This window comes from Lactuca serriola, chromosome 6 (genome assembly GCF_051521515.1).
Source record: "Lactuca serriola cultivar US96UC23 chromosome 6, Lser_US96UC23_V15, whole genome shotgun sequence".
Lineage (NCBI taxonomy): Eukaryota > Viridiplantae > Streptophyta > Magnoliopsida > Asterales > Asteraceae > Lactuca > Lactuca serriola.
In genome coordinates this window covers 135,970,895-136,042,150 of record NC_136413.1, presented here as the reverse complement: position 1 = coordinate 136,042,150, position 71,256 = coordinate 135,970,895, and the positions used below count along the sequence as shown (strand labels likewise).

Sequence of the window (71,256 nt, the reverse complement as noted above, 5' to 3'; positions counted from 1 at the left end):
AGTGTCTGAATATTTTTTCTATTTCCACACACAAGATTTTTCTTAGCAAAAACAATCCAAAAATTAATGTTTAATTTAAGTATCAAAAAATACATATATTAATTATAAATCTATTTTTAATTAAAGCTTACCTTTATCGAGACCAATTCTGAAAGCTTTTGTAGATGGTTTATAATCTCTCTATCCATAAAACCAACTTTTTAGCATCATCCACACAAATTGATAAGGGCACCTTCAAACGTACTAGTTCTGATTTAGAACTAATCGGGTGGTATTAGTTTAATGAAAATCAATATTTATAGGCCCTATAAAAACATTTTGGACAAACCAAAGTAGTTCTTTGTATTTTGGATGTTCTAAAGTAGTTCTTCGTATTTTAGACTCTTAATTCACATTCTGGAATCAAAGTAAATACATAGCCTACATTTCATTACTCTCTATGTACTATTACTAAGATTTATGCTAGTTATATGGTACCAATGACTAATGTAACGATGTCACTATATGCAACATGGTTTTCTGAAGATGTTCAGCTAATTCTAAACTTGTTCTATGCATTCCACACTACATAAAATTGTTTATTGACTAAAATGCAAGTAAATTAATCGGTAAACTAATATGGTTTATTGAATCAATTGTAGAAAAAAACACAATATCTTCAATGATTCGGTCAAAAGAATTTTAGAATCACCACCGTCCAGAATGCTTTGTCTGATATCTTCATGGGTGAGTTGTGCGTATATATATATATATATATATATATATATATATATATATATATATATATATATATATATATATATAACGAGAGAGAGAGAGAGAGAGAGAGTTAGGTTCAAATGTTTTTAACAACTATTGTGTGCCTAAATGCACCAATGAGAATTCAAGAAATAATAAATTATTAAATAAATCATTAAAGGGTATTTTGGACTTTTTATGCTTTTAATTAAAGGAAATAATTTAATTGGAATCCTATAATTAAGGAAATAATAGAATATCACGTATCTGATCCCTTAAATCATGGTTCCTTCATCTTCATAACCCTAATTCTATATCGGAGTATAGAATTATCTTCTTTACCCACCATAGTCGAAATGTACAACCACGAGATAGCCACCTCCACCACATACAAATACCTACCAACAGATCACACCACCGGCGACATCATTGTTTTTCCCCTTCCAGCATTGAAACCCTAAATCTGAAACCGTAACCACTATCCTAGTTTTGGTCAATTAAGAAACCGGTGTTCGATTTTGGTTCCAATTTCCCTATGAACTGATCGTTGTTCATCGTGTCATGCAAATAATCGAAGATGGTGTTGGCGGAGTTAGGGGAGCATTTCACGTGCTCTCCTGCAGATGAGCAATGCCACGATCATAGATGAGAAGGTCCTTAATGATTGTTTAAACGAGATCACGCGCACTCTTCTTCAATCCGATGTTCAGTTCAAGCTCGTTCGAAGATCGTCAATCTCGATGATCTCGCTGCAGGTCATAACAAGCGGAGAATCATCCAGCCGATGCATATTGTTGTTGTAGTAGTAGTTTTTTTTCCTCATATTTGTTGATCCGGTGTAATCTAAGCATATATTGAATTAGTTAATTTGTATTGCTAGTCATTGATTGGATTATATGTGGCTGCTACAAGAAATTTGAAATACTAAAATAAGGCAATGAAATGTGAATATAGTGGAACAAATTACAAACATGGTGTGATTCAAGAAGTCCGGTTCCAATGATTGAAACTGTACTTCAGCAAAATGTATAAAATCGATTCAGATTGAATTTCAATTCCAAACTACAAACATTCTAGCTGATAATAGTCGTTTACATAATGGAAGAGACATCTATTTTCTATATTTTTCTAGTGTTGAGTGTTTGCTTATGATGTAGACGCTCATGATACTATGGCATATATTGGACCAATGTTGTTAGGTTCACTTTGTGCTGTTTAACAATGATTTATCTATTTCTTCTAGGCTATATTTACCGTGCTCTACAAGATGTTAGATCCTGGGAAGCCATCTTTCACACCCAAGAAAAGGAAACCACATGTTGTCATGTTTGTGGGTTTATAAGGTATTCTGTTCATGTAACTTTTGTTGTTTGTAAACTGTAAATTGTCATCATACATTTATTTGTATTATTTTATGTATTTGGATCCTTGATGACATGTGCTACTGAATGTGAATGACTCAGGGTCTGGAAAAACTACTACACATAAAAAATATGCCCATTACCACCAAAAGAAGGGCTGGAAACCAGCTTTGGTATGTGCAAATACATTCAGAGCCGGTGCCTTTGATCAACTGAAGCATAATGCAAATGCTAAATCACATGATTAATTCTTTATAGTGGCATGTAAAGTTATAACTACCAGAGTTTATTCTCTATGTTCTGAGAGAATGTATTCTATGTATTATGCAAGATTGTATTCTAATTATTCTACCAGAATGTATTCTATGTATTCTGTCAGAATGTGTAAATTGACAGGAATTGCAGGTAACATACTTTTAACCATTCTTAGTTTTTGTTGCATTTGTGACAGGAATAGTCAGAAGAAGTGCTTGAAGACCTGATATGAATGACTTGAAGAATGAGTCAATGTTTGATCACGCTCACAGTTTAAGAATCTTCTTATTTTTTAAGAATTACACTTGTTGTTATTAATGAATTGTATATTTAAGAATACTGATTTTTTTGTGATATTCTTTTAGAATATGTATAAATATATTAAAATGTATAAGGTTATTAGTATGTAAGAATATGTATGAATTTGTATTTAAGTTCGAATGTATATGAAAATATAAAAATGTTGTTATTCTTCAACAGGTAGTTTAACAATTCTGTTATTCTTCATTAATATTCTAATAGAATATAACGTTGAAAGAAAATTATTCTAACAAAAAAATATTCTGACGGAATAAAATCGATAATGTTTAAAAATTATGTTTAGAATTAAATTGAATCAATTTAAAAAAATCAGATTATTAAAATTAGGAGAATTAATTATCCCTAAAATTCTGAAAATTTCCTTTTTTAAATATAGTTAATTGTCTAGAATACCCTTATGCTGAATTTTGTGTGATTATGTGGTACATGTTACCCTATTGTAATATCATAGACTCTCAGATCATGATCATTGATTCTATTCCATCCATGGTCCAGAACTGTGCATTCTGGCACACAATAGTTACTAGAAACAAAATAACCTAACTCTCTCTCTCTCTCTATATATATATATATATATATATATATATATATATATATATATATATACACACACACACACATTTGGACTAGGGCTTGACCCATTTTCCCCTACTAAAAAATGCCCAGTTCAAAGTGGTTATTATAAAAAAAATGATTATTTTATTGCAAAATTCCTTGAAAACTTGGTTAGATTACTCAATATCCCTTATATATAAATAACAACATAAATCGGATCAATTTAAATCATGGGCCGAAACTAAACTTAAGGCCGAAAAATGTCTACAATTTAATACATACATATAGACATATACTAACAACCCACAACTTGAATGGGAGATCAATTCTGAACGGTCAAACTGGATCTAAAATCAAGAAAACTTTAGCATTGTTACATTATACCATGATGGTGTTGGTGGACTATTGTTGTAGCGTGCAAACTAAATTGCAAATCCAACATGTTTCAACGTTTCTCGTTTCGATTAATACAAGATTTCTTTTTCAAAGTTATTTGTGCTCATACTTTATTATCGATTTGCTATTGTTTATTGCATATATTAGTTGATTACTTTTTTCGTATTATTAGTATTGGGAAATTATTTATATCATTGGTATTAAAGAATAAGCGGTTGTTTTACATTCAAACTCTCTTATTATACTTGTAAGAAACCTTGGTTAATTTCTTGTACTTTTGTGAATCTAAGAATGAACTTTCAATATATACCATTGTCCCCTAAAATCCTTTAAAAAATGACTAGTCGGAATTTACAATTCATGTATTCAATCAATGTCTATGACAATATATGATGCTCTTTTATAACTCTTATAGTGATATCGGAAGAGTACGAAGACTAGAAACCGATCAAGAGTCGTATCACCCATCATCTGTTCATCTTCACCAACTTGGAGTTGTCAGAGTTACAAAGAGAAAAGGCAAGAGAGACAAAGAGAACGATATGGATTTGTGGTCGACATTAAGGAGGCAGGTGGACAACATTGGCCTCGTTGTTGGGGTTGTCATGTCGGCGGCATTAGCCATGACTTCTGGAACTTCTGGAACATCTGGACGACTGATGACAAACCACCATGATTTCTAGCACAACATCGAACAACCCCCATCATGATTAATGCATCTGTCCGGAGTTGGGATTTCAAGATTTGTAAATGAGTTATGGAATGTTAAAGGAGGATGTAGGATCTTTATTATCTGTTAACGATTTCTATAACTTAAGTGCTTGAAAATGAGTTTTGGGGATTTTGTTCAATCGATTTTTTGCTATTGGGAAATTTTGACTATTAAATGGAAAGTCATTGGCAATTTTGGCTAGATTAGTAATTTTCTCATAATAAAATGTATGAATTTTGAGAGTAAAGCTATAAATATCATCATTCCTATTGTCTTCTATATCTATAAAGAAAGAATATTATTTTAATTAAATTTATGTTTAAGTTTCTTAGAGGTGCGAACTTATGTGTCGATTGTCACATTATATTTAATTAGGGATGATAAATTAGACAGTTGTGTCGTGTTTTCAATTGATACAACAATTTTTATGATTCAAACACAACATGATGTCATATTTTGCTTTAATAACACAAAAATGATCAAATTAAAACACGATAAAAACGACCAACACAACAAACACGGAAAAGATCTTCTTGCAAAGCTTGGAAAGAAAACAAGCACCAAAGAGGAAGAAGTGTTTAACAACCTCTATAGACTTTGAATCCTCAAGGGGAGGCTTGGAAGTTGTGACATCCCCATTTTCACGGCCAGAAAAGACCGATTTTGTTTATGCTTTATAAAAATCAGAGTACCTCTTTTAATAGAAATGTTGCGGAATTTGTTCCCAGTAAAATATGATAAATACGTTATCAAAGCATTTCCAAAGAAAAGTATTTTTTTAATTCATTTTAAAACATTTGGGATGTCATCGTCAATACAGAAACATAAGCACAAATAGAACTTACATTCATTATCACTAGTGATTTATATCTCCTTAATCTCTCCGTGTAATGTGACTTCATAACTTCTACATACGAACTTCGTTTTCGTCTGTCTTTTTGTTGGATTAGTGTCTAAGTCCATAACTATTTTGGTATGTACTTGACCCGATTGTGCATGGCCCTTTTGGGTTGCCTTCACTAAAGCAACTTGATAGGATGAATTATGGAGAGAGATGATTAATTATGATTTATTAATATATTATGAGAATAATATATTAAAGGGGAAATCATATTGTTTAATTAATATTAGTCAAGAATTAATTTTGTGGCTAAAAGACATTAATTAAATAAAAGGGACTAGAACTGTCAATTGTGTGATAGTTGAATATTAGGCTAATGGACTCCATAGAAGATGGAGTGGACGAATTCTATGGGGAAACCCATTAGAAATCGCCCAAGGCCTCTAAGGAGGGAGTTCATGGGTTGCTTAGGGCCTAAGCAATCAAATTAGGGTTTCCTTGTTAGATAACCCTAATAGCCTCACTATTTAAGGACCCCTAGGGCACCAAAAACGTGGCCAACTAATTCCTTAGGGTTTCTACATGTTTTTTGGGTGCCTCCTCTCTTATCATTCTTCATCATCTTGCTCTTGGTGTTTGTGAGCCATTAAAGGAGTGACACTTGTGACTCTAAGCTTTCTAAAGCCATTACAAGGAGGATTTGAGATTGTTATTGCTACATAACAATCAAGGTAAGATCTAAACCCCATTCTTATGTTAATATGATTAATTGTATGCTAGATCTAGGGTTTATAGCTTTGGATATTCAATTGCATGTTCATTAGACAAACTAGATCCAAAAGCTATTAGGGTTTGCATGTACACCATAGGAATGATGTTTTGCTCAAAACCCATCAGTGGTATCAGAGCCATGGCTGTTTGTTTGATGTATTTGATGCTATTGTGAATTATCCTTGCTTAAAGATCGAAATTTAGGGTTTCTGGGGGCTGAACTTGCGGAGTCCATGTCTGACTCGACTAGGTAGTTGGTCAGAAAGAGGGAAAATCGGGATTTTGTGCTCTTTTGGCTGTGGGATAGTTACCAAAACGTTTTTTATTGATATAGATCAGATTTTTATGATATTGGGTGATTATCTTTGCCAAAATTGAGGATAACTTCATATTAGTTAAATAATTATATCCTTATATGATTAGATTTAATTATTTGAATTATTTGGTGAATTATCTTGCGATCTACAATATTCTTGATAAAGTTTGGAACAGTTTCAAATTAATCCCTTTAGGTTTTATAGTTTAAATTTGAACTTAAAAGTTTTGTTTTTGAAATTTAAATAAGTTAAACCCTAATGTTTTGAAATGTTTCAAAACTTGCCTCAAGTTTTGGAATTTAAAAGTTGATTAAAAGTTTAATTTAGAAATGTTAAATTCTAAAACCCTAGCATTGTTTTGAAAAGTTCAAATCACACCCTTATGGTTTTATTAATTAATTGAAGTGTATAATTAAAGGAGATTTAATAAACCCATAAAGTGTTGGTTTACATTTAATTAAATTAAAGGTATAATTTATTAAATTAGACCACCTAGTATTTTAAAAGTGTAAAATACACCCTATACTATATATAACATTAAAAGTCTAGTATTATATATGTATGAGTAAACGGTCAGTCTTACCGTTAGTAGGCCTCATTCACAAAGCTGGTCTATAAGGGGTGTTTAAGGAAATTGTCTATAAAATGGCGATTGAATGGGTATCCACTCTTACCCACCGTACTCTTGACTAGTGGAGGATCGTTAGCCGAACGGGTAGGATAGGACAGAAACCTTCCATTATAAGTATAATGAAGTACAAAAGTAACTAAATGCTTTTACAAAATTCCCAATCTTAGTTACTTTAGGCAAAAGTGAATTGATGCAATTCCATGAAATTACACTTTGTGCCCTTGCGAAGACGTTAGTGGAGCGTGTGTGGTTAACCGGCACATTAAATGGTTCTAAGCAAAGGTAGCAAAGGGTGACTCATTGTTTGTCATAGTTCGGTGGAGCATGTGTGGTTAACCGGCACATCGAATAGCTGACTGTAACATTGGGGGCACCATGTAAGTTTGCATGGTTATTCACACCCTGTTTTGTGATCCTCAGCATCCCAGTCACAAATCGAAGGGGCATATCGAGCTTTAAACATGCCATTAAAAAGTTCAATGAATCTCAAAGGATCTAGGAATTTTCAATAGATTTAAAACATAAATTTCTTTTTCGTTTTTCATGGTGGAAATTGGTAAATCGTCATTTACCTACCTTTAAATATTTTGCAACTGGATTACGGCATCCCTCTTCTAGGTTGTAGAGTATTGTGTTGGATCCTATCCTCGATGTTTCATTTGGGTGTCACATCGAGGATCCTAATCAACTTAACTTGAATTTTCTCTCGTTTTGTAGATGTCAAAGTATGACAACTATGGTCCTCCCAAATCCCGTGGGACAAGCTTTCCACATGAAGATGATATTCCATGATTCGATCGGGGAACAAGAGATCATGCTTCACTTCCTCCACCTCCTCCGATTATTCTCCCTAACCCACAAGTTCGAAGGCTTGAAAATTTCAAGCTCACTCAAGCCCTTTTTGCAAGTAAACATGGGAAACCTGTGTGTGTACACGTCTTAGAGACGAAGTCACACATTGATAGGTTAAGGATGTTGGGTGTCGAGATTTCAAGTAAGTTGGCTATTGACTGGGTTCTTCAGTCGCTTCCTGAATCATATAGTGAGTTCGTTAGAGAGTACTATATGATGGATCATGACGTGACCCTCATTGATTTGACCTATTTGCTTATAGCTGCTGAATCAGCAATGATTTGGCGAGCTGGTCGAGCAAATTTGTCTGGTGAATCAAACTCCCAAACTTCAATGGACATTGAAAAGGGTGACATTGGAGATCCAGGAAAGGTAAATTCTGATATAGTTCCTTGTGCCATTCCAATAGAGTCCATTTGCTTCTATTGCCAAGAGAAAGGGCATTAGAGACGAAGCTGCCCTATTTACCTAAGAGATCTAAGAGATGGGAGAGTCAAAACGTATGGCTCTACTTTAGGTAAAATCCATTTGCTAACTCTTTTAAGTTCATATTCTAGATTCTTAATACATCATGTGATAAGATTACATTTTAATGTTTTGTAGGTTCGAAGAAAAGAAAGGAAGCTTAAGGGAAGAAGTGAGCTGAATCTAATCATGAAGAAATGGACTTCGATCGCATTGCTTGAAGATTAGATTCTTAAGCTACTACTTGGAGTTAGAATAGATTGCTTAAGAATATGTAACAACATAGTTTTTCAGTTGAATTGCATTGTAAGGACAAATTTTTCCGCAATAAAATAAATTTTGATTTTATATTATTTATTTATCCTTGCAATGGCGTTTGTAAGTTTCTATTATTAGCAATAATGGATTTGATTCTTAATTATGTTATTTGTGGAAAGGTCAAGAGTTTACCAAATAGGGAAAGTTTCTCATCGCCCAAGTTTCAATTGGACAGAAACTTAGAATCATACAACTTGGTTGCATGATGAATGAGAAATTTCATATTTGGAAATTAGACTAATTTGTTGACAAAGTGTCAAGTGAAGGACTAGGAGATCGAGTGCACAAGGTTGTGTGTTGATCAAGTCCACCACAAGAGTAACAAAGATATTCGTCATAATTTACTAAGGTTAAGTAAATATGATTATACTTATGAGATTAAGTGTAATTCTCAGTTGATTGAAAGAGTTTCAATAAATAGCAGAACGAATAAAGAAGAATCAAGTAGGCAGAAAGATAAAAGTTTCTCTATTCTAAGAAGAAGGGAGTGTACATTTTATTATGTTTTATGATAGGTCATAATGATTAAGAACCATATCTCAATTGATCCTCTAAGTGAGTCTTAGTGAATTGTATGTCTGAGAAGAGGAATCAAGAATTGAAGAAATGGATAAATCAAGAAGTCAATCATACTTCGCTCCAATATCAAGTCTTAGAGTTAAGATTGTGAATTGAGTGAAAAGTCTTAAGAAGGTTTATAACATTCATCAAATGTGGAATTTGAAAAAGGTTTTATTATTCTTGCACATTTGAAATTGGAAAGTTGTGATGTATTGGATAAGACAAAGACCAACTAGGACCAATTTTGTGTAGTGTTTTGTCTTGATAAAAGCTACACTAACTCTTGAATAATTGTTTGTCGAGAAATGTTTATTGACAAAAGAATCTTATATGTCAAGGAGTCAGTGGGAGTCTTAATGGTCTTGAAAAGTTTCAAGAACTAATCAAGAATAAACCTTATCGATCATCACTAGCACACGACTAGAGGTTTACAACCTATCGTGTTGACATTATTTTGTTTCTGTGCCATTCCAATTAAGTTAATTATGCATGTGAGTTCTATGAGTTCTCATTTGAACGCATAAAAGGAAAGCACCTTGATCAATGAAAAGTACATTGATAGGAAAGGGTGAGCTGCTTAACTACTTGGAAAACATGGTGGGCACTCATGTTACCATAAGGCAAGAAATCAAGATTGAGAAAGTTCGGTCCATATGAGTTTGGATTTGTCGCAAACTTTGGTTTTGACAAATTCACGTGGATAGGAACACATACACCATAAAATCTAAGTGTCATAAGATTCCCTCCTTCACGAAAATGACTGTGAGGAAATGCTTTCACTAAGAGAGATTTTAAGAAGATAGTGATTGTGAAAATTGTATTCTCGAATTCGATTATGGTTACGGCATCCCTTTCTATAATTCGAATTGTGAGATTTGGCAATTAGTCTGAATTGTTTAGACACGCATATGAGCTATCTAAGGCAAAGGTGTATAAGTTTAAGAAGCTTACATAAAGGATTATCAAAGCATTAGGTATTAGAAATATGAACTTCACAAATTCAATAAGTATTGTTTTCTGAAGTTCAGTTAAAACATGTCAAAGCTAGTGGGAACATAAGTGTTATGCTTATATGATAATAATCATCATGATAATGGGAGCATAAATGTTGTGCTTGTATGATTATTAAGGCAAGTATTGCAAGTTAGCAATATTAATTATAGAAAACAAGAGTTATACTTTGCAAAGTCGTAAAGGTTGAAAAGTTGTTTTGCTATAATTAAGGGAGAGAATATTGTACTTCGTTTCAAAATCTAAAGCTTAGATTGAGAAATTTTAATAAATTTAGTCAGAGGATACATAGTGTGACTGTATTCCTTTTCATAGTTCAAATTATGAGAACGTGACACATAAAATATTATGGCAGAAGATTGATAGAGTATTGTATCTTTATGTAAGACATTATGCATAGTGTTCCATACACTTCGGGTATAGGATCGATTGCAAGTGCTATAATATTTAACCATTCTAAAATTTTCCAAATGTCTAGCGCATTAAGAGGGAAAAAGGACAAGAATCGGTTTTGACTAAGATAATTAAACAACTATCAAAGGACGATCCAAAGTTTGCTGAGGATTGGTCGCTTGTTAGTATTTGGAAGTATGGTATTGGATGGATCATATCGACATTATTATGAATAGATGAATAGATAAGATTCTATTAAGAATGAGTTGTCGTATGGCAAATATGGAAATGTTTCCATATTGGGAGTTGGATATTTAGAATCTATGTCTAGATTAGAAACTTTTATGCAAGAAGGATGTTCAAAGGAATGTACTTTGAGTGAGAGACATCATATCTATAGAATTGTTTCTGATAGAGATTGGCCAAGTCTTGATGATTTTGAGCTATGACTTTACGAAAGAATCATTGCATAAAATGTTAGAATCTAGCATAAGTAACAAAAATTTAATATTCTTATACTTATGATAAGGATTGGGAGTTGTGAAATGAGTATGATTGGAAATGTGTTCATTTGATCTATTTCACAAAGTAAGGACCGTAGGTAAACATTGTGTGCATGCTGAGAGCATGGGACAAGTGTAGTAATAATTCAAATAATAAGTTAATTATCCGAAACTACAAATAATGAGTAATCAATATGGTGATTAAATAAAATGTTTTATTTATACCTAGAGTTTGGGGCCATATGAAATTAGTATTATTCTTGTGTTTCACTTTGCATGTTTTGACTTCCTGAATAATTAAATTGGTTCAGAACAATCAAATTATTCAAACGGACCACAGTCGTTCATATGTTGGAAGTAGGTATGAATGAAGACTGTCGTGAATTGGTGTGTGGATTGTGTAAAGTGTATTAGACATAAGCAAATGTTTGTTGCAACGTTCATGAGTGCTTATGAATATGATTTGAGCATTGGATTAAACCCACGCTCACTTGGATCACTTCATGGGTTTTATCACGAGTGATTGGTGAGACGATAATATCTTATATTCTTGAAACCGAGATGTGTGAGTTGTATCTTGCGAGTCGGTTACACATTGATAATATGTAAACCCATCAGTAACTTGGTGTCATAAAACATATTGTTGTGTGTGATTCGGTGAGTGAGTGCAAACAAGCATTGAATCAAAGTTTATCCGTTCCTTTTGTCCAAAGTGGGATGAAAGCGATATATGTTGGCCCCTCGATGATTTAGTGATGACACCTAACTGCTTGTCCAAGCCGAGACTAATTTGATGTGTTCAATTGTGGTCTGTTGTTAGTTGTCATAAATCGGAAATCGGGAAAAAGTATAGAGAGAATGATTGAAATCCATGTCTCAAGTTTATATGATATCTAGAATGGATGAATATATGATCCCTTATCTAAAGGACGCGTATCTGATAAGATCAGAATTGACAGCGGCTTTTGAAAGCTACGATTACGGATCAGGATCTGAAGTCATATGCATAATAGTTATTAGACTTATCCAAGTGGGAGACTGTTGGATTAGTGTCTAAGTCCATGACTATTTTGGTATGTACTTGACTCGATTGTGCATGGTCCTTTTGGGTTGCCTTCACCAAAGCAACTTGATAGGATGAATTATGGAGAGAGATGATTAATTATGATTTATTAATATATTATGAGAATAATATATTAAAGGGGAAATCATATTGTTTAATTAATATTAGTCAAGAATTAATTTTGTGGCTAAAAGACATTAATTAAATAAAAGGGACTAGAACTGTCAATTGTGTGATAGTTGAATATTGGGCTAATGGACTCCATAGAGGATGGAGTGGACGTATTCTACGGGGAAACCCATTAGAAATCGTCCAAGGCCGCTGAGGAGGGAGTCCATGGGTTGCTTAGGGCCTAAGCAATCAAATTAGGGTTTCCTTGTTAGATAACCCTAATAGCCTCACTATTTAAGGACCCCTAGGGCACCAAAAACGTGGCCAACTAATTCCTTAGGGTTTCTACACGTTTTTTGGGTGCCTCCTCTCTTATCATTCTTCATCCTCTTGCTCTTGGTGTTTGTGAGCCATTAAAGGAGTGACACTTGTGACTCTAAGCTTTCTAAAGCCATTACAAGGAGGATTTGAGATTGTTATTGCTACATAACAATCAAGGTAAGATCTAAACCCCATTCTTATGTTAATATGATTAATTGTATGCTAGATCTAGGGTTTATAGCTTTGGATATTCAATTGCATGTTCATTAGACAAACTAGATCCAAAAGCTATTAGGGTTTGCATGTACACCATAGGAATGATGTTTTGCTCAAAACCCATCACTTTTTACTGTTGAGTTCCTACTAATGAGATCTTCAATTCTCATTTAGGTCATGTAGGCCAGAAACTGCTCGATCTAAAATTCGAGTTTCGGAGCGTGCACTATTATGCCAATTCTTAGAAAATTCATAACTTCCTCATACGAATTCAGATTTTGGCGTTCTTTTTTTGTATGTTCTTGGTCTAATGTATACCAAAAATTTTGTTTATATTTCTAAGGCTAAAAAGTCTTCCATCGTAAATTCACTATTTACGTCTCCCGGTGTTGTGCCGGTTTTGCCGTAATACTTCGACGGACCATAACTTCTTCGTTATAACTTAGATTTCGGTGTTCTTTATATGTACGGAACCCTTGAGAAGTATTCTACAACTTGGTTAAGATTATTTATTCTAAATAATCTTTTGTCGAAAATTCATTTCCGACCCCTATTATCTCTAAATTGACTAGCCCGGATCTACATGTGTTAAAGAAGTTGATGGAGAATGTGGAACCTTTGAGATACCAATGAGGTGTCAACTTGATTTAAGATGTTAGTCTTGTAAGAAAACTCTTAAATCTTAAGCTTGAAGTTCATAACCAAATTATGAAATTCAAGAGAGTATAAAAGCAAGTAATATCTTCAAGAGGATGAACAAAATGGAGAGAGTATGCATACTCTCTCCAACTCACGGTTTTGTGTCCAAAAATAAGAGCAAGAATGAAAATCTCATGAAGCTAGTATTTAAAGTATGAAGAAAAAGTCCATAATTCGTTAACCATTCCACATTTTAGACAAACATGCCTCCCATGATTGTAAGACTAGCCATGTTTTCATTTTTTTTATTAAACAGTCATGAAAGCCATGCTTTTATTTAAATAATTAAAAGACATGTCTTTTTTTTGTAATACTTTAATCACATACTTCTAAAGTATGTTCCCTAGATTAAAATAAGATACAAACCATACCTCTCTTTCTTCTTCCTTAATCTCAAAATTAAGAAGTCAAAAGATGACAAAAACTCTATATTTTGTAAACCAAGTTCATAAAATATAAACTTTAACTTTTTGGTTAAAGACAAAAGAATTTATGTAGTCCAAAATGTTGTGCATGACTTATTAATTCATACCAAGTGAATTATTGTTGGGTCAAAAATATGGTTTATACTTTGCTTTTCTAAGCATACACAAGAAGATTTCTGAGCCAAGGCTTCATCTGTGATCTCAAATCACTCTTAAAGTGAGATATCATTTTTATTTTTGTTAAATTTGTTCATAGTTTTCTTCTAATTTAAATATCATGGGAGAATTTAAAATTTTAAAAACCAAACAAAAATCCAAAAATTAAAAATCCAAAAAAAAAAATAGTGTTATTTATGTTTTATTTCTTGTTCAAGAAAATCAAAAATCCAAAAATATTTTTGTTTTTGTGCTAAGTTTTCTTTTAGTTTTGTTTTGTCTTGAAAAGTGATTTCAGGTATAGATAAGACTCATGAAGTTTGTGTCGAAGATTTCTGAGCCAAGACTTCATCTGTGAGCATCGAAGAATTCGCATTCAAAGGAGCAAGAAATGAAGATTATTCTTTCGACATTCAATCTTTCAACCCCAGAAGCAAGGTGAAGCTGAAATTGAAGAATATGTGACGGATTGCATTGAAGCCACCTCAATCAGTCTGCTGCTATCTTAAACCTACTGAAGTGATCCAGAATATTTGTTCTCTCTGATGTTCTCTCTGAAGATTCTTAAGCTGAAAGCGCTATCTTTCAAGAATCAGTACATCAAGCCTTCTCACCCGACGTGCGTTCAATGCCAAATTCTGAAGAAAAGCCCAACTGCTCAAGATGAAGTCATTCATTGAAAATAAATGTTGAAGCCAAGCTCTCAATGAAGATTAACAAGAAAAGTCAGCTACTTTTTAGGGGGAGCTTGTTGGGTCATTTAAGAAAAGAAAAGAAAGCTATAAACCAAGGGGGAGATTGTTGGGTCAAAAATATGGTTTATACTTTGCTTTTCTAAGCATTTATTGTTTTTATTTTTTGGGCCAAAAATAGTATAGGATTAATTGTAGTTTGGACCGAGCATTGGATTATTTGTATTTTGGGCTTGGCCTTTGGTCCATATATATATATATATATATATATATATATATATATATATATATATATATATATATATATATATATATATATATATATATATATATATATGGTGAGGAGTGCATGTGAGGGTAAGAACCAAGGAGCTTAAGTGTGTCTATTCTAAGGTGTGAGAGAAACTAGAGAGAAGAGTGTGTGTGAACTATGTGTATGGAGCTTCAATCATTTCATTGAATACATCATATATTCATCATCTTCTTCTTCTCCTTCTCTTCTATTTGATCTGACATCATCCGTTTGATTGGGATTCCGCACCATCAAACGGATCTGATTGATACACAAGCAGATTAGGGATTTACAATTATGTAATGTTACTTGGTAATGAAAATTATTATTTCCTAGAAATAAATAATTTCCAATCTAATTATAAGAGTTTATTGAATATTTATTAAAATCAATTTTTAATAAATAATCAATTATATCAAATTGTTGTTAGTGTGACTCACTAGTATCATATGTTAATTAGCAGTATCACTTTAATATGATTCTTGAGAATACTAGATCTTTCAACCTCCCACTTGTGCAAGATTTATATTAGACTGATATAGACAGTGGTGAATGTCTAGCAACATTTCACTGTCCCCATCAACATACCACTTTGTGCCATTCTATAAATGCCCAATTCCCAAAAGGCTCCAAGCTATAATTGGTGTATAAGGTAAGTTTATCAGTTATCCATTTGTCATGGACATCATGTTGAACATGAGATACGGATCATAATCAATCTCATATGGTGTTCATCTTTTGGTAAGACGACTTAGATGTCTAACTATGAACACATAAGAGGAATAATTCTTATCTTGACTACATAAGCCTCTTGCATAGTTTATACCATACCTAAAGATGGCTTTTATAACCGTCCGGTTAAGCACCAGCGTTTGACTATATCTCAGGAGTTAAGGATACAAAGATAGTACCTTTTAATCAAGTATCATTCATGATAGCTATCCATGAGATGATTTTTATGCATGTCAGTTCAATACTAATTCTCTGACAAGTACCTATGAAACTTGGTTACAACCCATTGCCTACCTTCATCTAGTGAAAGTCAACCAATCCAATTTATATTAGTCTTATTTCATAATTGCTCCCACAATTATAACCCACTATGAACTTTTAGAATAATAAGATTATTCAAGGATTAAACATGTTAATAGAGAACACAACAAGTATTGATGTTATGATCATATCCCAATATATCAAAACATTATATAATAGTTGTTGTTACAATGTTCTAATATCCAAATACTAAATCCAAATCAAAATCCCATTTCTAGAATAATAAAGTCTCATAGTTGAAGAGTGACCATTCATATTTAGCTCAAAAGAAGAACTTTATTAATGGGTTCGACTAAACTTAATTTGTGTGAATTCTGCGAATACTATCATCTCCATATTTGACTTTATTCTAGGTATAGTTAAATATCTTAGAGTATATGATTGGTGTTTTTTCATGACATAGAGTCTCTTAGCTCGATTAAGTATACTCTTAAAGTCACAAAAATTTCTATGTGATCCTTGAATGGCATAGATCAACATAGTTTTTCAATGAACTCATTCATCCAATCATATTAGATTTAAACTTCTAAAGTAGTGTACTCTTATTTTGTAGTATATTGTGTCATTTTGTTTTGGTTGGATCTCATTCCAACTAAACTTACTCTTCATCCCTTAATGAAGTCATAATTCAATTATAATTCATAATTATATACATTTGTTTATAAATTCGAATCTTATGTAGCTCTTTACATGAAGATTTTATTCTAAACTATGTCTCATATACATTTTCCTAGTTCTTCCAAAGTACTCTTAGAGTGTTTCTTTAGTCATCCGGTGACTTAACCATGTATTCAATTAGTGCATTATGATATGCTCATAGCATGATCATATACAAGGTCTTATGTATAATATGGCATAAATGATGGATTCATTTGCCAAGTAAATCGAATATAAATCATTTCAACTAGTTCAAACCTATAAGCTTAGGTCCTTTTGAGACCGGCTCAAACTTAGTGCCATGTGACCATGCTAAGCTTCCTCCAAATGAATCTTCTATCTTGATCTCTTTTAAGAAATTGTCAATATATGCATATGTATATAAAACTTTTAACATTTATGTTATCTATATCTATAGATTTTACATTCCAAGAATGTATCTTGTTCTTCCTAAGTCTTTCATTTTAGAAACACATAACCGGGTCAAGGTGAAAACCTTTGGCATGGTCAGAATGTAATTTCTCATGATTAAGTATGTCTCACTCATACAATATTAGGAATGTTACTATGCTCCCACTAGTTCTTAGTAAACATACATGTTCCATTCATTTTGATATAAAAGCATACATTATGGTTTCATATTACAATGATGATTGCAACATTGAGATGTTTTCTTTATATCCACAAGTGGATCTCAAGATTTACACATTTTTTTAGGATAGCATGGATTAAGAAAACCTCTAGGCTAATCTATATAGATATATTCTAATAGATGTATATTAAGAAAATCGGTCTTTCTTGAAATCTATTAGCTATATTTCATATTAATAATATGAATTTACAAAATCCTTGTTGATCTAATCATAGCTACTTGTGAAAAAGGTTTGATCATAGTCAATGTCATGAATATGACAATAACCATAGTTAATGACATGAGTATGAGAAAATCCTTTTATAACAAGTCTTGCTTTAAATGTGTATGATCATCCATGTAATGTATTATTTCTAGAAGAATTACTTACTCTTTCAAGCCTTGCTATAGATAGGAAGTTCAATCAAGACCATACTTGATTATCATACATGGATTACATCTCATGTTCACGACTCTAAGTCATTAATCAGAATCGAGATTTGACATAGCATCTTAGTATTTGATGGATTTGCTAGAAACCATCAAGAAAAGCTCATCAATGAGAGATTCCACATTTCTCAAGTCATAGATGATTTCTACCAATAGTGCGAAAAATTTTTGTTTGAGAATAACTATTATTTAATTTTAACAATCCTTTGTTAAAACTAGTGCCAACTTGTAACATCCATAAAATATGGTCCAAAAGTTTCATTTTAAATTAAACAATTATAAAACCATTTGTCTGAAAACCTCATAGTAATAGTACATATCAAAGCCAATGTATCCATAGTCAAAACATGTCATAACAAAATCATATCAGGGTATAAATCCCATAGATCTCCCGTGCCGAAAATGTGGTGTGATGCGCTGCAATCATGCCTACTTCTTTCCCCTCGAAGAGGAAGTACTTGAAACCAAAATTGAAAACCGTAAGCACAAAGCTTAGGGAGTTCCCCCATCATACCACATATCATACAATAAAGATACGTCCAGGCATATCTGGGTCCCCGGCCTACCCTGCTGAGCATATCTGGGTGCTTAACCTACACTTGTCAGGCATACCGGGGTGCCCGACCTACCCTTGTCAAGCATATATGGGTGCTCGACCTACCCTGCTCTGCTAGGCATATTTGGGTGCCCGACCTACCCTACGGTTTATTTCAACTGGCTACGGGGACTATTTCACCCCTACCACTACCACATAATAACATAGCATAACATACCGTCAGGCATATATGGGTGCCCGACCTACTTTACCGGTTTATCTCAACCGTATCTGGGCACTAGTCCCCTACCTACCACTATCACATAATATCATAGCATACTAGCACATATAGCATAACAGATAGCGGCATACCAGACAATTATCATGAATACAATCATCTCTACTATAATCAACTACTAGTAGGCCGGCTTTGGTGCCTTAGACCCACTTCTACTGGAAGGTAACTCACCTCGACAACTGGAAATTACCGCAAGAACTCCTGCTCTGAAATCGACCCCTCTCCGACTCCTACACATAAACATTTCCTTTAATTATCCTTCCATACTCATAACCCCCTACGGGTCAACTTGGGTCAAATTCAAAGTTAAAGGTCAACACTCTGGTCAAAGGCAATCTTCTGGTGACTCAACTCGCCGAGTTGGTCCATCAAATCGTTGAGTTCCATGGTCCATAAAACCCTGGAAATCATGATCCAACTCATCAAGTTCTTTCATGAACTCATCGAGTTCCTCCTTACAACAGAGTCAGGACTTTTCGCTCATAATTCGCCGAGTTTCTCTTTGAACTCGTCGAGTTCTTTAATCTTTAAAACCCAAAAACCATGGCCAACTCGTTGAGTCATCTCCTAGACTCGACGAGTTTGCTCAGTAACAGAAAAGGTCGGGGGACCACGACCCAACTCGCCGAGTTGGATAAACAACTTGTCGGGTCCCCTTTGTCTAAATCCATTCACTCACTTCCAATCGAGTTCAATGCTTCCAAACCATAGATCTGGTCCCCTAGGACTAAGTTACCACATAAAGTTGCTAACTTTACATCCATGTATGGTTTCATGAAGCTAGAAACACCAAAATGAAGCTATATAAGAGATCTAGGGCATAAGGAAGGGCCAAGGCTTGATAAATCTGGCAACTTTAAGCATTATAAGCTCATGAGTGCCTAGATCTGAAGTCACAACTTCATGATACACTCAAATCATGAAAATGACTTCAATATGGCCCAAATGTGACAACATACTACCCTAAATGAAGATTTAAGTAATAGAAAGCCAAGGTATCAACTTTATACCTCATATGAGTCAGAAATGCAGCTCAAGCTCCAGATCTACTAGCTTCCTCTTCAATCCCCAAGCTTCTCCTTCCTTCTCAAGCTTCAAAATCACAAAGAATGCATAAAATGGCTCAAAACTCTCCAAAAGTGGATTAGGGTTTCTTGGCTAGGGTTTGGGACGATGGAGGCTGCAAATGAGGCCAGCCTTTGGAGGTTAAGTTGTTTAAATAGAGTGCTACACCATGAAAATTAGGGTTTCATTCTGGCAGCCCTAATCGTCGAGTTGAGGCTCTTAACTTGTCGAATAGGCTTCAAGTCCCTTGTCCAAATTACATTCCTAATCGACGAGTTTGGGGCCTCCAAATCGTCTAGTCCCTTTGCAAAAATGAATAATTCTTATTTAAAATACATACCAGGAACCAGGTGTTACAAATCTCCCCCACTCATTTTATACTTCATCGTCGAAGTCTGTTGCGTCTGGAAATGGCTCTGGGTAGTGGTCCATCATCTCCTCCTCCAACTCCCAATTCCATTCCAAGCCCTTGCAGTGCTGCCATTGCACCTTCACTAACTCAACCCTCTTGTTCCTCAGATCCTTTGTCTTCCTGTAGAGGATGGCTATCGGTCGCTAGATGTAGTTCAAGTTGTAATCCACCTGAGTATCCTCTAGAGGTACCATTGCGGAGTCATCTACCAAGCATTTCCGCAGCTGGGAGACATGAAAGGTGCTATGGATTTGACTAAGCTAGACTGGCAGATCCAGCCTATACGCCACCTTGCCTAATAGGGCTATAACCCTGAAAGGTCCGATATACCTGGGGCCCATCTTGCCCTGTTTTCATAAGTGGATGACACCTTTCCAAGGTGACACCTTTAGAAGGACCATATCCCCGACCTGGAACTCCAGGTCCGATCGGCATCTATCGGCGTAGCTCTTTTGCTGACTCTCGGCCATCTGGAGGCTACTCTAAACCTGTTGGATCCTCTCTGTTGTCTTGAGTACCACTTCGATACTCCCCATGACCCTCTGTCCAACCTCACCCCAACATATCGGGGTTCTGCACTTCCTCCCATAAAGCATCTCAAAGGGAGGGCAGTCGATGCTGACGTGGTAGCTATTATTATAGGAAAACTTTGCCAGGGGAAGGTAGGTATCCCAGCTACCACCGAAATCTAAGACACACGCCCGCAGCATCTCCTCCAAAGTATGGATGGTCCGCTCACTCTGACCATCTGTCTGCGGGTGAAAAGTTGTGCTAAAGTGCATATGAGTACCCAAATCGTCGTGAAATCTCTTCCAGAATCTGGAAGTGAACCATACATCTCGGTCAGAAATCACGGAAACTGGCACTCTATGTCGAGCTACTACCTCCCTGGTGTAGATGTCGGCCAACTTCTCGGCCAAAATGCTCTCCTAGATCGGGATGAAATGGGCACTCTTGGTCAACCGATCCACGATGACCCAAATTGAATCCACTCCCTGTGCGGTCCTGGGAAGCTTCATGATGAAATCCATGGTAATATCCTCCCATTTCCACACAGGGATATCCAGTGGCTGCGTCTTGCCGTGAGGCCTCTAGTGCTCTATCTTGACCTTCCTGCACGCCATGCATCTCTCGACGTACCAGGCTACATCCCGCTTCATGCAGGGCCACTAATAATCAAGGCGAAGATCTTTGTACATCTTCGTTGCCTTGGGATGGATGGAAAATATGGACTTGTGCGCCTCCTCCATCAGGATCTGACGCACAATGCCTGCGTACGGAACCCACACTCTGCAGCGAAGTGTCAATAGCCCACTATACGCTCACTCTTCCGGTGTTCCTCCTTCATAGCCTCCTGCTGGGCCCCCCTTATCTTTTCCAGAAGCAAAGTCACTATTGTCATCCTCAGACAAATGTCTCTGATCGGGGCTATGAATGCCTTGCGGCTAGGTGCATAGGCCACTACATTGGCCTTCCCCGGGTGGTAGAGGATCTCACAGTCGTAATCCTTCACCACATATAACCACCGATGCTGCCTCATGTTCAAATTCGGCTGATCCATAAGGTACCTCAAGCTCTTATGGTCTGTGTAAATGGTACAATAGACCCCATAGAGGTAGTGTCGCCAAATCTTGAGGGTGAAAACAACCGCCCCCAACTCCAAGTCGTGCATCAGGTAGTTCGTCTCGTGAAGCTTCAGCTGCCTCAAGGCGTAGGCGATGACATGCCCTATCTGCATCAACACTGTGACCAAACCCGAGATGGACGCATAACGGTATACTACAAAATCCTCAATGCCCTCTGGCAGGGCTAAAATTGGCGCCTCGCACAACCTCTGTCTCAACGTATCGAACGCTGCCTGCTGCTCAGGCCCCCGGCGAAATACAACGACCTTCTTCGCCAGCTGGGTCAAGGGTACAACTATCTTTGAAAAGTCTTATATGAATCTCCGATAATAGCCTGCTAACCCAAGGAAACTCTGAATCTCAGATGGAGACTTCGGAACCTCCCATCTCATCACGACCTCCACTTTGGCCGGGTCGACCAAAATACCAATCTGGTTGACAAGGTGCCCGAGAAACTATACCTTGTTCAACCAGAACTCGGACTTGGAGAACTGGGTGTACAAGCTCTCCTTCCTCAGGGTATTCAACACCTCCCGCAAGTGCTCCTCGTGTTGCTCCTGCGTCTTGGAGTAAACCAAGATGTCATCAATACAGACTATCACAGACCGATCCAACATCAGTCTACATATGCGGTTCATGAGGCCCATGAATGCGGCAAGGGCATTGGTGAGCCCTAAGGGCATCACCACGAACTTGTAGTGGCCATAGCGAGTCCGGAAAGCAGTCTTCTGTACATCCTTATCTCTGATTCGCATATGGTGGTAGCCTGAATGCAAATCTATCTTGGAAAACCAAGATGCCCTCCATAGCTGGTCGAAGAGATCATCAATCCTCGGGAGTGGGTAACGGTTCTTCATCGTTACCTTGTTCATCTCTCGGTAATCTATACACATTCGATGCGACCTATCCTACTTCTTCACAAACAGGATCAGGGCTCCCCAAGGAGAACTTCTTGGCCTAATGAATCCCTTGTCTAACAGCTCCTGCAGCTGTGTAGACAACTCCTACATCTCAGGAGGAGCCAACTGATAGGGTGCTTTGGCTATTAGAGCCGCACCAGAGACTAGGTTGATCCTGAACTCCACCTGTCTCTCTGGAGGCATTCCAGGAAACTCTTCTGGATATACGTTCAGGTACTCTCGCACCATTGGCACATCACTCACGGTCGCCTTACCCGCCTCCCGGGTATCCATAACGTAGGCGACATACCCTACTGAAGGTAGCGCCTAGCCCTCGTTGTTGAGCACAAAGTTGGTCCATGTTGCGGCCTCTCGCCCTGAATCACCAACTCTCCCCCACTTGGGGTCCTAACACGGACCAACTGTTGCGCACAATCAATCACCGCCCCATTAGGGCTCAACCAATCCATGCCAATGATGACCTTTTTCACACGCAATGGAATGGGAATCAAATCCACAAGGTAACGCTCGTCGTACATCCTCAAAACACAGTCCTTGTAGACCTCTAATGCACGGACAGATCGGTCATCAACAATCTCGACCTCTAAAGGACAATCCAACATGCCTGAAGACTCAAAAAACCTCTTGCTAATTGCAAGAGAGACAAATGATCGGGTAGCCCCGGGTCAAATAACACTTGTACTAGGATACCATTCACATGGAACGATCCTAAACAAAACATAGGAAACATAGAACATAAATATCATAACTGACATGTAATAAGAGTTAGGGAGCAGAAAACATATCTGTCAAAACATCTGATGCGGCACGCGCCTCCTCGGCGGTTAGCTAGAAGGCTCGACTCCTCACCACTGGAGCCTCTATCTTGCCCTATCGGCCATCTGTGATCCGCAGGGCCGTTGGCGCTGGCGCCCCACGGGCGCTCCTGATGTCAGTCTAGGGTAGTTGGCCTTTTTATGGCCCCTCTAATTTCAATGAAAGCAAATCATGTTTGATGTCTGAATAGTGGGGGTAGGGGTTGTACAATCCTTGCTAAAGTGCCCAGTCGTTCCGCACTTATAGCAGCCCGATCCCCCATCCCTGCATACTCCCTCATGTGGCCTGTTTCATTTCCCACAACGGCTCTGGCCCTGCTAGCCCTTCGACCTCAAGTCGAATCCCTTGGGTTTCCTCCCAGAAACCCCAGTCGCTTGCCCAGCCTCCGCCTTCCTCTTCCAGATGTCAATCTCCCTCTCTCTCACCCTAACTATCATATCCTCCAACGTCGGACATGCTGAGTAGCTGACATGTTTCTGAATGTCAGCTCTCAACATGTCATGGTATCGAGTCTTCCTCATCTCCTCATCACCCGCATACTGAGGCACCAGTAAGGCCCTCTCCCTGAACTTGGCGTTAATCTCCACCACTAACTTAACCGTCTGCCTCATATCAAGAAACTCCCTGGCTTGCTGCTGAAGCTCCACGGCCGGCGCAAACTCAGCCCTAAACCTGGTCACAAAGTCCGACCAGGTTATAGCCTCATGGCTACGGCTCCCAACGAATCACTGACTGTCTCCCACAAGTCTCTAGCTCTGTCCCTCAAACAACCCGCAGCATACCAGACCTTCGACCCCTCAGGGCAGAAACTCGTCAATTGTGCAGACTCAATGTCTGGAATCCATCTCCTGGCCATAATGGGGTCCTTCACCCCGTGAAAGTCTGGTGCACCACATCCCCTGAAGTCCTTGAAGGAGAGTGTGTGCGTCCTTGACTAGCTAGACGCCATGTCACTACATAATGCCCTAAGGCAATCCTCCATCATCTCAATGATCCCTTCCTTGATCGAGAAAATCACCAGGGTCGCCTCAAGGATGCCTCTCGTAATCTCAGATGCGATGAACTCATGTAATCTGTCATCAACCGGCTCGGAACCTGCACCCGAACCTAAACCTTAACCTGACCCGGACCCTAAACCTCCTGCTCCGTGACATGTCACCACCATTCTGAAACAAAACACATAATCTTCAGGGTCATACATAACCTTGAGAGGTCGCACACACTCTACAAGTCCCCTGGTTCTATCTCAGCCCTCCTTGATTCGAGTACAAATCCTCTACTTTCAGTAGTACAGGCCCATACTACCTTCCACATCTATCTATACTTTCCTCAAGGATTCCCTTGACTTAATCAAGTCCCTTTCACTACTACTGCTCGCTTCACTAATCTCATCCTAGGCTTACCATAGGGTAACTCTTCGACCTACTCTCTATCATCGTCTGCATAAGAAATCCCTACTACCTTTACCTAACTAGCTTGCGAATACCATTACATATCACTAAGACCAGATAATTCTTCAAATGAGAAGTCCTACCCTACAACAGTTGGACTCAGACAAGAGTTGCGAAGTACGCCTAGACCTAACCTTCTGAAATTATTTAGTCCTCGCGATATGTAACTTAACGTATTCACTTACTAGTTAATTAAAGATAACTAGAACTCTTAAAAGCACAAAGCACGCATCATTCGGGCATTGAGTAACCCAAACCAAGCATATCCTGATCAGGCTATCATATCTCTGACTAGTCAGTACTATTATGCAGTTCAATAAGCACATAAAGCAGGCACATAAGGCATCTTCCTAGATCCTTAGCCCTAATCTAGCATGTAGTTCTCATATTCATACAGTAGGCATATAAGGCATCCTTCATAGATCCTTAGCCCTAATCTAGCATGCAGTTCTCATAATCATATCATATATCTCAGCAAATTTGTATGGGTATCTTGGGGAAAACTTACTTGAGCTTGGCCGATTGCATGCATCACACACCTTGTTCTTTCTCAAAACTCTTTATTTTAATTTTTACAAAAATTATTTTCTTATAAAAATATTTCAAACCCTCGGTTTGAGTCCAGACACCCCCGAAGGTGTGTCCGAATCCCTTAAACTAAGGCTCTGATACCAACTTGTAACATCCATAAAATATGGTCCAAAAATTTTATTTTAAATTAAACAATTATAAAACCATTTGTCTGAAAACCTCATAGTAATAGTACATATCAAAACCAATGTATCCATAGTCAAAACATGTCATACAAAAATCATATCAGAGTATAAATCCCATAGATCTCTTGTGCGGAAAATGTGGTGTGATGCGCTGCAATCATGCCGACTCCTATCCCTTCGAAGAGGAAGTACCTGAAACCAAAACTGAAAATCGTAAGCACAAAGCTTAGTGAGTTCCCCCATCATACCACATACCATACAATAAACATATTTTCAGGCATAAGCATATCTGGGTGCTCAACCTATCCTTGTCAGGCATATCGGGGTGCCCGAGCTACCCTTGTGAAGCGTATATGGGTCCTCGACCTACCCTGCCAGGCATATCTAGGTGCCTGACCTACCCTCCGGTTTATTTCAACCGGCTACGTGGACTATTTCACCCCTACCATTACCACATAATAGCATAGCATAACATACTGCCAGGCATATTTGGGTGCCTGACCTACCCTATCGGTTTATCTGAACCGTATCTGGGGACTATTCCCTACCTACCACTATCACATAATATCATAGCATACTAGCAAATATAGCATAACAGATAATGGTATACTAGACAATTATCACGAAGACAATCATCTCTACTATAATCAACTACTAGTGGGCCAGTATTGGTTCCTTAGACCCACTTCTATTGGAAGGTAACTCACCTCGACAACTGGAAATAGTTGCAAGAACTCCTGCTATGAAATTGACCCCTCTCATACTCCTACACATAAACATTTCCTTTAATTATCCTTCCATACTCATAACCCCATATGGGTCAACTTGGGTCAAAGTCAAAGGTCAACACTCTGGTCAAAGTCAATCTTCTGGTTGACTCAACTCGTTGAGTTGGTCCATCAACTCGTTGAGTTCCATGGTCCATAAAACCCTGGAAATCATGACCCAACTCGTCGTGTTCCTCCTTACAACAGAGTCAGGACTTTTCGTTCATAACTCGCCGAGTTCCTCCTTGAACTCGTCGAGTTCTTCAATCTTCAAAACCCAAAAACCATGGCCAACTCGTTGAGTCATCTCCTAGACTCGACGAGTTTGCTTAGTAACAGAAAAGGTCGGGGGACCACGACCCAACTTGCCAAGTTGGATGAACAACTCATCGGGTCCCCTTAGTCTAAATCCATTCAGTCACTTCCAATTGAGTTCAATGCTTCTAAACTATAGATCCGGTCCCCTAGGACTAAGTTACCACGTTAAGGTTCTAACATTACGTCCATGCATGGTTTCATGAAGCTAGAAACACCAAAACTAAGCTATATTAGAGATCTAGGGCATGTGGAAGGGGCAAGGCTTGATAAAGCTAGCAACTTTAAGCCTTATAAGCTCATGAGTGCCTAGATCTGAAGTCACAACTTCATGATACACTCAAATCACGAAAATGACTTCAATATGGCCCAAATGTGACAACATACTACCCTAAATGAAGATTTAAGTAATAGAAAGCCAAGGTATCAACTTTATACCGCAATTGAGTCAGAAATGCATCTCAAACTCCAGATCTACTAGCTTCCTCTTGAATGCCCAAGCTTCTCCTTCCTTCTCAAGCTTCAAAATCACAAAGAATGCACAAAATGGCTCAAAACTCTCCAAAAGTGGACCAGGGTTTCTTGGCTAGGGTTTGGGACGATGGAGGCTGAAAATAAGGCCATCCATTGGAGGTTAAGGTGTTTAAATAGGGTGCTAAACCCTAAAAATTAGGGTTTCATTCTGGCAGCCCTAATCGTCGAGTTGAGGCTCTCAACTCGTCGAGTAAGCTTCAAGTCCCGCGTCCAAATTACATTCCTACTCGACGAGTTTAGGGCCTCCAACTTGTCGAGTCCCTTTTCAAAAATGAATAATTCTTATTTAAAATGCATACAGGAATCGGGCATTACACAACTATTACTACATCAAGTTATGGTTCTACAGTTGCTTCAAGTTCCATGTACCTCCCACTTGCTTTGTCATTAGAAGCTTGCTTTCTGCTAACTCAGCTATCATAGGAATAAGAAAAACTTATTCTTGGTGGGTTTGCTTATAATAATATAAGCCACATTTAGAGTATTATATACAAATATGTATTTACTAGATTTTGGGTTTAAAAGCTTTAGTCCAACATAGACTTTAAATCCATAAAACATTTAATAAGATAGGGATGGAGCCTTTCCATACAAAATCTTATGAAGAAAATGTTATATCTACTAGTTAGTTGGTGTTTGTAATTAAGGTACAATTGATAGTGTTCTGGGGGTTATCCCAAGGAAATAAAAGGAGTACATTTCTACCGATTAGAAAGTAAATTATTCCAAGTAAGATTTTATTCATCCTATATTATTATTAAGGCCTTAGATAGTTCTTACCGGTTTGTATCTCAACTTTATATTTGAAACCTTCAACAAAGATTTCACAAATATCTTTTAACATGTAAAACATAATTTATAACTACTATAGTTGTTAATAAAGTTGATTTGGTATCTTATGATAAATCTTAGATATTCATTAGAAAGGAAGTCATACACCATTGTGTGTACTTCCTTAATATTTATTTTTCTCTACTACTTAGTGAAAATATCATTAGGAATCTTATATATATATATATATATATATATATATATATATATATATATATATATATATATACAGGATTTACATAGGTCAAATAAACTACATTATTTGCCTTCAATGACCCCTTTCATGAAGTTGGAATATGTGAATGTCCTTTATATAATAAAGATAACAATGTCAAAGATGAGTTTGATTTAAAACAAGTTTAAGTCAAAAGTCTTTTCATATAGAACTTTTTATTTATAAAATATTGATATTTACTTTTTAATTCGTATTAAGAGATCTAGTCTCATAAAAAAAATTAATCATTTTCGAATATGATGGTGATCGTTACGAAAAACGATTTAAGTAAATAGTCACTCATTCATAAATTAACTGAAACATATATTTAGACAATCTAAATTAAAACATACATTGTTCCAAAACAAACATTGTTTCATAATACAAGTGCATTATGTTCCTATCATAATTAATAAACTAAACTCCAAGAGTGTAGTCCCAACTTGATTGTGCTTAGCTGGTTACTCTTCTGTAAATATATGTAATCCATTTACAAATATTAGATTAACATTTAAGTAGCAAGTACCTAAGTGCTATATGAAAAGTATAAGTTTTATCTAGTAGGTACATGAAGTACTAGTCTCTTCAAGACTTACTTTCCGGAGAAGAGAAGTAGATCCTCTTCCGGTGTCCAGTTTCTCCACAAAAGAAACAAGATCCATCTATATGGGCCTTATTGGATTTCTTGGGCTTAAAAGTGTTCAGTCCATAAAACATGGGTCTCCTAGATCACACAAGGTGACTCTTTTGGGCTTGAATTATTCCTAGCTTGATGTTAGCAACATCTTTTTAGCATCACAGTGATGCCTTTACTAGGTATCATGTTCAGGCGTATTGCCCAAAGCAAATAGTTTAGGACTTGTTAAGTGTATAAAATTTCAAATCTCTCACGAGATTGTCTCTTAAGACATAAACCCATTCATTGAAGTTGTATTTATTGAATGTTATTGTTTCATTAAGTCATTAAAGAAAATGACAATTCATGATAATGAGAATGGATTATTTAACTACAAAATTCATTTAGTATTTTCAATATTTAAACTCTTTAATAATTAATACCCTTTTAGTTTCCAAAAACGTTAATTATCAAAGTCTAGGATCCAAGTTGCAAAACAAATAAATGGTTAGGTATCCTTTATCCCATCCACTTGAATTCAACCTGATAGATTTATGGGATCGCTAATAGCAAATTTAATTAGACATGTTTGATCTCATCTATACCTCGGAACTCTTGCTTAGGTATCCTTTATCACAAAAGATTTCCTATCAAATCATCCCATTTGAAAAACTTGTGTAATCGGCCTATAACTTGGTTATGGAAATCGTAAATACACCCCGGTCATCAAAAGATAACACTAAGCAGTTAGGTATCCTTTATCCCCACTAGTGCATACAAGAGATGTACGCGTGCTCTTCAAAATAGATTGCATAGATTTGAGGTTTGTAAAAAGGGTCTTTTATATGTTTATAATTCTAGTTTTAAAAACATATGATATCATGGTTATTAGATGCATATAATAAACCATGGTACCAATTTTAAAAAGAAAATCACATTTAAAATGTTATATATAAAAAACTAGTTTTTATATAATTTTAACGTGATTCAATTTTAATAACTGGTATTAATTTTGAGTGTATTTGAACCAAGTTTATACCCATCAAGGATCTTCTTACAAAGTTTGGAAAGAAAACAAGCACCAAAGAAGAAGAAGTGTTTAACAACCTTTGTAGACTTTGAATCCTCAAGGGGAGGCTTGGAAGTTGATGGAGAATGTGGAACCTTTGAGACATCAACAAGGTGTCAACTTGATTTAAGATGCGAGTCTTGTAAGAAAACTCTTAACTCTTAAGCTTGAAGTTCATAACCAAATTATGAACTTCAAGAGAGTATAAAAGCAAGTAATATCTTCAAGATGATGAACAAAATTGAGAGAGTATGCATACTCTCTCCAACTCACGGTTTTGTGTCTAAAAAAGAGCAAGAATGAAAGTCTCATGAAGCTAGTATTTATAGCATGAAGAAAAAGTCCATAAATCCTTAACCATTTAGCACTTTAGAAAAACATGTTTCCCATGATTGTAAGACTAGTCATGCTTTCATTTCTTTTTATTAAACAATCATGAAAGCCATGTTTTTATTTAAATAATCAAAAGGCATGTCTTCTTTTTGTAATACTTTAATCTCATACTTGTTCCTTAGATTAAAATAAGCTACAAACCATGCCTCTCTTTCTTCTTCCTCAATTTCGAAATTAAGAAGTCAAAAGATGAAAAAACTTGATATTTTATAAACCAAGTTTATAAAATATAAATTTTAATCTTTTGGTAAAAGAAAAAAAAATTATCTAGTCCAAAATGTTGTGTATGAGTTATTAATTCATACCATATGAATTATGTAATGTTATTTGCTAATGAAAATTATTATTTCATAGAAATAATAATTTCCAATTTAATTATAAGAGTTTATTGAATATTTATTAAAATCAATTTCTAATAAATAATCAATTATATCAAATTGTTGTTAGTTTGACTCATTAGTATCATATGTTAATTAACAATATCACTTTAATATGAATCTTGAACATACTAGATCTTTCAAATATCATACTGAATTTTGAAGACGAACACGACTAGTGTTTTAAATTTGACATGAACTAGACATGAACATAAATTTAAGTTTACTTTTATCAATTTTATTTTATGTTGTTTATTTTTATCGTATCATGTTATTGAATGTCACCCTATATTTAATACACATCCAAACTTCACATCTTGATAAGATCTTAAACGCGATATTGTTTCATAAGTGGTATACACATGTCAAAGATGATTAGCTTCGTCTAAAGTCATTTAATTATATTTGCGTCTAAAGCCAAATAAAGCAACCCAAATTGAAATTTTGATAGGTAGATTTTTTGAAAAATTTTACGGTTTTGGTCTTTGAACTATGGAATTTTGGTCATTAAGAACTTGAATTCGTTAAAGTGTCGCATTCAACTATCGTATTCAAAAATTGTAGGACAAAAGGTCCAAGCTTGGCAATAAATTCATAAAAAAGACAAACAATTTTTGCCAAACTTTATTATGGTTAAATAATATTGTTTATGTTATGATCCTCGATCTTGGATTTACTTATAATCGATTTTTCTTAAGCCTAAACCACAATTGAAAAACTCTAAATATTATATCTTTTTACATATTTGATATGAATTATTTTATAAAATTTCAACTTTTTTTTACAGCATAAAATTTTTTAATTTAGGTTTTTATTTTAATTTTTTTACAAATTCTTTTAAAATAACTTTTACAATTCTTGTTATATATTTTTACCAAATGTTATTTTTTACGAATTAATCTAAACATTATTTACAAATTTTACACAACTTTTTTTTTTTAATTTGCTTAATTTTTTGTTAATCGGACAACTTCTTTTACATCTTCTTTTACAATTTTGCTTTTTGAGAATTTCACATCTTACTTTTTTTTTCAATTTGGTTCAAATAGGAGATACCTAAAATCATATATATACCATTAACCTGAACCAAATTGAACAAAATAGACATTTTGCTGATGTAAAACATGTTAGTTAATTTAAGTATCTCCTACTTAAATATCCTCACTCATATTCCTCTTTGTTCACATGCCCTATTTTAACCAAAGTTAAAAAAAGATTCATCATTTCAACATCTACTTAATTAGACCTCGTGATCTCAAAAGGACAACGACTCAACATGTGGACCATAATCTCACAACAAAAATCAAAATTTAGCATCATAAACCTTCAATCCTCATCATATAAAAACATCTACACCCATCACACTTTTTCACCATATTATCTTCTTTTTCATTCACTTGATACTTTCATAACCAAAAGAGATGTGGAGATTAAAAACAGCAGAAGGAGGCAACGATCCGTATCTCTTTTCCACAAACAACTTTATTGGGAGACAAACATGGGAGTTTGACCTGAACCATGGAGCCCCAGAAGACCGAGCCGCTGTCGAACAGGCTCGAACCGATTTCTGGAACCATCGACACCGGGTCAAGCCGAGTAGTGATGTCCTTTGGCGCATGCAGGTTGAACAAAAATTTAAACTCATTGATATTTGTTTAGTTGTTTATAAAACATGCGGATAATATTTACTTATATAATGTGTAGTTTTTGAAAGAGAAGGAATTCAAACAGACAATAGCCCAGGTGAAAATAGAAGATTCCGAAGAGATATCATATGAAAAAGCTACAACCACACTGAGAAGGTGTGTCAGCTTTTTCGCAGCTTTGCAGGCGAGTGATGGTCACTGGCCTGCTGAAAATGCAGGCCCACTGTATTTCATGCAACCACTGGTTATTTGTTTGTATATTACCGGTCATCTTAACGTTGTTTTCCCGGAAGAATATCGAAAAGAAATTCTACGGTATTTATATTGTCATCAGGTATGTATTTTTAAAAAATTTGACCAAATACAAGAATTAGCAACTTACGATTCATTTATTTGTGTACTATAGAATCCTAGCTTCATTTCTTTTTGCGTCAAAGCAGTTTCTTTTCATAATTTTCTTCTTAAAACATTTAAAAAATCACCCTAGTCATAGCAGTGGAAACTGTTTTCCATTTGGATGATGATCATGATATTGTTACAATTAGGCAAATATATAAAACTACAATATGTTGACATTTCTTTCGTTTACCTCTTTTCAATTCTAAAAAGTATATCTGGAATTGATAGAATGAAGATGGTGGGTGGGGATTTCACATAGAGGGACATAGCACGATGTTTGGGACTACTTTAAGTTACATTTGCATGAGGCTTTTGGGTGAAGGTCTGGATGGTGGTCTAAATGGGGCATGCACCAAAGCCCGCAAATGGATCTTGGATCATGGCAGTGTCACCACTATCCCATCGTGGGGTAAAACATGGCTTTCTGTAAGACATCAATGCAACTTTTCCTTTTTTGTTTTTTCATTTTTCATTTTTCTTTTGTGTGTGTATATAATATATATATAATATATTCTTTACTTTCCATATATTTGAAACAAACTTATAAAATATTACTATTTGTTTTAGATACTTGGTGTGTGCGAGTGGGAAGGAACCAACCCCATGCCTCCAGAATTCTGGCTCCTTCCTTCTTTTCTTCCTATGTATCCAGGTTATTGTTTGACTCCTTTTTGACTTAATAGGCTTAATGGATACATCATATATGACCTGATTCATTCAGATATAAGGCAGATTCGCAATTTTGTTTCTTGTGTATTTTCTTATTTAGATAAAACTAATTAACAAATTTATTTTTAACTTTTTATTTAAATGCAGCAAAGATGTGGTGCTATTGTCGGCTGGTATACATGCCGATGTCGTATCTCTATGGAAAAAGATTTGTGGGTCCCATTACTCCTTTGATTCTACAACTTAGAGATGAACTTTACTCACAACCCTACAATGAAATCAACTGGAAGAGTATAAGACATTTGTGTGCAAAGGTAAAAAATTTACAACAACTATATGTAAGAAATAGCAAATGTACTTTTATTTATTTGTGTATTATATCATGATCACCCCTACTTTCATTTCTTTCTATTATACATTTTGTTTCCAAAATGCTTGCTTGATTTTCTAATTATAAGCCTAAAGTATTAATCTAACTTATGATTTCAGGAAGATTTATACTATCCTCATCCATTACTACAAGATTTAATGTGGGATAGTCTCAACATTTTAACAGAGCCTTTACTAAATCGTTGGCCATTAAATAAACTGAGACAGAAAGCACTTGATACAACAATGAATCATATCCATTATGAAGATGAAAATAGCCGATATATCACAATTGGTTCAGTGGAAAAGGTCAGTTAATCTAATAACTTAATCAACCATAAACCACCACATACATACACAATAAGAATAATCAAACAACAATGCTTTCTTTATAAGGAAAAAAATTGTAATACTAAGAATGAAAGTAGGATACTATGATCCACCTAAATATAAAGAAAGATTGAGAAAGAGAATTGCTAAATATTTCACCTTTGTGTATAGGCGTTGTGTATGCTAGCATGTTGGGTTGAAGATCCAAATGGTGTTTGTTTCAAAAAGCATCTTGCAAGAATCCCGGATTATCTCTGGGTTGCTGAAGATGGAATGAAAATGCAGGTTATATAAAATTAAAATCCAACATTAAAAAAAAAAAAAAAACATAAATTTTATAATTCTAAAAGTTGATTGTTATAATTTATTTGAAATAGAGCTTTGGTAGCCAAGAATGGGATGCTGGTTTTGCCATTCAAGCTCTACTGGCTGCTGATCTTACAGAAGAAATCGGTTCGACTTTAATGAAAGGACATGAATTCATTAAAGCTTCACAGGTCTCTAAAACTCATAACACATTTTTGTAACTTTTTTACTTGATTACTTATTCCTTAATTCTTGTTTTAGGTTAAAGATAATCCTTCTGGAGACTTTAAAAGCATGCATAGACATATCTCTAAAGGATCATGGACTTTTTCAGATCAAGATCATGGATGGCAAGTTTCAGATTGTACTGCTGAAGGATTAAAGGTATAATACAAATCTTTCTAGATGTCCAAAATTGAAAATTTTCAAAAGGGTTGTCCTAATTATAGTCGAATTACTATCTTGTCCTCAGTGTTGTCTACTATTCTCAACAATGCCACCAGAAATTGTTGGTGAAAAAATGAAACCTGAACAACTGAATGATGCTGTCAATGTAATACTTTCCTTACAGGTTAGTGTATATATATTTTCCCTCATTTCCATTTCATGGAAACACTTAAAATTTAAAAGAAAAACATTTAATAATAAATTAATTTGATGTTGATGATGATATAGAGCAAAAACGGTGGGCTAGCTGCATGGGAACCAGCAGGATCATCAGAATGGCTGGAGATTCTCAATCCTACAGAGTTCTTTGCTGACATTGTCATTGAGCATGAGTAAGATTGTTTCTTTTCTAAACTGAATGAAAGTAAATGACAATTTTACCCTTCAAGAGACTTACTAAAATGTCTTGACTAGGTATGTTGAGTGCACATCATCAGCAATCCAAGCACTCGTTTTGTTTAAGAAGTTATACCCTGGACATAGAAGGAAAGAGATAGAGACTTTCCTTACACATGCAAGTGGATACTTGGAGAAAATACAAATGCAAGATGGATCATGGTTTGTTTTTGTTTTTTTTGCTTTTTGCATTAAAATAAGACTTTTTTTTTTATTTTTTTTTGGTTTTAAATATGAGAAACTTATGGGTTTTAATTAGGTATGGAAACTGGGGTGTGTGTTTTACATATGGTACTTGGTTTGCTCTTGGAGGATTGACAGCTGTCAATAAAACATTTGAAAATTGTCATGCAATTCGAAAAGGTGTCAAATTTTTACTTGAAACACAGTTGGAAGATGGTGGTTGGGGAGAAAGCTATAAATCATGTCCTGAAAAGGTAACACTATTATATAATCACATAACATAAAGTTGTTTCAAGAATATATAATAATAATGATTATATAATACGATAAATTAAATAATCGTTAATTTGTTGATGTATAAATAGAAATACGTACCCCTTGAAGGAGGTCGATCAAATTTGGTACATACTGCATGGGCTATGATGGGATTGATTCATTCTAGACAGGTTAGTTTTTTTTGTGTTTTTAATTCTATATATAATTATAATGTCTGTTTTCTTATGTATGTTGTTTGTAATATTTGAATGGATTTGTTCAAACTATATAGATGGAGAGAGATGTGACACCTTTACACAAAGCAGCCAAGTTATTGATCAATTCCCAGTTGGAAAATGGTGATTTTCCACAACAGGTAACAAAAAATGAAGTTAAATTAAATTTAAAAAAATGGAAAATAGCAATAAATGATGAAAACAAGTGTTACGTTACTTTTTTTCAGGAAATAGCTGGAGTGTTCATGAAGAACTGCATGCTGCACTATGCTCTATACAGGAATATATACCCGATGTGGGCTCTTGCTGACTATCGCAAGCTCGTTCTCAAAGGCATCTAAGTGGGCAAATCAGTCATTTCAATGTGTATATATATAAAGAATAAGTTACATTAATAAAGAAAACAAATTATCATTAATTAATTCTCTTCATTATTTATCGGTATATAAGCGAAGGCTCATTTGTTCAAGAAAGAGGAAGGATGCTAAAGAGGGAATATAAGGTGGTCAAGAGAGAAATGTAAAGACTAAAGAGCCCTTGTCTTTTTTTTTTGTATAATTCTGTTTATTATGTTGTGTTCCTCACTTCAAATTATGTAATGGTCCTAGCCTATATAAATAGTATATGAGTTATCATGAAATAATGTGTGTTTTGTACTTGATTAATAAAGTTTCCAAAGAAATTACTCTCATAAAGATTAAATGAATAAGCTAATTTTCTATTATTTAAAAAAATGGTTGATTGGATCAGAAATATTTGACTTTTTCTCTTCAGAATAATGATAATGTTTAATATCAACCTTTAAAATATAGTATAAAACTATTAGGGATCCCAAACTATTATTTCACTTATTTCTAACATACATTTCTTTATATTTAACTTTATAAGATAGAAATGTCATAAATTACCAAAATGATAGCAAATGCGTCATTTCCTAGAACCAGAGGGGCTCCATCTTGACATTAAATAAATCTAAAGGGTCTGCTACTCTGCTTTTGCTATCATCGTAAAATAAGAACTCCATCACTCATCAGTCCATCTCCTTTCTAGTTTCTACATCTTGATCTTCCTCACACGCCAATATACAAACGGAAGGTCGGTTGATTTTGTTCTTGACTTTTGTTTTCCATTGATTGTAAGGAGTAAAATGAATAAAAACATGTTTCTTATTTCAGGTTTGAAGAAGATTCATACTCGTACCCGAAATCAAAGAAACTAGTTTGCACTTGCAGGTAAATCTGATCACTCTCCGTTCCGAATCAATTTCTCGTTGTTATTTTGAAAAGAAAAATCGATTGATTTGATGGTTTTTGAATAACGCATTCAGGGTGTTCGATGAATTGCCTTTTCACTACTCATTATTGAATTCAATAAATTGGATGCGATTTTTCTTCAAAGTAGATTTATCTCTTCATCTAATCGTATCTTTGTTTCCAGTTGTTTCATGGAATTTCATCTGAAATTGGGAATCGTATTGTCTCTGCTTGTTGGTATTATCGATTCCACACATTCCTCTTCATATTCTTCTGAGGTGAGAGAATTCTATTTCCTTCCATTTTCATATATAATTCGTCTTTAATTGTTCCTCTTTATCAGTTGGGAAGCCATAGATACATCACAGAAGCATACTTTCATAAACACAACACCATAATCGATCAAGTTTTCCAAGATTTCATAACCAATAACCTCCCTCATGACTCCTGTGAAATGCTGCAAACTAAACACAATTTCATCCCAAAACTATCACTTTTAGGGCGAAATTTAATTGGTGAAGGTTCTCACAGGCGTCTAACTTCTTCCATTAAAATCAAAATCCATCAAGAAATTTCATCTAATCTCCCATCACTCTCCTGTAAAGCCATAGTTATTGAAAGACTCCCCTCTGGAGTATTCGCTGACCCATTCGAGCTTCAACATCTTACTCAACGTGGTGGTAAATTACACTCATACCCTTCAACTAATTCTTGTACTCAAAAAGATAAAGGACACCATCTTCTTTTCCTTTTCTTTTTTGCAGTGTTTACTGATGCTTCTGCATTCGGGGACACTGATTTAGAATCACCTACCATAAGGGCAAATCGGTCAATTATTGAAATTCACATGGATTTGAACCCTAAAAACAACAATTGGGAACTCAAGATTCAGCTTCCATTACATGCGCGTTATGCAGTATGTGAATCTAAAATTCTAAACACATTTGTGTTTTTTTACATCAATTGATTGAATTACATTTATTTATTTTTTCAGCCTTTGGGAGAATATGGTTATACAAGAATCGAATTTGGGTCTCCTGATTTGTTTCTACAATGCACTATTGAAGGGGACCCACATAACAAAAGCTGTTTAATTTCAACCAATGACAATGATGTCAGTCTTACGTCATCAAATGTTGCTTCTATTTTATGGGAAGTACCTTCTGGAATTATGGAACATACAAAAATTGTCTCTATGATTACTTTTATTTCAGCTTTTGTATCTGCTTTCTCAATTTTCATTGCATGTGTTTATTATCCAAACACTGAAAGCTACATTAATTTTAAACAATCTTAATATGTTACAAGTTTCATTACATCAAAACTTTTTCATTTTTATTTCTTTATATCTTTAGCAACACCTTCTTGAGATAATCAGCTAGGGCCCACATTGGGTATATATTCCTGTACAATGCATAGTGCAACATGCAGTTCTTCATAAAGACTCCAGTTATTTCCTGTATTATGTAAACAAAAACGATAAATGTAACATCTTTTTTCATTTTTTTCGTTTAATTTTACTTGATTCAACTTTTTTTTTGTTACCTGTTGTGGAAAATCACCGTTTTCTAACTGGGAATTGATCAATAACTTAGCTGCTTTGTGTAAGGGTGTCGAATCTCTTTCCATCTATATGTTTTGAAGAAATTAATTAATATATTACAAACTACAAAAGAAAAATGAAAATTATAATTGAATTTAGAATTTAGAATTTAGAATTTAGAATTTAAATAAAGAAGTGACCTGTTGAGAATGAATCAATCCCATCATAGCCCATGCAGTATGCACCAAGTTAGATCTGCCTCCTTCAAGGGGTATGTATTTCTGTTTATAAAGCAACAAAAAGATTATTCATTTTATTATTATTTTTTTTCTAAAACAAGTTTTTATCTCATATTCTCATTGAATTATTACCTTTTCTGGACATGATTTGTAGCTTTCACCCCAACCACCATCTTCCAGCTGTGTTTCAAGTAAAAATTTGACACCTTTTCGAATTGCGTGACAATTTTCAAATGTTTTATTGACAGCTGTCAATCCTCCAATAGCAAACCAAGTACCATATGTAAAACACACACCCCAGTTTCCATACCTAATATACACAAATTCTCTCATTTGTTAAAAACTACAAAAAAAAAAAAGTTGATTTTAAGGATAAAGAAAAAAACAAACCATGATCCATCTTGCATTTGTATTTTCTCCAAGTATCCACTTGCACATGTAAGGAAACCTTCTATTTCTTTCCTTCTATGTTGAGGGTATAACTTTTGAAACAAAACTAGTGCTTGCATTGCTGATGATGTGCACTCAACATACCTAGTAAAGTCATTTTGTAAGTCTCTTGAAGGGTAAAATGGTCATTTACGTCTTTGTTAATACAAAGACATAGTAGTTTAAAATAAGATATTGAAATGGTAACGTATGTAGGAATCTTACTCGTGTTCAATGACAATGTCGGCAAAGAACTCTGTAGGATTGAAAATCTATGATGGAGTATAAAATATAAAAATCAAATCTTTTGTAACTTAACAAAAAAAATATATAATTTTTAATTTCCTAAAATACCTCCAACCATTCTGAAGATCCTGATGGTTCCCATGATGCTACCCCACCATTTTTGCTCTATAATATTATGATCACAATCAAGTTAAAATGTTTAGAAATTAAATTGGAATGTCTATTGAAGAATCCAAATATTTGAGTCTATTTTAATTTTAGGAATGAAATAGACCTGTAGAGAAAGTATTATGTTGACAGCATCTTGCAATTTCTCAGGTTTCATTTTTTCACCAACAATTTCTGGTGGCATTGTTGAGAGTAGGAGACAACACTGGGGGCAAAACAGTAATTTGACAATAAGAACAAACGCGATTTGGAAAATGACGATTGTGGGCATCTCACATCATACCTTCAATGCTTCAGCAGTAGTGTCTGAACCTTGCCATCCATGATCTTGATCTGAAAAAGTCCATGACCCTTTTGAAATATGTCTATGCATGCTCTTAAATTCTCCAGAAGGATTATCTTTAACCTGAAACAATAATTAATGATTAAACAATCCAGTAAAAAAAATTAAGAAATGTTTTTTTAAGAGTTCTAACAACCTGTGAAGCTTTGATAAATTCATGTCCTTTCATCAAAGTAGCCCCAATTTCTTCTGTAAGATCAGTAGCTAGTAAAGCTTGGATGGATAAACTAGCATCCCACCCTTGACTTCCAAAACTCTGTTTCAAATTTATAACAATCAACTTCAAGAATTATAAAATTTATTATATTTTTTATGTTTAGATTTTTATATAACCTGCATTTTCATTCCATCTTCAGCAACCCAAATATAATCAGGGATTCTTGCAAGATGCTTTTTGAAACAAACACCATTTGGATCTTCAACCCAACATGCAAGCATACACAACGACTACACAAAGAATTGTACTTTGATATAATTTACTAGATTTTTCAAATATAATATAGGAAGAAATGATATAATCAAGCTCTTAGATATTTAGATTATGAGATTATCTAACCTTTACAACTGAACCAATGGTGATATATCGACTATTCTCATCTTCATAATGGATATGCTTCATTGTTGTCTCCAATGCTTTCTTTCTTAATTTATTAAATGGCCAACGATTTAATAAAGGCTCAGTGCAAATATATAAACTATCCCACATCAAATCTTGTAGCAACGGATGAGGATAGTATAAATCTTCCTGAAATAATAAGTTTCTGCAAAAGGGTAAGCAAGTATTATTATGCAAACTACACTTTTTACAAATATTAAAAAATTTCACCTTTGCACATAAATGCCTTATACTCTTCCAATTGATTTCATTGTAGGGTTGTGAGTAAAGTTCATCTCTAAGTTGTAGAATCAAAGGAGTAATGGGACCCACAAATCTTTTTCCATAGAGATACGACATTGGCATGTATACAAGCCGACAATAGCACCATAGTTTAGCTACATTTGTCCATTAAGCCGAGCCGATTAAGCCCATTAAGCCCAATAAGTCAAAAAGAAACATAAAGTATTCACTATTCACTAACCTGGATACATAGGAAGAAAAGAAGGGAGGATCCAGAACTCTGGAGGCATAGGGTTGGTTCCTGCCCACTCACACACACCAAGTATCTAAAACAAATAATATTTTATAAGTTTGTTACATATATATATATATATATATATATATATATATATATATATATATATAGAGAAACTAAAGAATATATAAATATATATACAAAATGAAAAAAGAAAAACTTAAATATCTTACAGAAAGCCATGTTTTGCCCCATGATGGGATGGTGGTGACACTGTCATGATCCAAGATCCATTTGCGGGCTTTGGTGCATGCACCATTCAGACCACCATCCGGATCTTCACCCAAAAGCCGCATGCAAATGTAACTTAAAGCAGTCCCAAACATCGTGCTATGTCCCTCTATGTGAAACCCCCATCCACCATCTTCATTCTATAAGCAATAGCAATGTACTTCTGTTGATTTGTTTGTTATATCATCATAGTTTCATTTCTTCTTAAGTAGATCTCTTAATAAGAAAAAAAGTTGGAAATATAACATGCTAATGAAAGTTCATTGTTATTTATTGCGTACGTTCCGATTTAAAATAGTTGTACCTGATGACAATATAAATACCGTAGAATTTCTTTACGGTATTCTTCTGGGAAAACAACGTCAAGATGATTGGTAATATACATACAGATAACCAGCGGTTGTATGAAATACAGTGGGCCTGCATTTTCAGCAGGCCAGTGACCATCACTGGCCTGCAAAGCTGCGAAAAAGCTGACACACCTTCTCAGTGTGGTTGTAGCTTTTTCACATGATATCTCTTCAGAATCCTCTATTTTCACCTGAGGCGTCGTTTGTTTGAATTCTTTCTCTTTCAAAAACTACACATATATTATATTAAGATTATCCACATTTTTATAAACAATACCAAAACAAGTATCAATGATTTTAAAATTTTCTTTCAACCTGCATGCGCCAAAGGACATCACTGCTGGGCTTGACCCGGTGTCGATGGTTCCAGAAATTGGTTTGAGCCTGTTCGACTGTGGCTCGGTCTTGTGGGGTTCCATGGTTCGGGTCAAACTCCCATATTTGTCTCCCGATAAAGTTGTTTGTGGAATAGAGACACAAATCATTGCCTCCTTCTGCTGTCTTTAGTCTCCACATTTTTTTAAGTGAATGAAAAAGAAGAAAATGTGGTGAAAAGTGTGGTAGGATGTTGTGTTTTTATATTGAGAAATGTGAATTTAAGAGCATAAGTCTATGATAATAACTTATGGGTTTTCTTCTTAAGGTGGCACACGATTTTATATCAATAGATAGTATATTAGGTATAGGGAATCATTAATTTATTGTACAACAACATAGACATTTTGCTGATGTAAAACATGTTAGTTATTTTAAGTATATACTCCTACTTAAATACCCTCATACTCATATTCCTTCCTGTTTCACATGACCTTTTTTTAACCAAATTTAGAAAAGATTCATCATTCAACATATCTACTTATGTCTGACCGTGTATCTCAAAAAGATAACTTGTCTTTTTTGTATAATTCTGTTTATTATACATTTTTCCTTGGTCCAAATTATGTAATGGTCCTAGCCAATATAAATAAATGAGTTATATATATCATGAAATAAGGTGGTGGTGCTGTGCAATGTTTTAAAAACCGGTTTTTTAGTTGAACCGGTATGGTGACCGGTTCCCGGTTTAACCGGTTCGACCGCCGAGTGAACCAGTTTCTATATTTTTCATGTTTTTTTCTATTTTCCTATACATACATACATATAGAAATTATGAATTTGATGTTTACAAGTTCAAACATTAAAAATATACATAAAAATAAGTTGTAGATGAATCCAAATATATTAAAATAATACATAACCATAAGTTTTAGTGTTTTACATCAATCCATATACGTCAAAAAAAAGTATAATATTGAAACGAAATATAGTTTTTGATGAATACAAACACATCAAAAGAATTTTTAATATTTACCATATGTTTTTATTTAAAGAGAACTAAATAGATTTGAAAAAAATTCACTAAAGTTTATTATGTAAATGGTTCTTTTTCATGTGTTTTTATTCGGTTCAACCGGTTTATTTTGATCGGTTCAACTGTTTTTTTTTTTTAAACCGGCCGGTTCAATCCGGTTCAGAAATCAATATAAAATCGGTGATAGTTGAACCGCTCCCTCTCCCGGTCCAACCGGTTCGACCGGCCGGTTCAAACCGGTTTTTAAAACATTGGTGCTGTCTGTGTGTTTTGTACTTGCTGAATAGAGTTTCCAGAGAACACTCTTCTAAAAAAGTTTAGATCAAATTCGGAAGAAAATTTAAAATTTGGACTAAAAGTGTAAGTTTGAAAAATGACATGTTTTACTTGGAGACAATCTGAATAATTTGTTTTCTTGAGAAAGTGTTAAAACCCAAAAAAGAAATTAGGGTATGTTCTACTCAACTAGACTGATTCTAATTTCTAAGCCTTCACATCTGAATAATTTGACCACCTTATATCCTCTAAAACCACCCTTCGTCTTTCTTGTAGATGTGGGCCATTGCCATGGCTTAAAAAGATTGATAACTAATGAAGATAATGATAATTTGTTTCCTTTATTATCAATTTTTCTTTATATCCTTTTGATCATTGGCAACAACACCACCTTCTTGCAATAATTAGCAAGAGCCCACATTAGGTATATATGTATAGATGCAGTTCTTCATAAAGACTTCAGTTATTTCCTGCATTATGTAAACAAAAATTAAAAAAATTTAGCACCTTTTTTCATCATTTATTGGTATTTTCTATTTTCCTTTCTTTCATTTAAGTTTACTTGATTCAACTTCTTTTTTGGTACCTGTTGTGTTGTGCAATTGATGTGTGTTTGAACTTGTTTGTGAAATAAGTTAGAAAGAAACAGCAAAGAATGAAGAATGGTTTTCATCTTGTGATGAATTACAAAGATACCGAGAGAAAGAACGAAGAGCTAAAAAAACCGGAATGAAATGTCTCATGTACACGTCGACTTCTATTTGATGGTCAAAGTCACTTTTGACATCCCATATTTACAGTAATGACCCCTGGACTAAAGCCTTTTTTTACGAATTAGACCCTATACTTAGATTTAATGCCACATTTTATTACAGTACCTGTTGTGGAAAATCACCATTTTTCCAACGGGAATTGATCAATAACTCAACCAGAAAAGAAAAAAAAATACAATGTTGATTCTCCAAGAAAATGATAACTAATTAGTATTATTTTTTTGTCCTGAATTTATTTATTACACTATTGCTAATGTAAAACATGTTGGTTATGTCAAGTATACTCCTACTTAAATATCCTCATACTAATATTCCTCCATGTTCACATGCCCTTTTTTAAACCAAAGGTAAAAAAAGATTCATCATTTCAACATCTACTTACTTTTGACCTTGTAATCTCAAAAAGATAACGACCCAATCAGTTGGACCATAATCTAACAAGAAAAATCAAAATTTAGCATTATAATAAAGGAGATTATGGTGGGTTGAATCGATCATGTGTATTAACAATGAAAACCCCTTTATATAGGGGAAGAAATACAAGGAAATGGAGCCATTATTGTAGGAATAGATAATAAAGTCAAATATTCAATACAACTTATATCTAATTGTGAGACTTAAGTCGTCCTTTAATATTCCCCGTTGAGCGGTAGGTAAACAAACACTCAAACCGGAACAAAACTCTTAAGTTGTCGAGTCAATCCCTTTGAGAAGATGTCTGCATATTGTAAAGCTGAAGGAATGTGAAGCACCCAAACTTGACCTAACTGAATCTTTTCCCCGGACAAAATGAGTGTACATTTCGATGTGTTTCTTCCGTTGATGTTGAACCGGATTATCTTGTACTGTAGAGACATTGTCACACTAGATGGTGGTAGCCCTCTTTAGGGGAACATACAATTCGAGCAATAGGTTATGGAACCATGTAATTTTGGCAACGAAATTAGTGGATCACTGCCCAATATTCTGCCTCGGCATTCGAACGAGAGACGGTAGGTTGTCGTTTAGATGACCACGAAATGAAATTATTCCCCAAAAATACACAATACCTGGAGGTGGAGCGTCGAGAATCTGCCTCCACTCCGCATCTCAATGAATGAATGAGTAGGTCGGGTGATAAAACAATCTGTAAGCCATATAATATTGTCGATAGGATACAAAAACAGAGGATCCTACTTCGCTCATGCGCCGTCTTTTCACCATCCTACCGCTGGTAAAGCTAGCAGTCTAATAAAATTTATGCATGTTAAGACAGCACACTAGTACATTTTCATTAACCATTGAGCCCATGCGTCCGTTTGGGGATCACAGGACTATGCGGAAGAGCCTTCTGAGGGGGGTATCCCTAAGGAAAACCTTCTCCTTTAATACGCCGAAGGTCTCAGATTTAAAATTCCTAGCCCGTAGGTCTGTACGCATTAAGTGTCCCGACGTGACCTGTTGGAACTGCAAAGAGAGTGGTCATGTCAAAAGTCGGTGCTCAATGTTCATGACAAATAAATACCAAAAGGAGATGAATATGGAAGAGGATTTTGAAGGTGTCATGCTTATTTGTTGAGTTGAAAACTCAATAGAATCCTGGGTCTTGGATTCTGGTGCGTCATTTCACGCTAGTCATTCCAGAGATGTGATGCAAAACTTCAGGCATTACCAAGGGAAGGTCAGATTAGAAGATAACAAGTGTTTAGACGTCATTGGTGTCGGAGATGTGGTTCTCAAGACGAATCTGGGTACATATTGGACTTTGAAGAATGTCAAATTCATTCCAGATCTAAAGAGAATGTTGATAGCAGTTGAGCAAATTGAATATGACGGTCATCATGTTACATTTGATGATCACAAGTAGAAGGTGAAGAAGAGAAACTTGATCGTTGCTAAGGGTCAGAAACATGGTACACTATATGTGGTGGAGGTTTCTAAAAATGAAGCACGCATTGTTGAAAGAGTTGGGACATACGCTCTATGCCACCAAAGATTTATTCATATGATTAAAGAGGGAATGAGGAAGCTTGTATCCAGTGGGAGGATGCCAAATTCGAAGATTGTGTAGATGCTTCTAAGCCATGCTCTAGAAGAAAGTCAGTTTTGCGAAGATATATAATCTGCTTATGTTTGGGAAGTTAGTTTCAGTTCATTCTGGTATTTATAGTGTCCCACTTCAGTTTCTTCAGTGGGAGGATCCCAAAATCATGTAAGACCTATCATTGATCAAAGGATAGGCAAATGTTCAGAAAGCAGTGGGAGCTCTGATAAACCTGAAAATAGTGGGAGCTCTGATGATAATAATTGTGAGGGTGGAGTTATAAGTGTATCAAAGATCAAACCACCTATTATCAAGAAGACCACTAAACAAAAAACTCCAGTGAGCAATTCCCCATCAACCAATGACTTGTTGATGTGTGAGAATTGAATTTGGGTCTTCTGACTTGTTTCTACACTACACTATGGAAGGGGATCCACATAAAAAAAGCTATTTAATTTCATCAACCAATGATGATGTTAGTGTTACATCAAATGTTGCTTCTATTTTGTGGAAAGTACCTTCTGGAATTATGGAACATACAAAAATTGTCTCTATGATTACTTTTATTTCAGCTTTTGTATCTGCTTTCTCAATTTTCAGGGCATGTCTTTATTATCCAAAACACGGAGAGCTACGTTAATTTTAAACAATCTTAATATGTTACAAGTTTCATTACATGAACAATTCTGATTCCTCTAAAAGCACCCTTCATCTTTCTTGAAGACGTGGGCCATTGCTTAAAAGTTTTGATAAATAATGAAGATAATGATAAAATTGTTTCATTTTTATTTCTTTATATCTTTAGCAACACCTTCTTGCGATAATCAGCTAGGGCCCACATTGGGTATATATTCCTATACAATGCATAATGCAACATGCAGTTCTTCATAAAGACTCCAGTTATTTCCTGTATTATGTAAACAAAAATAATAAATGTAACACCTTTTTTCATCTTTTCATTTAATTTTACTTGATTCAACTTATTTTTTGTTACCTGTTGTGGAAAATCACCATTTTCCAACTGGGAATTGATCAATAACTTAGCAGCTCTGTGTAGGGGTGTTGAATCTCTTTCCATCTATATGTTTTGAATAAATTAATTAATATATTATTACAAAAGAAAATGAATATTATAATTGAATTTAGAATTTAGAATAAAAATAAAATAGTGACCTGTTGAGAATGAATCAATCCCATCATAGCCCATGCAGTATGCACCAAGTTAGATCTGCCTCCTTCAAGGGGTATGTATTTCTGTTCATAAAGCAACAAAAAGATTATTCATTTTATTATTTTTTTTCTAAAACAAGTTTTTATCCCATATGCTCATTGAATTATGGGAAAATACCAGCAATAGTCAAAAAATGGGTGGTATTTTCAAAATTTAGACATGAAAATTGACTTTTCCAGGTATAGACATGGATTCCGCGGAGATAGCTCCGTGGAATGGCAAAATCGTAAATAAATCAGAGTATCAAAAGAAAAACTCAAGATCCATTCCGTGGAGCTACCTCCGATGAATGAACTCATTCTGCGGAGGTAGCTCCGACGAATGGATCTTCAAAAAAAAAATTCCACATCGGTTCTTCGGGATTTATATTAATTCCCCAACTAATTATTTTCAAAAAAAGATTATGATAGTATGATAATTAGTTGGAGAATAAATATAAACCCCGAACAATCGATGCGAAAAGAAATCTGAAAATCCATTCCGCGGAGCTAGCTCCGCAGAATGGATCTTGAGTTTTTTTTTAATACACTGATTTATTTACGATTTTGTCATTCCGTGGAGCTACCTCTGCGGAATCCATCTCTATATCCAGAAATCCAATTTTTTGTGACTATATTTTAAAAATACCCCCCATTTTTTTACTAGTTCAGGTATTTTCCCTTGAATTATTACCTTTTCTGGACATGATTTGTAACTTTCACCCCAACCACCATCTTCCAGCTGTGTTTCCAGTAAAAATCTGACAGCTTTCCGAATTGCGTGACAATTTTCAAATGTTTTATTGACAACTGTCAATCCTCCAAGAGCAAACCAAGTACCATATGTAAAACACACCCCCCAGTTTCCATACCTAATATACACAAATTCTCTCATATGTTAAAAACTACAAAAAAGTTGATTTTAATTAAAAACAAAAACAAAAAACAAACCATGATCCATCTTGCATTTGTATTTTCTCCAAGTATCCACTTGCACATGTAAGGAAACTTTCTATTTCTTTTCTTCTATGTTGAGGGTATAACTTTTTAAACAAAACTAGTGCTTGCATTGCTGATGATGTGCACTCAACATACCTAGTCAAGACATTTCGTAAGTCTCGTGAAGGGTAAAATGGCCATTTACATCTTTGGTCATACAACAGTTCTTGTAGAGAGACATAGTAATTTAAAAGAAGATATTGAAATTGTAACGTATGTAGGAATCTTACTCGTGTTCAATGACAATGTCAGCAAAGAACTCTGTAGGATTGAAAATCTATGATGAAGGAGTATAAAATATAAATATCAAATCTTTTGTAACTTAATATATATATATATATATATATATATATATATATATATATATTAATTTCCGAAAATACCTCTAACCATTCTGAAGATCCTGATGGTTCCCATGATGCTACCCCACCATTTTTGCTCTATAATATTATGATCACAATCAAGTTAAAATGTTTAGAAATTAAATTGGAATGTCTATTGAAGAATCCAAATATTTGAGTCTATTTTAATTTTAGGAATGAAATAGACCTGTAGAGAAAGTATTATGTTGACAGCATCTTGCAATTTCTCAGGTTTCATTTTTTCACCAACAATTTCTGGTGGCATTGTTGAGAGTAGGAGACAACACTGGGGGCAAAACAGTAATTTGACAATAAGAACAAACGCGATTTGGAAAATTACGATTGTGGGCATCTCACATCATACCTTCAATGCTTCAGCAGTAGTGTCTGAACCTTGCCATCCATGATCTTGATCTGAAAAAGTCCATGACCCTTTTGAAATATGTCTATGCATGCTCTTAAATTCTCCAGAAGGATTATCTTTAACCTGAAACAATAATTAATGATTAAACAATCCAGTAAAAAAAATTAAGAAATGTTTTTTTAAGAGTTCTAACAACCTGTGAAGCTTTGATAAATTCATGTCCTTTCATCAAAGTAGCCCCAATTTCTTCTGTAAGATCAGTAGCTAGTAAAGCTTGGATGGATAAACTAGCATCCCACCCTTGACTTCCAAAACTCTGTTTCAAATTTATAACAATCAACTTCAAGAATTATAAAATTTATTATATTTTTTATGTTTAGATTTTTATATAACCTGCATTTTCATTCCATCTTCAGCAACCCAAATATAATCAGGGATTCTTGCAAGATGCTTTTTGAAACAAACACCATTTGGATCTTCAACCCAACATGCAAGCATACACAACGACTACACAAAGAATTGTACTTTGATATAATTTACTAGATTTTTCAAATATAATATAGGAAGAAATGATATAATCAAGCTCTTAGATATTTAGATTATGAGATTATCTAACCTTTACAACTGAACCAATGGTGATATATCGACTATTCTCATCTTCATAATGGATATGTTTCATTGTTGTCTCCAATGCTTTCTTTCTTAATTTATTAAATGGCCAACGATTTAATAAAGGCTCAGTGCAAATATATAAACTATCCCACATTAAATCTTGTAGCAACGGATGAGGATAGTATAAATCTTCCTGAAATAATAAGTTTCTGCAAAAGGGTAAGTAAGTATTATTATGCAAACTACACTTTTTACAAATAGTAAAAATTTCACCTTTGCACATAAATGCCTTATACTCTTCCAATTGATTTCATTGTAGGGTTGTGAGTAAAGTTCATCTCTAAGTTGTAGAATCAAAGGAGTAATGGGACCCACAAATCTTTTTCCATAGAGATACGACATTGGCATGTATACAAGCCGACAATAGCACCATAGTTTAGCTACATTTGTCCATTAAGCCGAGCCGATTAAGCCCATTAAGCCCAATAAGTCAAAAAGAAACATAAAGTATTCACTATTCACTAACCTGGATACATAGGAAGAAAAGAAGGGAGGATCCAGAACTCTGGAGGCATAGGGTTGGTTCCTGCCCACTCACACACACCAAGTATCTAAAACAAATAATATTTTATAACTTTGTTACATATATATATATATATATATATATATATATATATATATATATAGAAACTAAAGAATATATAATATATACACAAAAAAGGAAAAAGAAAAAGTTGATGTATTACAGAAAGCCATGTTTTGCCCCATGATGGAATAGTGGTGACACTGCCATGATCCAGGATCCATTTTCGGGCTTTGGTGCATGCACCATTCAGACCACCATCCAGACCTTCACCCAAAAGTCGCATGCAAATGTAACTTAATGTTGTCCCAAACATCGTGCTATGTCCCTCTATGTGAAACCCCCATCCACCATCTTCATTCTATAAGCAATAGTAATTAGTATTGTACTTCTGTTGATTTGTTTGTTATATCATCATAGTTGCATTTCTTCTTAAGATGTCTTAATCAGAAAAAAAGAAAAAAAAGAGTTGGAAATATAATATGCTAATGAAAATACATTGTTATTTCTTGCATACGTTCCGATTTAAAATAGTTGTACCTGATGACAATATAAATACCGTAAAATTTCTTTACGGTATTCTTTTGGGAAAACAACGTCAAGATGATTGGTAATATACAGACAGATAACCAATGGTTGTATGAAATACAGTGGGCCTGCATTTTCAGCAGGCCAGTGACCATCACTGGCCTGCAAAGCTGTGAAAAAGTTGACACACCTTCTCAGTGTGGTTGTAGCTTTTTCACACGATATCTCTTCAGAATCCTCTATTTTCACCTGAGGTATCGTTTGTTTGAATTTCTTCTCTTTCAAAAACTACGCATTATATAAATAAATATTATCCACGTATTTTATAAACAATTAAACAAATATCAATGAGTTTAAATTTTCGTTCAACCTGCATGCGCCAAAGGACATCACTACTCGGCTTGACCCGGTGTCGATGGTTCCAGAACTCGGTTCGAGCCTCTTCGACCGCGGCTCGGTCTTCTGGGGTTCCATGGCTCGGGTCAAACTCCCATATTTGTCTCCCGATAAAGTTGTTTGTGGAATAGAGATTCGGATCATTGCCTCCTTCTGCTATCTTTAATCTCCACATTTTGTTTTGTCATGAAAGTATTAAGTGAATGAAATTGAGAAGGAAATATGGGAAAAGTGTGGTAGGGTGTAGTGTTTTTATATTGAGAAATGTGAATTTAAGAGCATAATTCTATGATTACTAAGTTATGGGATTACTTCTTAAAGTGATACACGATTTTATATCAGTAGATAGTATATTAGGTATGGTGGAACCATTACTTTATCCTAATGTGAATTATTTGATTTTTTGGTCACGCAATCCATAGTCCATACATGCAGTTTAATTTGAATTATTCAACTATTGCAATCACTATACACAATAGGCAGGTAAAATATCTTTTTACAAAATCATGCTGTTTAATTTTTATCCACAAGGATACTTACTTCCATTAATCACCAATCAATGACTTTTTGAGTTATTCGATCTTTTGGTCACGCAATCCATACATGCAATCCAATTTGAATTACTCAACTATTACAATCACCATACACAAACAATGAGTGCACTCAAATTCTCATATCTCATAGTCAAAATTATGGAATCCATTCACCACTAACAAGTTAAACATAAGACTAGGGTTGGGAATTAGTGGTCATGTTTCCATCCTTCAATCCATTGGTCCACATCACATGAGTCAGTTTTTCTCTTTCTTCCCACAGTATCTTTCAACCATCCTTTGTCTTCTTATTCATTTTCATTTCTTGCTTGGGTGGTTGTCTTTCATAACCTACCAAAGTTGATTACCACAATATCCATAACCTGTGTACAAACTGCATAACACTACTAGAAACATGGATTTCAAAGACGGACCAATCCGTCGCTAAAGAATGTTTGCGACGGATCATCGGCAGACATACTCCATAGGTGGTTAAAGTGTGGCTAATGACTTACAGATGGATTTAGCGACGGATTACTTATTCCTTGCGACGGCCTTAGCAACGGAATATCTGTCGCAAATACATCACTTAACGCATTTATTTAGGACATTGGCGACAAAACTCAATAACATTATTCTCTATCTCTGTTTTTTTTATATTCTGTTGCTGATCCCTAGCTAATATGTAAATATCTTTTTTTTTTTTTGGATTACATATCTAAAACAAAAAGAATACCAAAAACATCGAACAATTATACAATCCCAATCCATTATCATTTAAATACATAAGCATTAAATAAATATACAATCTAAAACAAACATTAACATTAAAATACTAAAGTTAAAATCCAAAACAAACATTAACATTAAAATACTAAAGTTAAACATTGATTGATATTTGATTTCATAAGATAATGTACCAAAATTCTCAATTTCCTATCATATTTTGCATTTCATCATACATCTTCTCCATTCCTACATATCTTGCATCCAAAAGAATGACTGGAATGGAATTGGATTCCGATTCCTATTAAATCCCATGGATTACTGTTTTCAGGTTCAACTTTCCATTTGATCCTGTTTTGTTAGAAGAATGGAGACTGGTTTTTGATCCTCTGTGAAAGAAACAAAAAGATGAGTAATTTGAAAGAAAAAAAATGTATAAAAGTATACCACATTTTTAAATATACATACCTAAGCTCCAGAAACAGTCATCAATTTTAACAGACGTGTACAAGTCCCCCTGTATTTATATATAAAAGAAAAGGTATGTTAATGAAGTTTATATTAATGAAGTATTATTTCATAAAACAATAAAAGTACCTGCCATCAATCATTTCAAGGAGCTTGTTTTGATATTTTCTGCCCAAAATTAACCTACATGTAAATAGAGTCATTAACTAGCAACTCAAAGATCTTTTACAAAAAAGATGTAGTTCTCTTTTAGCTCAAAAAATAGGAAACAACTTACATGAGCTTTGGATCAAAGAAGGATTTGACTGAAATAGGAGAACAAATTTGAACACAAAAGCCTACAAAATTAGATTAACAAGAAAATATTAATAATAATATTCTAGAGAGAAATAACAAAATTAACCTTTAAGAAAAACTTACAATCTTGTTGAACTTTTCAATGGTGGCCAATGGTATTGTTCCAAGTGCATTAACTTCCATGGATTCTTCACTCTTATAGAAGATAACAAAATGTGTCAGATATAAGAGAAATTGACAAAGCTTGGTGCTAAGATGAATATTGAATCAAGCCATTTGATTTGCTACTAGATATCTACAACAAACTTCTGACGAACATTAAACATTGAACATTGTACATTTTCAATATCATATATAAGTTCTACAACTGGAAATTATAGTTGGTTTGTACTATGGCATGATTCAGTAACAAAAAAGATCAATAGATGGACAATTTACCAGGAAAACAAGAAGAAAATTGGTCACAACAATGGTACCTGCTTCACCAGTGTTAAAAAGACCACCATGCCCCTAACAACAAAACACACAAATATGAGACAAAGGCTTTTAAGTTTTAAATGAAATGAAATTAGCACAACATAACAACAGGAAAGCAACTATACACCACCAGAACACAATTTAAATGAAATGAAATTTTTTTAGCACTCCATCGTTGTGTCTACCATAATCCTTCCTCCATTTTATAATATCAGCCATATTTGTTTGTCTTCTTAATATCAAACTACCTGCTATGAACTCTCACAAATATTAAGAAACGGAAGGACAATCAAATGATCGATATTGTATTCGAGATGCTATGGTCTCCTAAATAGAAGAAACTTCTAATTCTTTCTGCTTATTTCAATAAGGATATACCTTTCCTAATATATAGACTGCCATGACAGAGAATGATCCTAATTCCCAAATTGCCCCTACTGTCTCACCAATCTTGCAGTGCTTTCGTGAGTGTCTGTGGTCCCCTCCATAAATGGAATCTTTTTAGTCCTCTTTCTCTGATAGGTGAATTGCACTGGTGGGTGCACCACACTACCTTGCCTTCAAAAATCTGTTTCATCAATCATCATGTCAGAATATTAACCACTGTTAATCAAACCAGCATTTCAAAATAGTAAACTGATACACCAAGAACAAACTCAAAAGGGGTTAATTATGACATTAACATCATGTAGTAAGGAAAGCTTACACTTCTCTCCTCGAAGTAGTATTCAATATCCCCTTGTCGAATCAGTTCAAATCTTAAAAAAAAATCTGTATGCTAATTTATATAATCTAGAACATAGAAATTAGAGTTAAGATGATAATCAATATGAAAACCCTAGGAAAACCAAAATTAAAGAGTTAAAGAAGGTAGAGATTAGAAAACGAGTGGTCATATGAGCTAGAAATGAAAGAGAAGTAAGAGATCTACATGGAAATGCAACTTACACACTATTAGAAATTAACCAGAATTGGAAGCTGATAAAGAATACTTTAGATTTTCTCGAGTTTACACGATCTGAAGCAGCAATGGATGAACCAACAGATCAAATGGCTTTGATAGGGAAACGAGTGAGTCAATAAGGAAGGGAGATGAACCGAGTGGAAAGCGAATGAGGATGTGATTTCTGAGATTTTTCTTTAATGAGCTTCAAGTGTACTTCAGAGAGTGATGCAGAGAGGGACGATGCATGTGGACGGCGGTGGAGGTGATTTCTCAGGGCGGAGGAGTGGATTTGAGTCGATATTATAGAGGGTTGATTAGGGCTTCGGGAAGAAATCATTTAGGGCTTGGGAAGAAATCGGAGGGAATGAAAATAGGAGGGAACGAAAAAGAAAGAAAAGCAGGAACGAAAAATAACATGAGGGAATTAAAAAAAAAAAAAAAAAGAAGCGTCTGATTTTCTACGAGGGATTGGCGAGGCCCAAGAAAAAAAGGCTTGTGGTTTTAAGCAATGTGTCTTTGTTCCCTAGCTAAAAGGAGTTAATTTGCGATAAAATACCGACAGACTGTTTTTTGTCGATAAATTCTTAACATTCTGTCGCTAATCGTTTGGTAATACCTCTCAAAATTTGTATAAGTTTTTTTGGTCCATATATTTATGTTTTCCATCGCTGATCTCTCGATATTTCATCACTGATTAGCTAAAGATCAAATCTGTCGATGAAGGTCAGGTTTCTAGTAGTGTAAATGCATACAAAGTATATAAATGTGTTGTGTTCTAGCCCTTTTTGTGAAGCCATTATTGCTGACAAAAAGAAACCTAGGGTGGCAAAGATTTCATATCCTCGATGAACACATTAAATGGAGAGGCTGGAATGGTGGCTGGGTTTTAGTATAATTAGAGTTTCTAGCATCAGTTGTAATGCATCCAAAACTCAGAGAGCATTTAATGCATTAAAAAAACATTAAATGGAGAGGCTGAAATGGTTACTCGATTGATAATATACTCAGGTAGCCCGAGCTTGACTCGAATTGAACCGAGTCGGATTCAAGTATTTTTTGAGTCGATCTCGAGTATCTCACGAGCTAGCTCGACTCAATTACATCTCTAACTTTGACAAATGACTTATTAGGTAAATAAATTAAAAATAAACGTACTCTAACTAAAAATAGTAAACAATGTGAATGGTTACTTTGGTAGGGGTGTGTTCTTGGGAATAAGAACATCTATGTAATTATATTGACCATTATAAATCATTGTTATTCCCAGTGGGAGGGAAGTGAGCTTCACTAATATAAAATTGTTATCGACTTCTTTGTCATCATCATTTCGAGTAAACTTAGAGGCAAATATTGCAGCCCTATACGCGACAGTCTCGTCCCCATTAAGGTTTTTGTAAAGTTGTTTGCCATTAAAAAAATCCTCCATCATTTTCTGTAGCTTTGGGGTCCTGTTGGAACCGCCGACAAGAACCACATCATCAACTTCATGTTTCTCCATGTTGGTTTCCTTTAGACATTTTCCAACCAACTTAATGCATTTCTCAAAGTATTTAGAGTTTATTTGATCAAATTTAGTCTTGTAAATTGTAGCTGTAAAATCATTACCATCAATGTCTACTATAGTTGAAGTGGAAGAGGAAAGCATACTTTGCTCTCTCACGGACAGTTTTGAGCTTCATCATGGCTTTCGCATTAACTACCAGGTTCTTATTGTGTTTCTTTTTCAAGTCCTTAACAAAATTATCTATAAGTCCATTGTCGAAATCTTCTGCACCCAAGTTGGTGCCCCCTCCAAAAGTTTTGAGCTTAATCTTATTTTTCTCACAGATATCAACTTCCAAAGCAACTACATGGGTTGTGGTACTTTTGATGTAGATGTCTTTGAACTTAATGTCGGAGAAGAAAATAAGATTAAGGTCAAAGCTTTTAGAGGGGACACCAGTTTGGGCGAAGAGCTTTTCAAGAATGAAATAATAGACAATTTTGCTAAAGACTTGAAAAAGAAACAAAATAAGAACCTGATAGTTAATGTGAAAGCCATGACGAGGCTCAAAACTGTCTATGAGAGAGCAAAGTTTGTTGTCCTCTACCACTTCAACTATAGTAGCCATTGATGGTTTGCTTGATGATAATGATTTTACAGCTACAATTAACAATGCTAAATTTTATCAAATAAACTCTAAATACTTTGAGAAATGCATTAAGTTGGTTAGAAAATGTCTAAAGGAAACCAACATGGAGAAGCATGAAGTTGATGATATAGTTCTTATTGGGGTTCGAGTAGGTTCCCAAAGCTACAGAAAAATGTTGGGAGGATTTTTTAATGGTAAACAATTTTCCAAAAGTTTGAATGGGGATGAGGCTATCACGTGTGGTATGCAATACTAGCCTCTAAGCTTGCTCGAAGTGATAATAACAAAGAAGTCCATAACAATTTTGTGTTAGTGGAGCTTACTTCCCTCCAACTGGGAATAAAAATGACACCTAATGTTGGACCTAATTACATGAATGTCATTGTGCCCAAGAACCCATACCAACTACCATTATAAGATCAATTCAATCACTACCTTGAAAGGCAACTATGCTATAATCTTCTACACTTTAGGCTCGTTGTACCTCCTCCCAATGAGCCTCTTTATATCTTAAAGTTTAGAGGATTCCCATTAGCAAGACGAATCAAAATATAAAAATCAACCGATAATAATTAAGATACATGTAACAACAAATGGTCCCCCTATTCTTTCAACTTTTAGATTCCAAAGAAAAATATAAAATGGGAAATGAAGACAAAAATAACTTACCAAGGACAATGTTACTAGGGTTCCGAGCCATCTAGTACTTTGCAGCATTGCCTACCATCATTTTCTCATCATCAAACACTATGACAGATGGCGTGATTTTCTATCCTAGTTCGTTGGGTATGATGTCCACCCGATTTTTTGCTTCACACCAAACGCCAACACAAGAGAACGTAGTTCCAAGGCTGCTCCTTTTCCGCTTGCAGACATTCTTGAACCCGAAAACATTCTACATGGGACAATCTCAAATCATTAATCTCAACTTCAAATACAAAATCCATTCAATCATGATCAACTTATCAACACATCCAATTTATAATACTAAACTTGAGGCACACATATTTTGAAAAGCAAAGATGAATTTAAAAAAAAATAAAAAAATAAAAAAATAAAAAAAAAAAACGAAAAAAGAGTACTAGACAAAAGAGCTATAAAGAATGGAATCTTGAGACTGATTTCATGAAGCACGAATCATGGGTCATAGCAATCAAATAATTACCAAAACATTGCAATGAAACTAAACATTGAGTCACTGATGGCTTGTATCTTCACCACCAACTCACCAAGGTTATAATTTAAAATACACCTTAGTTAACAAGTAAGAACCCTTGGATAGGTTAAGGGGGTGTTTGTCTAAGCTTATTAAAAATGTTTTTAACTTTTTAACTTATAGCTTATTAGCTTATAGCGGTGTCAAAACAGAGATTTTTTTTTTTTTTTAAAGTGTTTCGATTAGTTTATCAGAACGCTATATGCTGATAAGCTATTTTTAGTGTTTGGCAAAAAAAAAAAAAAAACTGCTTATATATGTAAAATTACCAAAAAGAGCTTCCTTTTATATTATGACTTATTTTGATGTATCACCATCAACAAGATTATCATTGTTGGTGTCCATAACCTAAACTACATTCAAGTATCATATAAGCATCTTAAGAATATCATTCAAAACAATATGTATGTTCCTGTTATGAACACAATGTGTTTGGTCCTATACTAATTGAATATAGAGATAAATTAGGATATTAGAAAATACTACAAAAAATAATTGGCTAATGTTGTTTCTGTTGCAGCCATAACACGATTTTGATTTCACACATAAAACTAAAATTTGCAGAAATCACATAGATTTGGATTGCAACAAACTCATATGATTTCGATTTCAACTAAAATAAGATTTCGATTTCAACTAAAATAAGGGGGAAAAGGAAAATCGATTGCAGGCAAAATGCAGTTGAACGAAAGCAGGATGAAGAAAATCGCACCTGAATCGAATCTGTGGGGTGCGATGGTATCCGGCGGCGAGCAATCGGGAATCGAGCCGACGAGAGAAGAATGGAGGCGTGCTGTGTGTGTGTTTTTCTTGTCTGGTGTCGCAGCATATCAACAAAAACCTTTTTATTAGTTTTAGGGGTATATTGGTCAATTCCTAAATGTAATGAAATAAGCGTTTTTTTGTTAGTGTAGACAGCTTATCAAAATTGAATTAGTTCCTCTTTGTTTACTCTCTTAATTTCATAATTAAGATACAGTGTCTTAAAATTTCAAATTCACACCTTTTGTTTGCGTATTATTTTTTACCTTTTAAAATAAAAAATACCTCTTGTTTATTCAGAGAATAAACCAAGTCTAAAAAATAAAAAAAATAAAAAAAGAGACGTGCTTCCTTTTTTTCCTATTTGCCCTAAACAGATCGATGCCTCTTATTTTTCCTTGTTTACGAGAGTTATCATCCGGCTATAACCTATTTTTAAAAAATTGTCATCCAAATATAGGGACGAACAAGGTATTGGCCAGGGCCCGAAACCTGCGGTTACTATGAAGTTAGAACAGGAACCGATTTAGGAGGTTCTTAAATTTTTGGAACGAATTCCGGAACCGGCGGTTTCAGTTCCAAGAGCGGGTAAAAAAATAATATAAGTTACAACAGCAATAAAAATTATGATATAAGCTACAACGGCAAAAAAAATAATCATTTTAAAAAAGATAATTCAAGATCCAATTAGATAGTCTCAACATATATCCAATCAGATAATTTCAACATATGTCTTACTCATCAATATTGTTACGATCAATTCTTTAAGTATTAAGTATTTTTAAATTTTAATATTTCGGAACCGGTTCCAGCGGTTACTCGGCGGGTAACGGTTCCTAAAAAATGAAAATTGAAATCGGTCATAGACGGTTCCCACTTATAGGAATCGGAACCGGAACTAGAACCACGGTTCCGAGGTGGTTCCAGTTCCAAAAAAAAACGGATATCCATTATATGTACGCATCCTTATCCAAACACTCTTTTTTGGTTGATATCGATGTGGAACCGATAACAAGTCAAAAAACTCATTAAATAAATTTAGTCAAACACTCCCTAACTTGCAAAAAAAACATAGAATAGATTCTTCAACAATAACTCAAGAAACAATTAACATGGAACAAACCCTATTCAATCACTTACTTGGGAAATAACGAAGCGCATCGCGGGTAAACATACTTTTCAAACGTCAATTTTCAAAATCAAATGAAAGAATCTAATCGAAGACATCGCCACTCTGTTCACTAGCTAGCTGAGTCATCTTTCTCATTTGCCCCTTTGTGCTCGTTGACGCTTTCTTCCACTCGATCGCCTTGCTCCGCCACTTCCTCGTTACGAAGACATCGCCTCTCTTTTCACCGGCTGCATCCGACCACCACTTTCACCCTGCACCGATAGTCGTCGCCACCCTCCCCATCGACCATCGCCACCATCGTTACCTACCATATTGACCACCGCTACCGCCCCTTTCCTTTATTCTCGATCTCCACATGGCAATTAGGGCTAAAAGGGAGATATAGTTTTTATTTTGTATACGTTTAATCCTTATTGCGTCTTTTTAAATAAAACACATTTAGTCCCTATGACCTATGGATGAGATTTAAAACTAGAAAACTGCACCAAAACCGGAACCGTTGAACTGGAATATGCTAAATCGGTCCGGGTTTTGGGTTTAAATAATAGCCTTATCCGGGTTTCGGGTATTCCATGTTTATGCTAAGAATTACTCGGAATGTAAAGAGTTTTTTAATTTAGTATATAATTATTGTGATTTTAAGTTATTGATCGGTTAAAGGTATTGAAATATTCACAAAACCATGTTTCATGTTGAATGCAGACCTGCTACAAATTGTAATAATAATCTTAATTAATATACTATAGCTAAAACACCAGAAACTTGTGTTTAAAAAATAAAAACAGCCACATCATACTTAAATAGCTAAACATTTCTTATTTTATTAATCAAGATAAAACAAAGTTTACATCTTTGAACCCTTGATCACGTTTCATAAAATAGAATCCACCTTTTCCAGGATTCTTTCTACCAGAATTATTATTAACATAAAGGAGTAAGTAAGCTCCATCTTAAACTTTTTACCATTTTACCCTTCTATATCTGTTTGCGCCTCTCCAACATCTGAAGCACCAACCATTGAATCCCAACAAAACCCCAGGTGCAAATGGAGGCTAAATTTGTAATTTTGTACAGAGTTGAAAGCTCAAGAGGGGTTGATTTGAAACTTTATAATTCAAATTATTATGATTCTTTCTTTTTGGTTATAAGTGTAGGGGTAACAGATGCAATCCCAATGAGAAACAATGTTACTATCGAATGGATGTCATATAGGTCTCCAATTGACTGTAATTCTCCAAGAGTTATTCCTGCCTATAAAATTCTAAATAATTAATACAAAAAAAAGAGCATTGTAATCTCAAATTTGCAAATAAAGTTTATAAATAATACCTTAACTGTGACATAAGCAGCTGGAATGAGCCCAATAGAAGTCGCCATTAAAAATGTATGATAAGGCACATTGACTATTGGTGAAGCAACATTTATGAACATATTAGGCAAAGTTGGAGTCAACCTTAAGAACAACATGTAGTTCAATAACCCATCTTTCCTTTTAGCCACCTAATTATTTTTAAAACAAATTCATCAATCACGACTTAATATGGTAAGCTATATATACAGTAAGCTAACCTGATCTTGAAAGAAAACCAATTTATCGGGCCATAGAGACAAGATAAGGGGTCGCCCGATCAATTTAGATAGAAAGTAGCAAGAAGAAGCACCAGCTGTAGCAGCGAAGACGACAAGAGCTACACCTCTTAAAACCCCAAAAAGGGATCCAGCGAGAAGCGACATGAAAACAGTTCCTGGGATCATAAAAGTTTGCATGAAGATGTATACAGTGCAATACCCCACTAAGACTTGAACTGTGTAGTCGCTTGTATATCTCTCGAGATGATTTCTGGCAAAAATCGAGAAAGGAGATTGATAATGATTAATGAGATGATCGGTTGTGTAAAGCTACGAAATTGTTTTGGAATTCAAAGACAAGATTCAAAATTTCAAATCAATATGATGATAATTGATATCTTTTGGTTGTTGATTGCAAAAGATTTTGCCGATTAATGGAGGCTTACGTGTTTGCTAATCAAACAGGGGATGTGAAGAAGAATTATGAATTGTTGAAAATTAAAAGGATCTAAAATCGTAACACGTAATGGATTTGATTTGTTAAAAGGGGAAAGTAAGTACCTGAGGATATGAAGATCTTCAAGTGTTTTTGGAAGCTTGAGAAAGCTGTAATCAGAATCCGGCAAGGTGAGGTAAACTCCGAGGAGACCAACGGCGAAAGCGAAAACAACACCGGCTGCACCCGCCATCTCCCAAGCCGTTAATGGAAATTTTGATGACATTTCTAATGATTTCATCTTACTTTCATCATTTTTATCATCGTTCACTATTGAAGGTGAGAATGAAGACGAAGAGTTTGTTTCAATCTGTTCTTGTTTCATCTAATCCAATTTTTATTGCTTTTCTTGCCCGTAATGGAGACTTTTGGGTTGGATAAATAAATGGGATTTTAGGGAAACTTTAGCACTGCATTTAAGGCACGAAATTGGGAGATGAAGAACCCAAATACGTTTCTTCTTGGATTAGCTTGTGAGGCAATTCTGTTGATCATTATATGACGATGACGAATTGGGGAATTTCCCATTTTGTGGTTTCTCTCTCCTTTTGGTGAGATTATCATTGAGATTTGGGAATATTCGATGCAATTGATTAGGGTTTGACATGGGCGATATCGTTGAGAATATCCTTTTGGTTCCATGTATTTACATTAAAAAATTCCAATTGAGTGGAATGTTTTTCACATTCTCAAATAAACCTCTATATTACGGATAATGGCTTGAGAGGCTGATATATTTTTGTCTTTGGTCACATTTTGTCACTAATTTTTTTTTTCGTGTTCAATTAACCCTTTAACTTGTTGAATTGTACTAATGTTCCCCTTCCGATTGTTTTTTGCCGGTTTCAAATGACTTATTGATCCTACATGTCAGTTTGATCCTACGTGGCATGTAGGGTTATTGTTATTAAAAAAAGTGGCGTATGTTGTTCATTTATTGTGCCCTAATACCCCGATGGCTTCCTCCTACAGCTTCTCGTCGTCCCTCAATCGATCAAGCAAGAAATCCACAGTGAACGATCCAAAAACTTGTGATTGTGGGTTCCCTGCACATATTCTAACATCAACAACACCAAAGAATCAAGGGAGGCATTTCTCGTCGTCCCTTAATGCTTGTTTGATGATTCCTTCAAAATATTGCCTCTTTCCACTTCTACCAACTGAGGACCTTCTTCTTGGCACGGGAACTGCAGGTGGTGGTGGAGGAGGTAGTTGGGCTACAGGTGGTGGTGGTGGTGGAGGTGGTTGGACTGCAAGTGGTGGTAGAGGGGGCGGTTGGGCTGCAGGTGGTAGTGGTGGAGGTGGTTGGACTGCAGGTGGTGGTGTAGGAGATGGTTGGGCTGCAGGTGGTGGTGGAGGATGTGGTGGTACTTCATTGCCCCTGGATAAACTTGGGCCTGCTCCACTGGCCCTAGATGAACTTGGTACTACAAACAAAAATTAAAATGTCAATTCTTTTTTCAAATGATGTAATGTTTTTAAAAATATTAACCTGATGTATTGCTTTGTTGGTTAGATGGATACTTTTTCTTGTTGTGACCTAGTTCCTTACAAATACCACACCTTATTAGGCTTCCCCTTCTTGTGACAGTTTGTCTACTTGGTCCACTCAACTCTCTTTCAATTTCATCCCTCTTCATTTTCACTGATGGCCTACCAGGTAATCTTGTTTTGGGAGGCAAAGGGTTGTGGTATGGAACATCTGGCCACATATCACTACTATTGAGAGGATTAATGCTATATTTGTAGCATTTTAGGTAAGCCTCATTAGTGTATGATTGGGACACATATGTCTCTGCATCATGATTTAGGTAAGAGATTATTGCCACTCCATGTAAGCATGGTATCCCTGTAAGTTGTCATATTCTACAGGCACACTTCTTTGCAATTAGATCCACTCCATATGCAACACCAGTGAATCTAACCTCATACTTTTGATAACCACAAGGAGTAACTCCCCACAATATGTTTAAGGCAAATATATATATATATATATATATATATATATATATATATATATATATATATATATATATATATATATAAATCAATAACACATCTCCCTAATTAACATAATCATATTAAACTAAAAAACTTACCTATGTTTAACCTTTAACTCTTCTATATGCTTCCTAATAGTTGGACATATATCCAAATCCCATTCCATTCCTTCAACTCTTTGAGTGTATATCCTTTCCATCACAAATAACCTAATCTCCTCTAGCATAGTGATTATAGGTCTCTTTTCTAGCATGCCTAATAGCAGAATTGAAACTCTCACTGACCCCATTCTCCACTGCATCACAATCTCTTCATTCTTGAAAGAATGACTTAGACCAGGTAGTAGGATCTTTGTATATAAGGTAATCATGAGCATGAGTATCAATAGATTTGATCTTCTCCATTACACCTCTGAACTTCTCCATAGTACTAGCCCTTACAGCCCTCCAAAATAACTTCATGTATTCTTGACCAGTAAACCTTTTACTAAAATTGGCCACAATGTGTCTCGCACATTGCCTATGTTCAGCTTCTGGACATCTTTCCTTAACTGCTTATAATAACCCCTACAAATCACAACATCGTTATGAGTGAAAAAGCATAAAAATGAAGCATAAAAGGACCTAGTACTAACCTTGTGTCCATCAGAAAGAAGGGTAATGCCTGCACCAAGACCACCATTAATGTCATCCATAAGCAAATCTATGGACCACTTCCATGTTTTTTTATTCTCAACACATACCACAACCCATGCTATAGGGTAGATGTGGTTGTTTGCATCTTTCCCAATAGCTGAAAGAACTTCTCCTCTAACTATACCCTTTAAAAAGCAACCATTAAGCCTAATTACAGGCCTGCACCCTTCTAACCAACCATCCCTTATAGCTTTGAAACACACATAGAACTTGGAAAAAAAAAGTTGTGGAATATGGCATGATGTCTACATCCAAACTCACAGTAGACCCAAGATTTGACCTGATAATTTCCTCACCATATGACCACAATCTCCCATAATGTTTAATTAGACTTCCTTCAATATCTTGTAATGCAACTTTCTTTGCATTTCTGCATTGCCCCCACTCACATTTATGTTGAACGTCGTTGCACTTTAGCTTTCATCTTCCTTGCACTCATTTTTGGGTTCTCTACAATTTGAATCATAAAATGTTTGCCTATCCATCTGTAAGTTACTATTGACCCAAACTTAAACATCCTACAACAACTATGTTCACTCACTAGAGATTTGATCTGAAAATTCTTTTCTTTACTCATCCAGGAGGCCCATAGTCTGAAGGGGCAAGATGGTGACTTATTCTTTTTGCAACATTTTAGTAACAGTCTATCGCAGTCATTTTTTTCAATCCATAGATCATACCCATTAGCAACTGCATAATTGCTTAACATATGTTTAAGCTCAGTAGGGTTAGAAAATCACATACCTATCATTCATTTCATCTGATCCCATGGATGTCTCTCATCATACACATGGTATTGGGGTGGCACGTATTCATCATCTTGATCTTCACTCTCTGTAGGTTCACAAAGGATGTTTAAAAATCTAACATGTGTAGTTTTGTTTGCTGGAAATGGATAGGTTGCATCATCTTCTTCATGATCAACATAATATGTATATGGAATAACTGAATCCTCATCTTCATCTAGGTCTTCATTTTCACTTTCACTTTCCTCAGCCTCAATCCATTCAAAGATAGGTTCATTATGGTGATCCACATATACATTCATTCTCTTGTCATTAGCATACGCCAAATCCAAAAATTCCTTGTAATCACCCTCGTTCACCAGTGTATGAATTCCCATACCTAAAGACTCTTGTGGAAGGCATAAATGGATGTTTTTGCTTCTCGATTTGGTGAGCTTACGAAGGAATTCCATGAACTGCTCATACCCAAATGCACCAAAGTCAACATCTCGCATTGATGCTCTGTCAGGATCAAAGTAAACTATGCAAACTGACCATTGTAGTGGAAATCCACTATAATGAAGTTCTGCTCAGTAGGATTTGGAGATGATGCCATTCTACAGAACGATTGAAGGAGACGAATGATCGATGGAGAATTTTGTGCCCTAATCAAGTTTAAGGACCAAATGAGACTTCGGGGTGAAGTTTAACGAGAGGGAGACGACAAATCAGGGCCTATATGTCAGCTCTTTCGCCATGTAAGATAAAAAGTACACATAGGATCAATAAATCCTTTAAAATCGGCTACAACCGGTCATAAGAGGAACATTAGTACAATTCAACAAGTTAAAGGGTTAATAAAGCATGAAATAAAGTTCAGTGATCAAATGTGATCAAAGACAAAAGTATCTATCTTACCCTCTCAAGTCATTATCCCTTTATAAAAAGCTTACTAACAAAAGTAACCAAAATTTTATAATATTTGTGTCATGGATAAATGTCTTAGGGTCATTTCATAACCGATATGGTCGATTACACTAACATTAACCTTATTCATGTTTCTCCGATTCATATTATTGGCATGTTGTCACTAATTATCGAATTGTCATCTAAGACTAAAAAAAACTCAATTAATGGAACTTTTTGTTTTCAGCCATTCTAAAATAATTAAATAAACAAATGGAACTTTTTGGTTTAACGGACATACAAATTGTATAAAATATTTTATTTCGTAGAAAATTTTGCTAGGCTAAAACATGCAATTTTGATTCAACCTGAATGGTTTGACAATATTACTCATTGAAAATTAAAAATAGGCAAGAGCATTTTTCACTAACATTCATTTCAATATAATGACTCCTAATATCATTATCATCATTATATACTTATAAATGAGACATTTTTCAATCACCTCATGCATTTGAAACCACCACATAAATTTCCAAACACCTCATGCATTTGAAACCCCAACACTTTTTCACCTTCAAAGTAATTAATGGCACATCACACACTTTATATAACTAACATTTTGAAGCTATGAATGAAACTATGGATGGTGAATTTAGAGCATGACATGAAGGAACAATTGATTTTGCTCCTATATACTTATAAACTAGTTGTGAGACCCGTATATTATACGGGTTGATTAAAACAAAATGTTAAATACGAACGATTAAATAGAAATTTTATTTGAATTTGAAATTGAAATAAATGAAAATTATGAGAAAAAAAAACATGCAAAAAATAAATAAATTAAAATTATTTGTTTAGTGTGTACTAAACGGGTTAATTATTACAAAATGTTAAACATAAAGGTTTAAACTGTAAATTTATTTGAAACTGAATTTGAAAGTTGAAATTTGAAATTAATAGTCATTATGGTAGGTTTAATTTATGGAAACTAAATTAATGATATATTGAAAATTAAAATTAAAGTAATGACAAGTGGAAAATAAATATATCTCAAATTATGACAAAATGACATGTGGCTAATTTTATGAGAGAAGGACATGTGGCAAAGTCATTTTCATTTATTATAGTAGATATGTTCGCAAATGAAAACTTGACAAGAATGATGAAACAAAACTTATAAAGGAAGCATTTTTTTTCCTTTCACCACATTCATTTGAAACTCCCATGACTTTTCAATTTTTTCTAATAATGATTATAAGTTGGTGAATAAGGTTAAATAAATATCAAGCCTAAAGTGTAATCATAAATAAACTAAATTTTAATATTAAAATAATATTTTTACTTTTACTTATAATGTTATGTCTTTAAGTTTTAACATATTATACTTAATTTATTAAATTTAATATGTTGTTATATGTAAATCACTATCAGCTTAAAGCTACAACTTTTGAACAGTTTTGACAAAATGCTTAATTTGTTAATTGTAATTTTAACATTATAGGGTCAACATAACTATAAATTTTAGTTCCACTTAAAAAACTCAAAAAATATTTTGTGAATAATTAAAAGTGATAAAGTGTAGTGCTAAATGCAAAAACTAAATTGTAATCTCAATTTAACTAAAATATTTCTTAAACATATTTTATAATCGTAAAAAGTTTTCAAATAAGTAGCTTAAAATAACTTATAATAACAATGATTAAAAATAACTCTATATAAATGATTATATTGTACCTTTCAAAACAAAAAACAATGTTTGATGTTTTAAATAATTACAATGAAAGAAATTAAAATGTTAAGAAAATAAATTTTAAAAAATTATTTAACAATAACAACTATAAATAACATTAAACCATATATTATATTTATTTTTATTCATGGGTAACCTGTGGGTAGAGGTCATTCAAACGATTGAGATTATGCAGTTTTAATAGATATATGTATTATCATATAATTCAAAATAATCACTACATTATATTAACTTAGTATACAAATTATTATATCAAATTTAACAACAACATTATTGTTATATTTAAAAAAACATATATTTGTAAAGATTTCAACTATATAGTTGTTTATGCGCAACGCGCGGATGTTCGCCTAGTTCCTTAATATTCGTGATGTCATGTAAATGATATCAATGGATAAACAGGATAGTACCAATAGCAACACTCATTAAGGTTTTATGTGGTACCATGTAATGTTGGTTTTATTAGTTTTAAATGGTCGGAATGCAACCATTAACAATGTGGAACCGAAACCAAATCTTCATAAAAATTAAGTAGTATGAACCACATCCAAAGCCATACATATAAGTTATCTTTGATCCATAATTTAACATAGCGGTGGTCGATGTATAAGACAAAATAAACTACCTATGTCTTATCATTTATGAATATGAGAAGCTTGAGAGTAACAAAATCAAATTAAGTTCCATGATGGGATTTGGGCCATTGTTAGGCTTTGGTCCTTCTTGGATTTGGGACCATATTGGGCTTTGGACAACCTTTAGGAATTAGGCCACCATTGGGATTTTAGTGCCATTGAGTTTGGGCCTCGATTATTGTGCCAAGTGAGGAAAGGGTAAAATGGTCTTTTACCCTAGGTGTTGGAGAAATGAAATAGATTCTTGGTTATGGTTTATGGTCCAATTATTAATTGGGGTTTTATTTGATTGATTAGCATGGGGATTTTCCGGTTCAGCAATCCGACCATTTGTTTGACTGACAACACATTGAGGTGAGTTTTCTCAGTATACTGTAGGACACTAGGATATGTTATGTGTTTTGTAGTCTTTGTGACTCATGTTGTATGTGTTGTATGTCTGTGCCTGTTTGCTATATATATATATATATATATATATATATATATATATATATATATATATATATATATGGGGTGAAATAGACCTGGTACAGCCTTGTGCTGACATATGAGTTGAAATAGACTTGGGGGTAAAATAGAACCGAGGTGAAATAGACCTAATACAACTTTGGGCAGGCGCATGAGGTGAAATAGACCTGGGGTGAAATAGATCCGACACAGCCTTGAGCTGGCAGATATGTATGGTATGCGATATTTTGGGGAACTCGCTGATCTTCATGCTTATGGTTTTCAATTTATGTTTTAGGTACTTTCGGATCGAATGGGAAGAGCTCGGGATGATCGCATCGCACACACCATGACTTTTCACTTATTTGACTCTAATATGTTTTGGATGATTACGAATACATTATGATTTCCATAAATTTTTGATAAACACGTTTGGTTGATTTTTTTATTTAATATGAAAACAAAAAAAATTGGTTTATGAATTTTGGGACGTTACACTACAGCTAGCATGTAGTTCTATCATAAACAAATAACAGTGTGGGTATCTTGGGGTATACTTTCTTGCTCCGACTGATCGTACACATCTCATCCTTCCTTGGTTACCTTTGAAAACTTTGAAAACAATTTTGGAATTTTTTTTGAAAACTCTTACAGATCCTTAGTTTGAGTCTGGATTCACACGAATTCTTATCTAATTCTTTCAAACCATGGCTCTGATACCAACTTGTAACATCCCAAAGATCAAAGTAAAATTTTCATTTTTCAAAACCATTCCAAAGACCATAACTGTTTACAAAACATTGTTCCAAAATTAATAATCATAAACCTGAGTATCCCAAGATCCAATAACATAAAAAAATCAGAAGGATGTGCATGATCACGCCTTTGTTTTCCCCCGATCATCTGAAGTACCTGAAACATAAAACTTAAACTGTAAACCAAAGCTTACTGAGTTCCCCCAAAGTACCATACACACAACCATACAAACAACAACATGGATACATGAGCCTTCAGCATGACTGGACCGCCTTACAGGCCTACAGACTATATGGACCATTCTCAAAGCCTTCAACATGACTGGACTGCCTCACCGGGCCTCAACCTATCTGGACCGCTCTCCAGGCCTTCAACCTGACTGGGCCGCCTCACGGGCCTTCAGTCTATCCGGACTGCCCTAGGTATCTTGGCCTCCAGCACGAGATGCTTCACCTCAACCCAATAAACCATAACATGTCGACATATACAATAACAATCAATAATCAACAAACACAGTTAGTCCTACAGATCTACCAGTCTAACACATATCCAACAATACATGTAATCATACAGATCTACCAGTCTAATCACATAACCAGTGAACACATTCTCACAACATAACATCACACAGAAAACCAAGATATCTAATCCAATGGGCTGACATTGGTGCCTTCGAACCACAAGTGCAATGAGGAAAACTCACCTCTCAATCCGGAAAGATAGTTGAACAGGAAACTGCTTCGAATATCAGCTCTACAAGTCACCTATACATCAAATAGTGACCAATCTCAACTACAACTCAAAATACCCATAATACCCTTAGGTTAAACTTGGTCAAATCTTGGTTAAAGTCAAAAGTCAAAGAAGTCAATCGAGTCAACTCAGTTGAGTACACCCAACGTACTCAGCTTGTACGCACGACGTACTAGCATCTTAACGAAAATACAGTTTGTTGACCAAGTACGCACAGCGTACCATAATGTACGCCCAACGTACGTGCAAGCCAACTTTTCCTTCTATTAAGAGCTTAATCCTTTAAGCCCTTTCATCCAAAATCTGGATCTAGTCCTCAAATGACGTCCTTAATCATAAAGTTTCCAACTTTATGATCTTGCATGGCTATTAAGTGCCCAATACTAAAAGCTAACTTAATACAAGGTCTAAACCACTAAAGAGCATGCATGGAGGGAAACTAAGGATCAAGATTACATTT

General features: G+C 34.7%; 6 protein-coding genes across 11 annotated transcripts; 2 read left to right on the top strand and 4 right to left on the bottom strand.

The window, feature by feature from the left end:
• The first annotated feature begins 32,070 nt into the window (after nt 1-32,070).
• On the top strand, nt 32,071-36,600 carry LOC145056913 (beta-amyrin synthase 2-like). Its single transcript, XM_079004642.1, has 16 exons — nt 32,071-32,343; nt 32,426-32,701; nt 32,995-33,192; nt 33,334-33,418; nt 33,583-33,749; nt 33,925-34,113; nt 34,306-34,419; nt 34,512-34,631; nt 34,702-34,824; nt 34,913-35,011; nt 35,116-35,219; nt 35,302-35,445; nt 35,543-35,720; nt 35,832-35,912; nt 36,014-36,097; nt 36,185-36,600. Exons 1-16 carry the CDS (start codon nt 32,143-32,145, stop codon nt 36,296-36,298), a joined length of 2,277 nt encoding a protein of 758 aa, XP_078860768.1. The 5' UTR covers nt 32,071-32,142; the 3' UTR covers nt 36,299-36,600.
• A 322-nt stretch (nt 36,601-36,922) lies between these two features.
• LOC145056915 (phosphatidylinositol-glycan biosynthesis class X-like protein) lies at nt 36,923-38,550 on the top strand. Its single transcript, XM_079004645.1, has 6 exons — nt 36,923-37,052; nt 37,133-37,189; nt 37,395-37,488; nt 37,554-37,890; nt 37,975-38,126; nt 38,205-38,550. Exons 3-6 carry the CDS (start codon nt 37,402-37,404, stop codon nt 38,505-38,507), a joined length of 879 nt encoding a protein of 292 aa, XP_078860771.1. The 5' UTR covers nt 36,923-37,052; nt 37,133-37,189; nt 37,395-37,401; the 3' UTR covers nt 38,508-38,550.
• LOC145056914 (beta-amyrin synthase 2-like) lies at nt 38,542-42,461 on the bottom strand. The gene is made up of 17 exons (XM_079004644.1): nt 42,208-42,461; nt 41,847-42,122; nt 41,485-41,682; nt 41,258-41,342; nt 41,005-41,171; nt 40,735-40,923; nt 40,512-40,625; nt 40,315-40,434; nt 40,119-40,241; nt 39,942-40,040; nt 39,776-39,832; nt 39,647-39,693; nt 39,383-39,526; nt 39,125-39,302; nt 38,954-39,034; nt 38,756-38,839; nt 38,542-38,667 (listed from the first exon to the last, which is right to left on the bottom strand). The coding sequence occupies exons 1-17, from the start codon at nt 42,406-42,408 to the stop codon at nt 38,554-38,556; spliced, it is 2,277 nt and encodes a 758-aa protein (XP_078860770.1). The 5' UTR covers nt 42,409-42,461; the 3' UTR covers nt 38,542-38,553.
• Nucleotides 42,462-46,951: 4,490 nt separating this feature from the next.
• Nucleotides 46,952-51,608, bottom strand: LOC145056912 (beta-amyrin synthase 2-like). The gene is made up of 17 exons (XM_079004641.1): nt 51,343-51,608; nt 50,985-51,260; nt 50,608-50,805; nt 50,388-50,472; nt 50,135-50,301; nt 49,866-50,054; nt 49,643-49,756; nt 49,446-49,565; nt 49,250-49,372; nt 49,073-49,171; nt 48,907-48,963; nt 48,754-48,800; nt 48,476-48,619; nt 48,219-48,396; nt 47,489-47,569; nt 47,310-47,393; nt 46,952-47,222 (listed from the first exon to the last, which is right to left on the bottom strand). The coding sequence occupies exons 1-17, from the start codon at nt 51,541-51,543 to the stop codon at nt 47,109-47,111; spliced, it is 2,277 nt and encodes a 758-aa protein (XP_078860767.1). The 5' UTR covers nt 51,544-51,608; the 3' UTR covers nt 46,952-47,108.
• A 1,134-nt stretch (nt 51,609-52,742) lies between these two features.
• Nucleotides 52,743-59,009, bottom strand: LOC145056910 (phosphatidylinositol-3-phosphatase myotubularin-1-like). Of its 6 annotated transcripts, none has more exons than XM_079004639.1 (11): nt 58,876-59,009; nt 57,617-57,842; nt 57,383-57,456; nt 54,576-54,661; nt 54,248-54,437; nt 53,831-53,902; nt 53,516-53,587; nt 53,373-53,433; nt 53,225-53,278; nt 53,096-53,144; nt 52,743-53,016 (listed from the first exon to the last, which is right to left on the bottom strand). In XM_079004639.1, the coding sequence occupies exons 5-9, from the start codon at nt 54,269-54,271 to the stop codon at nt 53,274-53,276; spliced, it is 234 nt and encodes a 77-aa protein (XP_078860765.1). In that variant the 5' UTR covers nt 54,272-54,437; nt 54,576-54,661; nt 57,383-57,456; nt 57,617-57,842; nt 58,876-59,009; the 3' UTR covers nt 52,743-53,016; nt 53,096-53,144; nt 53,225-53,273. The 6 variants fall into 6 exon arrangements, with proteins under 6 accessions (XP_078860765.1, XP_078860762.1, XP_078860764.1 ...); XM_079004636.1 differs by having other exon boundaries at nt 54,316-54,437; XM_079004638.1 differs by lacking the exon at nt 54,576-54,661 and having other exon boundaries at nt 54,316-54,437.
• Nucleotides 59,010-60,858: 1,849 nt separating this feature from the next.
• On the bottom strand, nt 60,859-62,738 carry LOC145056909 (putative membrane protein At4g09580). The gene is made up of 4 exons (XM_079004634.1): nt 62,188-62,738; nt 61,627-61,897; nt 61,387-61,557; nt 60,859-61,308 (listed from the first exon to the last, which is right to left on the bottom strand). The coding sequence occupies exons 1-4, from the start codon at nt 62,445-62,447 to the stop codon at nt 61,180-61,182; spliced, it is 831 nt and encodes a 276-aa protein (XP_078860760.1). The 5' UTR covers nt 62,448-62,738; the 3' UTR covers nt 60,859-61,179.
• Nucleotides 62,739-71,256: the final 8,518 nt, after the last annotated feature.

Excerpts from the sequence above, each read along its gene's own strand:
- LOC145056913 (XM_079004642.1), top strand. The coding sequence starts at position 32,143 with ATGTGGAGATTAAAAACAGCAGAAGGAGGCAACGATCCGTATCTCTTT. Across the intron at positions 34,632-34,701 it reads AATTCATTAAAGCTTCACAG|GTTAAAGATAATCCTTCTGG; the intron begins GTCTCTAAAACT and ends TTCTTGTTTTAG. Across the intron at positions 35,446-35,542 it reads CAAATGCAAGATGGATCATG|GTATGGAAACTGGGGTGTGT; the intron begins GTTTGTTTTTGT and ends GGTTTTAATTAG.
- LOC145056915 (XM_079004645.1), top strand. The coding sequence starts at position 37,402 with ATGGAATTTCATCTGAAATTGGGAATCGTATTGTCTCTGCTTGTTGGT. Across the intron at positions 37,891-37,974 it reads ACATCTTACTCAACGTGGTG|TGTTTACTGATGCTTCTGCA; the intron begins GTAAATTACACT and ends TCTTTTTTGCAG. Across the intron at positions 38,127-38,204 it reads CATTACATGCGCGTTATGCA|CCTTTGGGAGAATATGGTTA; the intron begins GTATGTGAATCT and ends TTATTTTTTCAG.
- LOC145056914 (XM_079004644.1), bottom strand. The coding sequence starts at position 42,408 with ATGTGGAGACTAAAGACAGCAGAAGGAGGCAATGATTTGTGTCTCTAT. Across the intron at positions 41,172-41,257 it reads TTTTCTTCCTATGTATCCAG|CTAAACTATGGTGCTATTGT; the intron begins GTTAGTGAATAG and ends GGACAAATGTAG. Across the intron at positions 38,668-38,755 it reads ACGGTGATTTTCCACAACAG|GAAATAACTGGAGTCTTTAT; the intron begins GTAACAAAAAAA and ends TACATAATACAG.
- LOC145056912 (XM_079004641.1), bottom strand. The coding sequence starts at position 51,543 with ATGTGGAGATTAAAGATAGCAGAAGGAGGCAATGATCCGAATCTCTAT. Across the intron at positions 50,473-50,607 it reads GGGGCAAAACATGGCTTTCT|ATACTTGGTGTGTGTGAGTG; the intron begins GTAATACATCAA and ends TATTTGTTTTAG. Across the intron at positions 49,172-49,249 it reads CTACTGCTGAAGCATTGAAG|TGTTGTCTCCTACTCTCAAC; the intron begins GTATGATGTGAG and ends TTTTGCCCCCAG.
- LOC145056910 (XM_079004635.1), bottom strand. The coding sequence starts at position 57,664 with ATGCTGCAAAGTACTAGATGGCTCGGAACCCTAGTAACATTGTCCTTG. Across the intron at positions 53,903-54,315 it reads ACGAAAGCACTGCAAGATTG|GGGCATGGTGGTCTTTTTAA; the intron begins GTGAGACAGTAG and ends TTTTGTTGTTAG. Across the intron at positions 53,434-53,515 it reads TTGAAAAGTTCAACAAGATT|GCTTTTGTGTTCAAATTTGT; the intron begins GTAAGTTTTTCT and ends CTAATTTTGTAG.
- LOC145056909 (XM_079004634.1), bottom strand. The coding sequence starts at position 62,447 with ATGAAACAAGAACAGATTGAAACAAACTCTTCGTCTTCATTCTCACCT. Across the intron at positions 61,558-61,626 it reads TGGTTTTCTTTCAAGATCAG|GTGGCTAAAAGGAAAGATGG; the intron begins GTTAGCTTACTG and ends AAAAATAATTAG. Across the intron at positions 61,309-61,386 it reads CTGCTTATGTCACAGTTAAG|GCAGGAATAACTCTTGGAGA; the intron begins GTATTATTTATA and ends AGAATTTTATAG.